General features: G+C 43.9%; 1 protein-coding gene across 1 annotated transcript; it reads right to left on the bottom strand.

Annotated features, from left to right (window-relative positions):
- Positions 1–2,067: 2,067 nt before the first annotated feature.
- On the bottom strand, positions 2,068–54,725 carry slc25a10b (solute carrier family 25 member 10b). The gene is made up of 11 exons (XM_084319235.1): positions 54,433–54,725; positions 29,276–29,395; positions 21,363–21,477; positions 19,486–19,534; positions 15,863–15,904; positions 13,744–13,787; positions 13,583–13,653; positions 11,733–11,825; positions 5,942–6,019; positions 5,511–5,567; positions 2,068–4,966 (listed from the first exon to the last, which is right to left on the bottom strand). Exons 1-11 carry the CDS (start codon positions 54,520–54,522, stop codon positions 4,865–4,867), a joined length of 861 nt encoding a protein of 286 aa, XP_084175361.1. The 5' UTR covers positions 54,523–54,725; the 3' UTR covers positions 2,068–4,864.
- Positions 54,726–72,089: the final 17,364 nt, after the last annotated feature.

A 72,089-nucleotide genomic window follows, 5' to 3' on the forward strand; every position in this document is an offset into this window, starting at 1 on the left:
TGGCGGCCCGCGGGCCGCATGCGGCCCTCACTTTTGCTCCCAGGCCAATATTTATTAAAAAAAAAGAAATTATATATATTTTTTTTGCATTCGACTAAGAGGTTGGCAGTCGACTATGGCTCCTTTCGATCGATTAGTCGACTATTCGACTAATAGGGGTCAGCCCTAGTGTGGACATATTCAACACTGTTGAAAGTGCCGTGCAGCAATATGGGGGGTTTGATAAACTGTCCGCTGTTGTTACCGATGGAGCACCCGCAATGAAAGGAAAAGGGCTTCTAAGGCAGAGTGGCGTTGAGTGTCCAATGTTGCACTGCATTATACATCAGGTAAGTTCGCTAACATAATTTCCATCTATTGTGGGTCACTAATAATCAGGGGTGCAGTGGTCATGCCACACGGTACCACGCCGTCCCAGCACTTTTCTGAGCAGAAGTACGCGCACGGATATGCACGCGCACGCACACAAAATTGTAACGTTATTTCATCTGATGCAGATCGCATTCACAAACATTGAAGTTGACATTCCTTCTATTGTGCGCCAACAGGAGAGACCACAAGTGTCTCATTAAAGACAGAACCATTATTGACCCACTGTGGGGGGAGGGTGAATGTCATGCCAGTTTGATAAAGGGTCAATGGGAGGCACTCAGGAATGTTTTGTTTAGTAGCAGGATAAAAGTTTATACATTTAACAAAATCATTTATTATTGCACTTTTGATTTACTGTTGTAATGAAATGCAGCAGGAATGCTGCTTTGTGTTTGTTAAGCAGTGGGCTTTAAGTTCATACATTTATTTTAATAGAAGCCTTATTATAATTAGTCATTTTTGTATATATTTGGGTTACACAGCAATACTTTCAAATTCAGCTGTATTTATAAATTCATAAAGTTGAAATTAAGCATTACTAAATACGTTTGAAATGGAATAAAAACAAAGTTGCAACAAATTATAATAGTTTATGCCTTGTTTATCACATCTGTGACTATTATGGGCTATTTGAGTGATGGGCAGGGGTGTAAAAAGTACCCAGAAATTATACTTAAGTGAAAGTATGGGTACCGTCTCAAAATCTGACTCAAGTAAAAGTCAAAGTATCTGGCTAAAAACACACTTGAGTAAAAGTCAAAAAGTCCTACTTTTAAATGTACTTAAGTACTAAAAAGTTAAAAAAAAATTGAAAGGGATAGACCAGGGGTCTCAAATTCATTCCATCGTGGGCCAAGTTTTCATTTTAACTATACATTGCACCAGGTGAGTTAGTTGAAGAGGTGAGCCAATTAGTGAAATCATCAGCTGGTGTTTAGGCAAGGCTGGAATGAAACCAAGCATACACTCTGCCCACAATGGAATGTGTTCTGCGATAGACAATGCTGAAGACAGACAGAAGACAGAATACTGGAGTACCCTGAATAATATCACAATATTAACCACAGCATAATGCGGATCTGACTGTCTATTCTTCTGATAGCAGGTGTTTAATCAAAGATCCCTGCTTTCTAGTGTTGCACAAGGACCAATCAGCATGGGTATGGGCGGGTTCATTTTCCATTGATGGGGATTTGATTGGCTGTTTACCTGCGGTCGCAGGATTAATAACGTTAACGTTAGTTCGTCCAGATAAACAATTAAAATATACTAATTAAATGGTTGGACCTGTGAGATTTGTACTTTGTACTTTGTAGGTCTGCATTTTAAATGTAAGGAGTAAAAAGTATGTATTTTTTCTCTGAAATGTAATGGAGTAAAAGTACAAAGTATACAAACCTAATAATACTAGAGTAAAGTACAAATCCCCCAAAACAGTACTTAAGTATTGTAACGAAGTACAATTACTCAAGTACTTTACACCCCTGGTGATGGGGTACTACTGGCGGGACTGCCGATAAACAATGCTGCCCCCCAGATTGAGTGTGGACATTTAGTGGCTCTCACCATATACAAAGTTGCCCACCCCTGCCTTAGATCTAAACCGATATCCACACAGAAATAAAAACACCAATCAATGACACAACAAGTCCGTTTTTCATTAGTATTTTTATTCCAACATTATTAGTTCATGGTCTACAAAATACAAATAAATTCCCAGCTTCTCAAAGCTGTGGGTCCCTCCAGTTTCAGCAGTGTGTGCGTGTGTGTGTGTGAAATATGGCAATTTCCCAATACTCCAGATTATGGCTAATCAAAATTGCATTACTCATCAAGTCTCGAGGTGACACAACCACAACCACACACAAACTCAGTAGTACTCATTTAGTAGTATGCACTTTATGATTTCACTTTCAGATCCCAACTACTGGCAGTCTCATTCACAAATTTCACACAGTACCATACCGCCCCCTGGAGGACAGACACCATAAGGCAACTTGACTGCAGGGCAGGCAGAGCACAGAGCTAATGCCTCATTTGTCACCTTTAAAGCACTGAATCGAGTCCAAATCTCTCTCATAAGAGACAATAACTACCGATTTTACAGCCATAGGATATTTATGAGATGAGTTATGTAAAGCACTGCAAATAAAAAAAAATAAAAGCTTTGCAAGTGATTTTAGTCTATATTCAGACACAAGAGTTACTGTACCTGTAAAAACGATACATATATTTGCAGCGCAGCATGTCTCTGTGTAATGACAGGTGTGTAAGAAAAGAAAAAGGTATATATCTACATAGATGTGTTGGTGTGAGAAGCCAGGGGTTAATAAAGTGCCCTGCAGTATCCTGAGTCACTGTTTCAACTACACCAGACTTTGACCTATCTCAAACCCCGCCCTTATTTCCTGATCCTCCTATCACAAGTGTAAGCAACAGTTGTGATTGGAGGATCAGGAAAAGAGGGCGGGTTTGAGATAGGTCAAAGTCTGGTGTAGCTGAAAGTCATACAGATGAAATTGGCCTCTCTCAAACCCCGCCCTTTTTTCCCGATACTCCAATCAGAGGATCAGGAAAAGAGGGCAGGGTTTGAGATAGGCCAATTACATATGTATAGCAATTCACTATAGGCATTATAGCAGGTTCATAAACAGGCAGCATTCCACAGTCCACTGTGATCAGGCTAAATATCATACCTCGAATTTGTATCATTCTCATGTTTTTACATGGATTGAAAGTGTACACAATACTCTGTGTTGCGGGCAAGTTTTCATGACACATTGAGACAAAACCTATTCAACCCGTGTATGACTTCAGGAACACACGTGCATCAATAAGGTTGTTTTTCTTAATTCCAAAAATGTTTTCCCCTTTTTTTTGTAAGATACAAAAATGTCACCCAACGGCAGCGATTTGATTAGAAGATCAACAATTTAAAACGTTACACTGTACAGAATCCCTTATGAACAGGAATAAGACCCCAACCCTCAATGCCAGTCCCCAAATCATCAGCCAAATATGAATAGATGCTGAATCTGGCTCAAATAAATCCTTCTTAACATGTGTGCGTGGGGTTTGCCACCTACAGGAACAATGCAATGTGCAGCAAATCCCACTCCGATACTCCAAGCAGATTAAAACAAATGCTAAGAATCCTTTGCAAACAGCCTTACTACGTAAGCCTGGCCTGTTCAATAATTACTCAATTCCCTATAAACATTCTCCTTTCCTAAAAACAGTAAATGAGCAATTTAGTAGGTTTTGGTACAGAGAATAAGGTGAAGAAAATGTGGCTGAAGCAAAGGAGGCATCTAGTAGAGATAAATTGTAAAGACTATTGAAACACACACGTGTTCGGTTCTAAAACATCATGTAATTAACAAGACAAATCGTGTTCAAATTGTAACCACCATGTCCCAGGATGCATTTACTTGCATTCCAATTCCTTATATAAATACAATGAATGTGTCGTTTGTGATTGATGGCTGTTGGGAAGAAAAGAAAAACTGCTATCTACTGTATGTGAGAATGGCACAGATCAAATTGCTACACAATTAGCAATTCATGCAACTATTACACATCGCTTGTTCTCCGCCAAAGCGTAAAGCACCGGAGCACTGATCCCAGTGCTGAAATTAAGGATGCAGGATCAGACAAAACACATTCACAGCCTTAGGCATAAATTAAAAATTTAAACTAATTTGTAGTTAGTGCTTACAGGAAACATAAATCATCTTCAGGAATCGCAGAAATGTTGGGATGGACCTCCTCAACTCGAACTTAAAAACCTCAGTTTGGCCCTAAGCCCTAAAGTGAACATTAAACATCCCTAACCGTATTCTCCCATTTCTAAGGTAATTTCAAAGACAACGTTTAGGTACCTATACTTGGCTCCACGTTGGGCCTTGTGCCGGCCATGTCACCGGAGAGCGGCGTCTCCCACAGTTTGCCGTGAGACTGAGGCCTCGTGGTCGCCGTTTGCCCTCACCGGAGAGCGGGCCGACTGTAGACGTACCACGGCGGTTTGGATTCCAGTTCCCGGTGAAAAAAAAACGAAAGCGAGGTGGGGAGGGAGAGGGAAAACATGCACAGGGACGTACACGTTTAATTCACTTCCTGTCTTCCCTCCTCCTTCCCTTGTGATTGGTCAGAGCAGCGACAGGGGGGTTGAATGGCAGTGCTAAAGGCCTTACCCAGTCGCCCTGTGTTTTAAAACAATGCCCACGGTTAAATCTCTGGAAGGGGATACAATATAATAGATTTTCATTCATTTTAAAAGTCTCACATGGTGTACCACTGTACCACATAGTGCCACTCTACGTAGCGACATTTCGTGCCTGCCGCCCACCGAGGATTCTATCAATTAAGGCCAGGGCGAAGCAGGGCAGGCAGAGAAGATCAGACGACAGATCGGATGACCTCGGCTTGCGCGTTGGGGGGGGGGGGTGCTCAGGAGGTTTTGGCGGGCAGAGCGTCAGGTCACGGAGCGTGCTCAGGAGAGGATGCGGATGCCAAAGTTCTTCTTCAGCTGCTCCAGGAACATGAAGGTGAGAATCGTCTGAGGGATCAGCCGGATTCCTGCCGGGACCAGACCCTGCAAAACCACGGGACAAGCTGGTTAGGAAAGCTCAGGAAATTCTGAGTCGATACCGATGTTTAAAATAACAATTTGTCAGATATCCGTTGATGTTTTTGTTATTTCGTTCTTTCTATTAAAATAAATTGTCATTAAAAAAAAACTGTTTTAAAGTCTTTCCACTATCCTTGAATGAGCACAATTTAAATCGCATATATAGTAAAATTGTGTTCTCTTTTCACAAGTCAGAATCCACAAGGAATTGTTCAGCATCTGACGAGATTCACAACTTTCTTATTGTGAATTTCTTTTTAAAGATTTTGAGAAAGCGGTTATTTAAAAATGGCAGATATCTGCCCGATTAATCGTTCGGATGGATTATCACTAATTGTGACATCATATGCACAATTCTGAGTCCCAAATTGTATTCAACTTAAAAGAATAGGAGGGACACAAAATAGCTGCAGAGAGGGAGGCATTGTGACATCACTGTGTAAGAAAAGGATCGGCAGCAGTGACCACTGCAGTACTGGCTATTATGCAGGGTGTGGTCGTCTCTTACCTTGTAGAACGCCAGGGGACCCAGCGAAGCGGTGTCTCGCACACAGTGCATTACGCCCTTTAAAGACACAAACACACATACACACGGTGAGAGGACTGGTGGACAATGGCAAAGGGAGTGGGAGAGGATGAAATTATTAAAAAATTATTGATTCATGAATTTATCATAAAAAAAGATATTGGCGGGTCCAAAATGAATGTTGTACTACGTCTACTTCCCATTTCCCCACGTGGAATACACCTGATTGGATTAATGTTCTCTATAGCACCTTTACGTTTATAAACACCTTTTTAACTTTTTTCGTCATGGCAACAATAGACGCCTGGTAAAATGTTGCACTACTCCTGAAAACCCCAGTGTCCCTCAGGCTGTCCTAGCTAAAGAAACACCTGTATCCACTGGACTGATAACTGATGGAAGGCTCCGCTCACCGTGTATTCTCCTTTGGAGCTCATGAGTCTAGTCTTCATCACGTCCAGAGGTTGACACAGGATTGTAGCACAGCCTCCCTACAGATAAACAAACAGGTTATAGGAGTGAGTGAGTGAGTGACAAGAGGCCAGAACACAGATACACTACAAACCAGGGCTTCTCAAACTCCGGAGCAAACACTGTCACATTAGATGTAAATTAATATAGGAATATATTTTCTTGTTTCCAACGCGTTGTGTGATTGAACGTGCATTATGTATTTACATTGTGTGCGCGTGCGTGACACGCATTGCAGACCGCAAGATAACCAATCCTCGACTTTCACTGAGGCGTTTGTCAGCTTGTGTGTATTCTTGTGTGTCGTGCACCCGTTGGCGGTTTCTGTGGATATGTTTACTCTGGTACAATGTCAAAAGCACTGGTGTGATCGACTCGGCAGTGATTCTAATGAGCCGTCACTCTCTACCCCACCAACCAACCGACTGAAATACGCTATCAAAAAACATAAATATAAAGACTAATGTGCGGTTTTGTGGGAGCTTTGCGAAATAACGAGGGATGCAGTTCGACGAATGAACACTTGGGGGTCACATCCTTTGTGCCGAGGTTCAAGGCACTGGCTACAGGCAAACAGCGCCACTTCTCCCACTAGCTCAAGCCACTATACTGTACAACTGAATGTGTGTTATGGATGTTGATTTATGTCGGTGCATTTTACTTGCATTGTTCTGGACTGCTGACCTTATGTAAAATGTATTTGTGGAAACAAGAGTGTGAGTACCCCTGCTATAAACATTAACCATCAACAGCAGGCACGTGCACACATAGAGCCCAAGGGGTGCTTGAGCACCTGCCCTTTTGAGCCAAAAAAAAGTGCCCTTTAAAAAAGATTTAAAATTTAAAAAAAATTGTTGCGCACTGCCCTTCCAACTGAAAAGTGTCAGGATATAATCAAAATCATTAGGTAAAGAGAGAGAGAGATGCCCCGTATTCCATTGCAGTTTGCACGGCCTCCTCAGCGTGCCTCTCCGCGGACCTATATATTTTATGCATAGCGTGGGTGGTGATGATGATGATGATAGAAACCGCTGTGGCGCATACAGTTGAATGCTGGTATTACACTCACTGACGGACACGAAGAAGTCAAGTCCGATGGGATTTGGGAATCTCAAATACAAATCGGGATTGGAATGAAAAATGCATTTATATTAAACAATACAGAATAGGGGAGAACGGGGGACGTTGTCACACGGGTAGGTTGTCACATTCATTATATTTCACCACCAGAGGGTCCTGTCTCCCATACTTTGGTATTTAAATGTCCAGAATTGGGGTCAGAGTTCACCTACATTGTCATCTTTGGAGTGAAACAGCTGAATTTGAGGTGAGAGGACTTTTTGTGTTTTTCATGTCCATTTATAAATATTCCGCTCCTCAGTATTTTTCTTCTAGGCTTTTACACAATTGGTTTATAATGAAACAATTATTACCCTTAAAAAGTGTGAAGGGATAGCTATAGTTTAGATTGTTGTTAGCTAGTTGTTAGATGGCTGTTAGCCTTGATGCTATCAAGACATTCCAGTTGGGGTTGGTCGTCACATTTTATTTGGGGTTGGTTGTCACATGTTGTGTAGGCTATTATTGTTAGGCCAATTTATTGTGTTCTTATTTTGTTATATAGGATGGCCTAAAGATCTGTTTCCTGTTTATGTTCATGTTAAGATGCATTAAGTTATGTATTTGTCAACTTGTCAATGCAATTAAACTTTCAAATGTAGTTCTGCCTTCTTGTCTTCTTTTTAAGATGTTCCCATTAGGGGGCACACATTTAGTGCTTGAATGCCCACATCCACTTCAATGTTAGCATTAATATCACCTAATCTATGTTTTAAATTATGGCTATGTGTCTAATCTGCCCGTCGCATTATCAATTACTATTTCCAGTCAACATTGTCGAAGCAGATTGTTTTTTTATCGGTTCATTTCCGTTTCATAGCATTTAGAAAAACCCTCGATTTCACAAAAAGATTCCATGATAATCGCCCCGTACTGTAATATTCTAGAACGTTGTCATTTGTCGGCCTATTTATGAATAGTTTTCAAATAAACGCTAGATTATCGATAGTATATGTGTACGTGTGCACGCTAGTGCCGCGCGCTGAAAATCGATTCTCTCAGTTCCTGATTGCTCTTAAGTGGTCTGCACACGGCGGGCAACCGACGTCGCCTGGCGATGCGATCGCCTGTCGCTCAACGACAATCGCTTGGCCCCCCACACCAGAGGCGACCGTTCAGGTATAATAAGCTATGTGTCGCTCTGTTTAGCTGGGGGGTGTTTCCCCCCGGGAGATATAGGAGGACGGACCGCCGGCCGGGACCGGACGTTAGTTTGTCGTGAAGCGAGCGTATATATATTAGCAGGTAGCTGTGTTGTGCTTTACGAGGGAGTATTTAACCTGTAAAACCCATATTGAGCTGGAATTAAACCACCATATACGAATACAACCACTCCTCATTCTTCCTGACATTACTGCATGCCTGATCGCTACGATACGTTCACTACCACCGATTGGACAAGCTGAGAGAGAATGTGTTTTCACTAAAGACGCAAACTTCTGTTCTCAACCATCATTTTCTTTGGACAATAAACCTTATAAACCACATCAGCTGCAGCCTGGACATTAAACTCTGTCAACATCCACAACTTATTTTGTTACCCGAGTATAAAAACATCTAGTAGGTGCATCGTGGCGCATTGTTCATTTATTAGTTAATGACAAGCGGCCACTATAGCTTCTCAAACTAAAGTTATTTATTTAAATGGTTCCTGTTAATAATAATGAACATAAGTAGCATGGTAATAATACGTAGGTTATTGATCAATGAATGTATTGATACATTAATGGTGTACAAATGATACACCAGTAGAACTTCTGTACTACTTCTACTGTAGAAGTCATGTTATTTCCTCACTGTCCTTGTTCTGTCGCGTCAAAAAATAGGATTGAGGCGATATTTAGCGAGGCGACAGAAATAGCTGCGCGACCATCGCTTCAATATCTCCTGCCGTGTGGGCTGTCTCATTCATAACAATGGAGGCGATACAATTCTGTCGGTCGGCTCGCAATAAAAGTCGGTCGCTTGGCTAAAATCGCCCGCTGTGTGCGGAGCCCTTTAGAGTCAAACAGCCATATCACAAAAAAAAGAAAAAGCTTATATCTCCGTGAAAATGGGTCTGATTATCCTAATACTGGTAACATAGATTCCTTACCTGAGATCAGATGGTATCCAAATGGATTATTCCAATTCCTGATCGCCATTCCGAAAATCGATCCTTTTATTGATCCACCGCGTATACTGTACAACACATAATCCCCGCTGCTCTGAGGGTCCAGCATGAAGCTGATCGACCCCGGTTACATGAGTGAGAAGTAAAATGTGGAGTCCGGGTCTTTTTTTCTCATTCACTTTCATTGAGTCCAATCCAAAAGGGTGAATTACCATCTGGGAGACGATAGGGGGCGCTTTTTTCACATCCGAGCGCCTGGGGTGGCTGATTTTCCAACAGTAGACTCGGTTGATGAAATATGAATTCAGATCGCTAATAAAAAATTAAACGAGAAAAAACGAATATTCTCGTTATGGGCATTCAACCCGAAAACTCGGGTTGGGCATCCAAAGTGTTAAAACACATGGTAACAACCAACCCCATAGTGTGTGACTGACAACCATCACCATGATGGGGTTGATTGTCACAATGTGTCAGAGTGTTACAATACGTTCGAAAATGAGAGGGATACACATTTCAAGCCAACATCTTAAGTAGGGGTGCACCGATATATCGGTCGGGTATCGGTATCGGCCGATAAGTGCCTTGTTGACTGCTATCGGCCTATCGGCCGATAAGCTCAAATGTGCCGATAGCAGTCGCCGATAACTAACCATCCATTTGTGTAGCGTCAAGACAAAAAAAAAAAAAATCACTCGCGACCTACCTGCACAACGCCCGCCGTCCGCCCCACACACACACAAGCTACTGCATCAAAGTTACTATTTATGATTAACAAGGCATTCGTTTTGTGGCATTAACGTTATATAGTTAGTGTTACACGGACAATAACATCAGCATATTATTATTACCCATAGCAGCAAGGCATTACTCCGAGTCCGTTCATAGCCGGGAGGCAGACGACTAACGTTACTGGTGAAAATGTGATTTACGTTGGAATACTCCTTTGCCAACTTGCTGTACTTTGCTTGCAGGTCTGCAGCCATTATTACTGGATTAAGAATAGCCCCAACTTTAGCCAACGTAACGTTATGGCTAAACCTTTAACATTAGTTAACCCTAGCTTTCGGTTAGCTGTTCAATGCTAATGTAATAACACAACCAAGCGAATCCATCAGAGCTCCCCATCAACACCGCTCTGTCGGGAGGATGGCATTTAAGAAAGTATCTGCTGTTAAAATGACACAAACATTCGTTTTGTGGCATTAACGTTATTATAGTTAGTTACACGTTCAATTACATCAGCATAGTATTTACCCGAAGATAGCAAGCAAGCCGTGCATAGCTCGGTTACATTCCGTTGCTCATTCCGTACCCAACTACACATTCTGCAATCTGTTAATAAAGTTTTCAACCAGACAAATGTATAGAAAGGCTTTGTTTTATTATAACATTTGTTGCAGTAAAATCATTGTGTCTCGTTTGGCCATCCTGTGGAGCGCGCTGGTCGGCGGGCACTGCCGGGCAGCTAACTTATTAGCTTGTTGTGGTTCTGAGTTTGACTCGCATTCTCACAAGCAGATCAATGGCGGCATGCCCCGAAGTAGAAAAATGAATATTCGCTTGGTGGTAAGCAGGAGGTGGGTGCTAGCGGTGTGGCGTAATTGGCCGAATCGACTGTCAATCAAAATGGTTCCATTGCATTGGTTGAAAGCTCTGGTTGAGAGAATAGTATCCCGCTGCAGGCCGCCAGAATGGTTCCATTGCATTGGTTGAAAGCTCTGGTTGAGAAAATAGTATCCCTCTGCAGGCCGCCAGACGATACTGGGAGAGGGATCAGTGATACCATAAACATATTTCTTGATGTTTCCTTTTTTAAGTAAGTAAAGAGGCCTACAAATACAAACACACATACAAATATACAGTAGTTTCATTAAAAAAATTAAAAAAAAATTAAAAAAAAAATTAAAAAAAATATTAAAAAAAATTAAAAATACTTATTTTTTGCCACAATTATCGGTATCGGTATCGGTATCGGCCGATTGTGTTAGTTGAACAATCGGTATCGGTATCGGTGGCCAATTTTCATATCGGTGCACCCCTAATCTTAAGCTTCAATTTAATGTAGGAATGACTATTGAAAGATGTTTTGATGATGAGCAATTCACACTAGAGCAAAAAGTGTGACAACTATCCCCATTCTCCCCTATACAGCACTTCTTGGGTCTGTAGGGTAAGCACTTATTCCCTCCCCCCTGAACATTTATGGAGATGTATGGGCCTTTTAAGTCAGTGATAAAAGTGTCTTTCAAGGATAAGTGAGCTCCTGCACTGATTATTATAGTTCAATATTCAATATTTGATCACCAAAACCCCCCAAAACGCATAAAAAGGGGGCCCCCCCTACCCAAAAAGGGCCCCCAAAAATCTGTCTTGCGCGCTTTTCGCGCTCGGTTATAACATACACAGGTATAGTGCCCTTTTCAGCATTTGAGCACCTGCCCCTCTAAAGTCCTGTGCACATCCCTGATCAACAGCCAATAAGAAGATGTGATACTCACAGCAATAAAGCTAGAGAGGAAATGTGTGAGCATGTTATCTCCCATCACGCCCGTGCCCAACACCAGCTGCTTGGCCTGGTCGTAACACGCCAGCTAGAGAAGAGGGGAACACAAGAAATTAGTCATATTTGTTAGATGCCTAAGATCTAAATAAATCCACTTGAACTTGACCCAAGGCTCCAATATTTCCCAGATGTGACCTAAAGCCTCTGTCGAGAGTAATGCAGTGCAAGTACCAAAAGGAGTGCATCATCCCTCCAGAGTATCCCATAATATTGCCCTGCTTCACTGTGACATTAGGTATGTGTAATGTTTCACAGTGATATTAGGTATGTAATGTTTCACTGTGACATCCACTGTGACATTAGGTATGTCATGTTTCACTGTGACATTAGGTATGTAATGGTTTCACTGTGACATTAGGTATGTAAACAGAATGTGTATCGCAACAGCTGGTTTTACAATATTGAGAAAATATTGTTAGAATTTTGCAATTTTGAAAATATTTCATTTAACTGAGATACTTTAGATTAAAGTACTCTTCTCAGATGGAATCATGACATGTTAAATCTGTAGAGCAGTGGTTCTCAAACTTTGTCAAAGACCCCCAAATAGACAATATGTCAAGGACCCCCAAATAGACATGTAATATGTCAAGGACCCCCAAATAGACACGTAATATGTCAAGGACCCCCAAATAGACATGTAATATGTCAAGGACCCCCAAATAGACATGTAATATGTCAAGGACCCCCATTTGTTCCAGGGACCCCCATCTGAGAAGATATTTGTTGTTAGATGTGAATTAATCCAGAATTCTATAACTGTCTATACTGTAGGTGGAGAGATAACTGAAAAGAGAGAGAAACCTAAGATCAGAATAATCATTAACATTCTCCCATTGAACTACACTTGTAGTGAATAACGTTTTAGTGAAACTAAAAAAGTTAAAGTAAACTATTCCCCATTTTTCCCGGGACCCTTTGGAACCCTCTCAAGGACCCCACTTTGAGAACCATTGCTGTAGAGAAATGTAACGTTATGCTAGTATTATTACATTCATAGCTCATCAATTTGACATACTTTGTAAGGTCAGTCTATGTATCAAACATGTTGTTGACGATTAATGAAGTCACAATTAAACTTGAGTCACCTCTTGAGATAAGAGTGGAATGAAGTTAAATGATGAGGAGTGGAAACAAATTACATTGATCTTTTCTTATATACCAACCATTTGAAGGGACTCCTGCACTGACCTACTGTACATGACCTAAATTACCTACTGTACACAACCTAAATGACCTACTGTACACAACCTAAATAACCTACTGTACATGACCTAAATTACCTACAGTACATGACCTAAATAACCTACTGTACATGACCAAAATGACCTACTGTACATGACCTAAATTACCTACTGTACATGACCTAAATGACCTACTGTACACAACCTAAATGACCAAATGACCTACATTACACAATCTAAATTACCTACTGTACACAACCTAAATGACCTACTGTACACAACATTTACATTTAGCTGACGCTTTTATCCAAAGCGACTTACAAGTTCTGTATGACAAGTCATCAGGAAGGGCACACCACTGCAACAATGTTCATCAAAGTGTTGAGTGCTACAGTGTAGGTTAGTATATTAGGACAAGTGCATGACAGTAAGGTTAGTTAGGGTTAGATTACCTACCGTACACAACCTAAACGACCTACTGTACACAACCTAAATTACTACTGTACATAACATACTGTACATGACATAAATGACCTACTGTAGGAACGCTCATCACAAGGATCTATCGGTTCTAGCTAGATCTATCGGCTCTATAGCTCACCTGTCCCACCGTCACCAGGGCTCCTCTGCTGGAGGCCATGGTGGCTCCCGAAAAGAGTTTCCTCGGCCCCTCTAGAGGACAGGGCAAAGGTCAGACGTCAGACATGGGGCTACCGGGCAGAATATGGAGTCGCGGCCTACTCGTTGACTGTGCACTCTTACCTTCTCTGAAGACTCTAATGAGTCCGTCAAAGGCATGCTTGTAGCTGGAAGGGACAAAAGAAGACACACAAGAGGATTAATTCACCTTTAATTAACCCACCACTTCCATTACTAGCAACAGCTGTGTGTATTAGATATTTGTACAAAATATACAAATTAGTACTACTACTGAGTGTAGTGCTAATCAGATGTATGTACAGAGTTGTAGTATTAATATGTACAGTGATAGTGTAAAGACAGTATGGTAGTAGTCATACTGGCCAGCAGCGTAACTAGTAAGAGTAGGATATGTACAGTTATAGATATAGTATCTACAGGTATGTAAAAGGACTATGTGCAGGTAAATACAGACAGGTGTGGATAGATAGATATGTATGTACCTATATATATATATATATATATATATATATATATATATATATATATATATATATATATATATTAGGGATGCTCGATATTGGCTTTTTTACCAATACCGATATACCGATATTGTCCAACTCTTAATTTCCGATACCGATATCAACCGATATCAACCGATACCGGTTGCCGATACCGATGCAGGGTTTCCCCCCCAAAAAAATGGAATAATTTCAGGTAATTAACATTACATATCTTTTGTTGTGGAATTAATACAACATTATGCATACTTTTGACAATAAATAAAATCAGAATTTGTTCTTACTTGCTTGCCTGGGTAAATAAAGGTTATAGAAATGTAAAATGAAAACCGATACCGATATTTTCCGATATCACATTTTAATGCCGATATCGGCCGATAATATCGGTAGGCCGATAATATCGGACATCCCTAATATATATATAAATATAGTATATACAGCATTTGTTCATGCTATCATACAGAGCTAAGGGTTATTTGCAGGTGTATACGTAAATATATAGAGGAGTTAAATGCAGGTATATTCAGACAAATATGGATATATATATAATATATATATATATTAGAGCTGGGCCGTTAACGGCGTTAACGCTATACTAGTATCGCACGATAATATAATTAACGCATTAATCTAAAAAAAAAAAAAAAAAAAAAAAAAAAAAAAATTTACAAATTTTTTTTTTACCTTTATTTACCCAGGGTAGGTTCGCTGAGCACAGATGCTCTTTTTCAGGAACGCCCTGCTTCACATTCACACAGTTCCATTCACACCTGGGAGCTGCCCAGTACAACCACAGTTGACACCATTGGCCACTGAGCAACTCCACTGGAGCAGTTGATTCAAGCCATGTCACATAGTTCAAGTTTGAAATGATTCTTTCTGTTTTGATCTTGAGAGTGTGCTAGATACTGTACTGTACTGGTAATATTATTTATTTGTGTTAACTTCTGAATAAAACAACTTATTAAACACAAGTACATCTTATTGAACATTATTTTGATATTTCATTACCAATTATCAAAGCAAAACAGCTTTTTCAAACAGTCTGTAATGCATTTTGGAAACGGGAGATGGGCTCATGGTGTAATGGGCCACCTGGCCTGAGAAACATAAGGAGGAAAGAAAAAGTAAGGACTTACTTCTGGTCATTATTTGGGTAGAACACACATATTTTGAATGCCTTCGGCAGGTTTTTTTTTTTTTTTTTTGCCATTTTAATCTAGATTAATCTAGATTAAATCCAGGATTGCAGATAGATTAATCTAGATTAAAAAAATTAATCTATGCCCACCTCTAATATATATATATATGAGGTAAATATAAGAATATAAATGTAAACATAAATATGGGTATATATACAGCACTGCCGTACATGCTATCATACAGAGTATATGCGTAGACTATAGTATGAGATGGTTAGTTCAGATTATTATGATTACTATGATTACAGTGTAGGGCAGTAATCAAATGTTCATTCAATCAATCACTGTGCAGATTGATTGATTGAATGAAAATTGTATCAACAGATTGCAGAATGGGTACAATACAGTACGGCTCAATACACACAATTGTTAAGGGGATGCAGACCAGAGAAAGACTTTCGTCTTGTTTACATCAGGGTCCCCCATTTTCAATTCATAATGAATTGTAAGTAAGGGTGCAACTTGCACCATGCAATCCATTCTTTGTGGATCTAGCCCGCAGTAGTTTAAAACACTCACTTTCTCCTCAGCTCTGGTGGTAGTTTGACATCATTCTGCATCCTGGGAGGAAACACAGATCGTTAGGGGCAGGGTTGAGTAAACTGGATGCTGGATGTAACCTAATATCCCGGATATCTTCGCAAGGATAAGGTGTGTAGATCAGAACGAGTCTGAGTCTGAGTTTGCACCACGGTGGTGCAGTGCCTCATAAGAAGGTTCTGGGTTGAAAACATGACGGGAGGCCATCATTTTCTCCCATCCCCAATTTAGTCGTTATGCCAATTTCCTTCCTGGTCGTTGCCCGCATTGCCCTACTGTCGGTCTGGAGAGGGTACAGACTTTCACATGCCTCCTCCGATACATGTGGAGTCGCCAGCCGCTTCTTTTCACCTGACAGCGAGGAGGTTCACGCTATCTCTCCCAGATCCCCTCCCTGCTGAACAGGCGCCCTGACCGACCAGTAGGAGTCGCTGTTTGCAACGACCAGGACTCATAGCCCACCGGCTTCCCACCTGCGAACACTGCCAATTGTGTTCGTAGGGACGACTGCCGGAGCCGGACAGCTGGATTCAAACCCAGAGTCTCTGAGGTGGTAGGCGAGTGCTTAGACCTCTACGCTAACCAGCAGCCTGACAGGAGCCCTTTCGGTGTGGAGTCTGCATGTTCTCCCCGTGTTCACGTGGGTTTCCTATCGGGTGCTGGTAAACGCTGATAAAACGACATCTATGCTATTCACAAGAGCTAAGAAAATCCATTATAGCAAACGTCAGATTAGCACTTTATTCAGTACAGCTATTGAAAGGGGCAATAGTGGCTCAGGAGGTAGAGCTGGTGGTCTGGTAATCGGAAAGGTTCCCAGTTCGATTCCGGCTCCTCCCGGCAGCATGTCGGAGTGTCCTTGAGCAAGACACTTAACCCCATAATTGTTTCCGATAAGCAGGTTGGCACCTTGCATGGTGAGGTGTGTGAATGTGTGAGTGAATGGGTGAATGTGAGGCATAAGTTATAAAGCGCTTTGGATAAAAGCGCTATATGAATGCAGTCCATTTACCATTTGAAAGAGTCCCATATCTGGATTGATGATGAATTCACTTTTAAAGTTCATATTCTGGTTATAAAACTGCAACCGAAACTTGGCGTTCTGTATAGAAATAGAACCTGCTTTCCCATGTTTAGTAGAAAAAGAATTGTTCAAACTGTATGTCTTGGATTATGGTGACAGTAATATATAGACATGCTGCTGTTACCACCCTTATGTCCTTGGATGCTATATATCACTCTGCTCTTAGATGTATTACTGGTGATACCTACTGTATATATCACTCTGCTCTTAGATGTATTACTGGTGATGCCCACTCTCTCTCTCTGTGAGGCAAGATCAACAATGGTATAATGTTGATTTACAAAGTAGTGTGGTAGTGTGAGTTTACATTATGTCCTGAGCATTATGTCCTACTCATGACATAATTTCCTGGTGACCCAGGTAGATACTGACACCGTTTGTCTTCCTTGTGCCTAAACTGCTGTTAGTGAACAAATAGTCTACTCATGTCGTCATAACTGGCAGCTGAGTAACGGGTTTCTGTGAATGAGAGTTCTACACTGAGACAGAGCACTTCTAGGACAGACAGCTTAGGGCTGGGAGATTAATCGATTTTTATCGATTAAATCGAATTCATGATTTAGGACGGTTTTAAAAAATGAAAATCGATTTTCACAAAAAATATAATAATTTTTTTTAAGAGTCACCTTTTATTTTACAAAAAGTGATGTTTGGTGAAAGTTAGATTTGCACTTAAGTGAAGATTGGTGAAAGTTAAGTTTGCACTTCAATCCCAATAGGGAAATTCATCTTGGTTTGAAAAATTTTGTGTCAAATAAAAACAAAGCTTATTTGAATGATTTCCTTGGCGTTTCTAGTTTTTAAGAGAAAAAAAATCTATAAAAATCGTAAATCGGATGTGGTGTGAAAAAAAGATTACATTTTTAGGCCATATCGCCCAGCTAAACTGACAGCTAAACTGTTACGGACACAGTGGCTGTTGACGTAGAGCACTCCCTAAAGAACTCAAGGTTGTTCTTCATTTAGGAGAGTCCATTGTAGACTATCTACATCTTATCAGTAGTGTTGACTGTGGGTAGCCTTCTAGACCTTCAACGGACCATCAGTAGACAGTCAACGGGGTAGTTTCAACAGACTTTCAACTATTTGTTTTAATTTGTAGGTAGTGTGGGAATGGTTAAGCCGTTAAGGTAAGGGATGGATTTATAATAGTTAGAATTTAGGTAAGGGATAGGTTTATAAATGGTTAAGGTAAGGGATAGGTTTATAAATGGTTAGGGTTAAGGTAAGGGATAGGTTTATAAATGGTTATGGTTATGGTTAAGGTAAGGGATAGGTTTATAAATGGTTATGGTTAAGGTAAGGGATAGGTATATATACAGCGTTGCAGCTTGGCCCACCAAGGAATGACGTCCTACAGACAGTCATCTGACACACTAATGACAATATGTTGAGGGTCTACAACGGATTACCAAACTAAAGTGTGACTGAACTCGTTGTCCTTCAGATAGCAGGGTAGCTGACCTGTGTGTGATACAGGCTGACTCACAACAGAAGAACCTAAAGCTAAAATGCATGGTTCTAGCTAGGGATGCTCGATATTGGCTTTTTTTACCGATACTGATATACCGATATCAACCGATATATGCAGGGTTTCCCCCCCAAAAAACTGAATAATTTCAGGTAATTAACATTACATATCTCTTGTTGTGGAATTAACACAACATTATGCATACTTTTGACAATAAATAAAATCAGAATTTGTTCTTACTTGCTTGCCTGGGTAAATAAAGGTTATAGAAATGTAAAGAAAAAAAAATATATATATATATTTTTTTTTTGAAAACCGATACCGATATTTTCCGATATCACATTTTAATGCCGATATCGGCCCGATAATATCGGTAGGCCGATAATATCGGACATCCCTAGTTCTAGCGCATGTCTGCATTCTGTGCCCCACTTCACGCCCAGATCATTCACGGTAGTGCGCCAGGCAATCGCCTTGTTTCCAGTCGACAAGGAAGCTGCTAGCTTCGCGATTAAAAAATGAGTCCGTCAAGTTTAAATAAAAAAAAACACCAAGTTCTATTTCTTTGCAAATAGCTATGTTACAGGGATAATGATTTAGCTCAAGTATACAGGTGCATGACGATCATTGTCAAATAAGTAAGAATGACGTTCCTCCTCTTATAATCTTTCAAGGGTGGTTCAGGTAAGTTGCCAGCCTCCACTGAAACACATTCCTCTTCATTTTGTTGACAGAACAGATTCCAGGTTGTGTGATTTAACAGGAAGTCCCGCCTCACTGCTCTCAAGCCCAGTCACTACCTCTGCTGCACTTGGCGTGTTTCATGAGGTGTGCGAAATGTCTGAGAGCTTCTCTACAGCCTGAGAGCTTCTCTACAGCATCTGAGAGCTTCTGACCCGAGAGCCTCTTTACACAGCCTCCGACAGCTTCTCTATGGCCTCTGAGAGCGTCTCTAAAGCCTCCGAGAGCTTCTCTACGGCCTCTGAGAGCTTCTCTACAGCGATAGGTGCCGACACAGAAATAGAATGTGTGTGTTCATGTCATCACCTCACATTCACCATGTCTGCTGGCGTTCCTATGAGGCCACCTGTGAAACCTGTTGACAGAGAACAAGAATTTAGTGTGTGCGTGAGTGCGTGCACAGTACTGTGTGTGAGTGTGTGTGTGCGTGTGCGTGTGTGTGTGTGTGTGTGTGTGCACAGTATATGTGTGAGTGAGTGTGTGCATGTGTGCATGTGTGCGTGTGCGTGTGTGTGTGTGTGTGTGTGTGTGTGTGTGTGTGAATAGAATAGACTTTATTGTCTTTATACAATGTCGTATAACGAAATTAGGGACTCGAACTGAAGGTGCTGGTTCACACATGTAATAAAAAAGAAACACAATATCACAATACTAATACAGAATATGCAACAATCACAGTGTCAAACAGTAGTGGTGGTCTATATATTGCACAGTGTGGGAGGAGGGGGAGAGGGGTGGTGTTGTTAGTGCATATCAGAGTTTAAGGTGGGGATGTCTATTGGTTCTGGCTTCATAGTGTGTGTGTGTGTGTGTGTGTGTGTGTGTGTGTGTGTGTGTGTGTGTGTGTGTGTGTGTGTGTGTGTGTGTGTGTGTGTGTGCACACAGTATGTGTGTGAGTGTGAGTGTGTGTGTGTGTGTGTGTGTGTGTGTGTGTGTGTGTGTGTGTGAGTGTGTGCAGCAGCAAGAGCAGCAAGAGCAAGAAAGATAAAGATAGCGACTAAGGCCATGTCCACTCCAGACTAAAACGATTTTGGTCGTTTTAGGCAAAGTATTTGATCGTTTGCATCGTTCTGCCACACGGAACTGCGTTCTGGCAGCCTGAAGACGGTACTTTCTGATACCAGCTCCCAGAGTGCGCAATTCCCACTGCGTCACCATCTTTACAAGCGATATGCGTCTTCTCCTTAACCGATGACGCATAGCCCACCTCTCCCTTACCCGCATGGCCGCATGTGATAAAACTCAGCCAAACATCACCAACCACCGTCGACAACAGATTGACATCTCCCTTAACAGTGTTACAGAGCTTGATCGGGCTTTTACAGCTAAATGTACTTTTTCTGAAAACCCAAGTAGTAGCCAAGCATACTGTTCCATAACATACCCCTTCAGTTGATCATGACAAATCCTCTCTTACCTTGACGATTAAAAAGCCTCCATAATTTAGTAAATAGTATCCCCATGGCATGGTGTTGAGCTGTAGCCAGCAAGCTATGCTACCAACATTAGCTAAATAATTAGCGTCACATAGCTGGCCTTTTTCTGAAAACCCAAGCCCATATTGTTCCATAGCATACGCCTTCAGTTGATCATGACAAATCCTCTCTTACCTTGGCGATTAAAAGCCTCCATAATTTAGTAAATAAAGCTGTAGCCAGCCAGCTAGCATTGATGCTATTCAAAATGCTATCCACATTAGCTAAATAGCTAACCAACTAAATACAATAGACAGTGGTATCCTGAGGTAACGTTAAATACAACGTTTGCTAGTCGAAATGACTGGACACACACAGGGACAAGTTAAACATCAATCAATTAATTTATTCCAACAGGTAGTTTGAGCTGCATGTGAGCCGCGGTCTTTCTCTCCTCTCCCTTGGAAACTAATGACGTTACGTTAGCTCGAAAAGCACAGAACCGGCCGATACAAGTTAAGCTGCTAGCAACAGACACTATAACACTTCCGGTCGGGGGGTTTCAAAATAAAAGAAACAGGAAAGACATTTATTTTGTAAATTTGTGGCACTCACTTATTATCTTGAGACGTTTTCGTTTTTACGGAAACCTTAAAACTAAATGAAAACTAAACAGATCAACATCTTTTTAGTCTGGACAAGGCCTAAGAAGAGCGAGAGAGTAAGAAGGAGAGAGAGAGAAACGGAAAGAGGGAGGGGGGGTCCTACCTCCAAACGCCCCCAGAAGGACCTTCTGGTAGAAGGGCATGGGCGCTTGGCTGGTGCTCCCGATCATATCCCTCACTGTCTCATAGATAGCAAACCTGGTCAGGGAATAGGACATCTAGGAGAGAGCAGAAGAGAAGAGAAGAGAAGAGAAGAGAAGAGAAGAGAAGAGAAGAGAAGAGAAGAGAAGAGAAGAGAAGAGAAGAGAAGAGAAGAGAAGAGAAGAGAAGAGAAGAGAAGAGAAGAGAAGAGAAGAGAAGAGAAGAGAGGAGAGGAGAGGAGAGGAGAGAAGGAGAGGAGACAAGAGGAGAGGAGACAAGAGGAGGAGAGGAGAGGAGACAAGAGGAGAGGAGAGGAGAGGAGAGGAGAGAATGAGAGGAGACAAGAGGAGGAGAGGAGAGGAGACAAGAGGAGAGGAGACAAGAGGAGAGGAGACAAGAGGAGAGGAGACAAGAGGAGAGGAGAGGAGACAAGAGAGAATAGAAGAGAAGAGGATAAGAGAAGAGAAGAGAAGAGAAGAGAAGAGAAGAGAAGAGAAGAGAAGAGAAGAGAAGAGAAGAGAAGAGAAGAGAGAAGAGGAGGAGAGGAAAGAAGAGAGAAGAGAAGGGGAGAAGTGAGGAGAGGAGAGAAGAGGATAAGAGAGGAGGGGAGGAGAAGTGAGGGGAGAAGAGAAGAGAAGAGAAGCGAAGAGAAGAGAAGAGAAGAGAAGAGGACAGGATAAGAGAGGCAAGAAATTAGAGGATGAGGAGAGGGGAGGGAAGAAGAGGAAACAAGAGGAGAGGAGAGGAGATGAGGAGAGGATCAGTGTTGTTGCATACAGCAATTTTATTTGGATACTTTATGATTGAAGTTTTAACTGAAACAATGGCTCTTGGTTGTATTTTAAGGGGGGTGCTAGTGCAAAAACTGGTATTTTGGATACAGTTTATGATTCAAGTGTTAACTGAGTTATGAAGTATGAAGGAAGGTAGTCGGTACTAGTCGCACACTCGTAGACTCGATGCAAATATAACACAACCAACATTCAGACAACAGTCTTCTTCAGGATATTAGTGGATATTCTAATCTATTCTCAAATATCCAGAGGAAGACTGTCGACTGTCGAAATGATGGCTGTGTCAATAAATCATTTTTGTATTGAGGCTACGAGTGTACATCCCGTCTCTGGTGGTTTAGCACTTCAACAATAGTGTGTTTTCTCTTTTTTCTCTAGAAGTTATAATTGAAACAATGTAACAATATCCCTTTATATATATAAGAGGGGGGGGGGGTAGTGGTATCAATGATTTAACATGGTTTTGAGCTGTGGAGATACATTCCCAGCTGTGATGGCCGACCACTGCAGAGAGACTAGAGGAAACACCGTCTCTCTCCATGTTGCACTGTAGCACAACAACCCACCACTAGGTGGAGCCTAAGAATCAAGAATCAAGAATCAAGAGGTTTATTTGTCACATACATACCAGGGCATACGGTGAAATGCGGGTGGTCTTGCCCGCATTGATTGTGCAAAATACAATAATAAAATAGGCATAGAAAAAATAAACATAGACAAAATAAAATAGGTAAGACACAAGATATGCATGGTAAAAAAAAAAAAAAATTGCTGAGTTCCTGAGAAACTGGTTCCTATACACTACTATACTATATACAATTTACAATTTGAACTCTTAATGTGTCTAAACTATACTATTAGTACCTCCTTCCTTTAAAGTGACTTTCTATTTTTATAAAGCGACATTTTGTTTAAGTGATAGTTTTAGCGGTTGCCGCATGAGTGTGTGTGTGTGTGTGTGTGTGTGTGTGTGTGTGTGTGTGTGTGTGTGTGTGTGTGTGTGTGTGTGTGTGTGTGTGTGTGTGTGTGTGTGTGTGTGTGTGTGTGTGTGTGTGTGTGTGTGTGTGTGTGTGTGTGTGTGTGTGTGTGCTCCTGTGTACTTGTGAATGGAGAGTTCAGTGTTCTGATGGCCTGGGGGGAAAAGCTGAGCCGGAGTCTCTCTGTTTTTGCAGCGTGTGACCGTAGGCACTAGCCTGCTGCTAGATGACCAGGAAGTAGCGCTGGACTGGCAGTTCAATTCTTTGTCCTCGATTAGTTCACTTTGACTCGAATCGTCTGAAGGAATCGAAGCTTTTTGGAGCTTGTGTAACTGGAATTGGAACTTCCTGAGACTCCTGGGCTCCCAAGCAATGCCATGTATGGCTTTTTTTTTCTTTTTTTTTATACATGCTGTTCACGTGAGTCTATACTATAGGCTACTTTGCTCATTTGGCTTTAGTTTGTCTCACTGGCGTAGCAGTACGTACCACTGGTGACGCGGTATGTACCAAACTTCAAATGGAGTTCGTTTCAAAAGAGTGATGGGAATTACGTCTCTTTGAAGAGAGCTGGATCCTTTGGCTCAGTTCCAGCGAGTGGAGGTGGTGGAGGACAGGGGTGGTGTGGTCAGAGCGGCGGGTGGAGGTGGTGGAGGACAGGGGTGATGTGGTCAGAGCGGCGGGTGGAGGTGGTGGAGGACAGGGGTGATGTGGTCAGAGCGGCGGGTGGAGGTGGTGGAGGACAGGGGTGATGTGGTCAGAGCGGCGGGTGGAGGTGGTGGAGGACAGGGGTGATGTGGTCAGAGCGGCGGGTGGAGGTGGTGGGGGACAGGGGTGGTGTGGTCAGAGCGGCGGGTGGAGGTGGTGGAGGACAGGGGTGATGTGGTCAGAGCGGCGGGTGGAGGTGGTGGAGGACAGGGGTGATGTGGTCAGAGCGGCTGGGGTGGAGGTGGTGGAGGACAGGGGTGATGTGGTCAGAGCGGCGGGTGGAGGTGGTGGAGGACAGGGGTGGTGTGGTCAGAGCGGCGGGTGGAGGTGGTGGAGGACAGGGGTGGTGTGGTCAGAGCGGCTGGGGTGGAGGTGGTGGAGGACAGGGGTGATGTGGTCAGAGCGGCGGGTGGAGGTGGTGGAGGACAGGGGTGATGTGGTCAGAGCGGCGGGTGGAGGTGGTGGAGGACAGGGGTGATGTGGTCAGAGCGGCGGGTGGAGGTGGTGGAGGACAGGGGTGATGTGGTCAGAGCGGCGGGTGGAGGTGGTGGAGGACAGGGGTGATGTGGTCAGAGCGGCGGGTGGAGGTGGTGGAGGACAGGGGTGATGTGGTCAGAGCAGCGGGTGGAGGTGAGCATGCGGGCGGCAGAGTTTTGGACATATTGGGAGTTTATCGAGGATGTTGTTTGGTACAATGTTGCAGTTTTAGAGATTCCACTCTGCTCCCACACAGAGTATGACTCGGTTCCCTTCGTTCGTACCAAAGAGCCGTTCAAAAGAGTCGGATCGTTCGCGAACGTCACATCACCAGTTCAGCTGCTGATGTGCCCCTGATGAGAGCAGCCGTGTCTCGTTTCAGCCCTGAACTGGATCAACCAGCCCTGAACTGGATCAACCAGCCCGGTGTAGAAAGTATAGTTGAGGAACAAGCACCATTTGAATAAGTAACACAGGATGTTACGCAACGAGGGGCGAGCGCTCGTGTGGAAACTTGTACTGGGATGTTTGAGTAAAGGGGACCCGAGGTGAGTGTGGTGAACCAAGTCGACGCCTCCCGCTAACAGACGTGTGGTTGAATATTAGACCCAGCCTCACCTCAAAAGGGAGAATCAACTGACATGAATTGATTCCGGCATGCCAGAGTCCACTCTCAAGAGGGCTACCGGTCACATCTTGCATCACGCTGCGCCCGACACATGGGCTTAAAAGGGGCTATAGGTCGCCGTTGGGTTTTGGAGCAGAACTAACACTGCATTGCCAGGGTCAGGGGGTTTGATTATCGCTGCATTGCCAGGGTCATGGGGTTTGATTATCGCTGCATTGCCAGGGTCAGGGGGTTTGATTATCGCTGCATTGCCAGGGTCATGGGGTTTGATTATCGCTGCATTGCCAGGGTCAGGGGGTTTGATTATCGCTGCATTGCCAGGGTCAGGGGGTTTGATTATCGCTGCATTGCCAGGGTCATGGGGTTTGAATCTCACAGAAGTCTGTACTCATGGTACTGTAAGGTTCTTTGGATAAAAACGTCCACCAGATGGCGTATTACTGCCATCAGGTGAATTGTGACCGGGTTTCATGATCCAAAAAGGTCCTTCAAAGCCCATTCAGAACCACAACGCAGAACCTCAAGAACACAGTTTGTTTTTCTGAATTCCTGACAGGTTTGGACCCATTTGGAGATAAAAGGTTTTCACCTGGCAGCAGCAACATGTTATGTTAAATGGCGTATGTTATATAATATGGACAAGACCAGAAACATGGGAAGGAAAATGTAATCATGCTGGAATTACATAGTGATTACACACACACTGTCGTAAACTTTCAGTATTGGCCGATACCAGGCCCCATCACATGTATATACTCTGTCAGGATCTAGGGGTAACAGTACTGTATATTTGAATACCGCTTATGTCACAAATGTATCAGTACTAAATACCTATATGTCCCTATGCCATAAATGTCATGTATGTTGTGTATGTCATAAATGTCTATATGAATTGAAAATGGGGGACCCTGATGGAAACAAGACAAACGTCTTTCTCTGGTCTGCATCCCCTTAACAATTGTGTGTATTGAGCCGTACTGTATTGTACCCATTCTGCAATCTGTTAAATAAAGTTTTCATTCATTCATTCATTCATTCATTCATTCATTCATTCATTCATTCATTCATTCATCTTCACTGGGGCGTCTGAGTAATGTAGAGGTCTAAGCACTGGGGCGTCTGAGTAATGTAGAGGTCTAAGCACTGGGGCGTCTGGGTAATGTAGAGGTCTAAGCACTGGGGCGTCTGGGTAATGTAGAGGTCTAAGCACTGGGGCGTCTGGGTAATGTAGAGGTCTAAGCACAGGGGAGTCTGGGTAATGTAGAGGTCTAAGCACTGGGGAGTCTGGGTAATGTAGAGGTCATCCCCTTAACAATTGTTTGTATTGAGCCGTACTATATTGTACCCATTCTGTTAATAAAGTTTTCAATCAATCAATTCAATCAATCAATCAATCAATCAGTCTAAGCACTGGGGCATCTGAATAATGTAGAGGTCTAAGCACTGGGGCGTCTGGGTAATCAGAGGTTTAAGCACTGGGGTATCTGGTAGTGTAGAGGTCTAAGCACTGGGGAGTCTGGGTAATGTAGAGGTCTAAGCACTGGGGCGTCTGGGTAATGTAGAGGTCTAAGCACTGGGGCGTCTGGGTAATGTAGAGGTCTAAGCACTGGGGTATCTGGTAGTGTAGAGGTCTAAGCACTGGGGCGTCTGGGTAATGTAGAGGTCTAAGCACTGGGGCGTCTGGGTAATGTAGAGGTCTAAGCACTGGGGCGTCTGGGTAATGTAGAGGTCTAAGCACTGGGGCGTCTGGGTAATGTAGAGGTCTAAGCACTGGGGCGTCTGGGTAATGTAGAGGTCTAAGCACTGGGGCGTCTGGGTAATGTAGAGGTCTAAGCACTGGGGCGTCTGGGTAATGTAGAGGTCTAAGCACTGGGGCGTCTGGGTAATGTAGAGGTCTAAGCACTGGGGCGTCTGGGTAATGTAGAGGTCTAAGCACTGGGGCGTCTGGGTAATGTAGAGGTCTAAGCACTGGGGCGTCTGGGTAATGTAGAGGTCTAAGCACTGGGGCGTCTGGGTAATGTAGAGGTCTAAGCACTGGGGCGTCTGGGTAATGTAGAGGTCTAAGCACTGGGGCGTCTGGGTAATGTAGAGGTCTAAGCACTGGGGCGTCTGGGTAATGTAGAGGTCTAAGCACTGGGGCGTCTGGGTAATGTAGAGGTCTAAGCACTGGGGCGTCTGGGTAATGTAGAGGTCTAAGCACTGGGGCGTCTGGGTAATGTAGAGGTCTAAGCACTGGGACAGTGGTACTCTGGTTTGGTCAGTCGTCCCTAGGCACACAATTGGCTCGCAGGTGGGAAGCCGGTGGGGCTTGAGTTAGGGGTGGGCGATATATTGAGTATACTCTATGTATCACGGCTTGTTCTACATGAGATGTAGTACATTACTATAATCGTGAACATCGAGTATATGTTGTCACTTCAGTTTCTAAGCTGCCGCGGCTGAAATGAGACTGGCTTTAGCTCTCGCTTTCCTCACACACACACACACACACACACACACACACACACACACACACCCAGAGAGGCGGTGCCAAGGCAGCATGCATGTTTGTTATTGTTTGGAGGAAACGGGGGGAAAGAGGATACGAGAGCGTGAGAGAAGTGAAGAGAGTGCAGTAGGGCAGCATGTGGTAGTCTACACCCTCCCCAGACCGACAGTAGGGCAGCATGTGGTAGTCTACACCCTCCCCAGACTGACAGTAGGGCAGCATGTGGTAGTCTACACCCTCCCCAGACCGACAGTAGGGCAGCATGTGGTAGTCTACACCCTCCCCAGACTGACAGTAGGGCAGCATGTGGTAGTCTACACCCTCCCCAGACTGACAGTAGGGCAGCATGTGGTAGTCTACACCCTCCCCAGACCGACAGTAGGGCAGCATGTGGTAGTCTACACCCTCCCCAGACTGACAGTAGGGCAGCATGTGGTAGTCTACACCCTCCCCAGACTGACAGTAGGGCAGCATGTGGTAGTCTACACCCTCCCCAGGCCGACAGTAAGGCAGCATGTGGTAGTCTACACCCTCCCCAGACTGACAGTAGGGCAGCATGTGGTAGTCTACACCCTCCCCAGACTGACAGTAGGGCAGCATGTGGTAGTCTACACCCTCCCCAGACCGACAGTAGGGCAGCATGTGGTAGTCTACACCCTCCCCAGACTGACAGTAGGGGCAGCATGTGGTAGTCTACACCCTCCCCAGACCGACAGTAGGGCAGCATGTGGTAGTCTACACCCTCCCCAGACCGACAGTAGGGCAGCATGTGGTAGTCTACACCCTCCCCAGACCGACAGTAGCATGTGGTAGTCTACACCCTCCCCAGACCGACAGTAGGGCAGCATGTGGTAGTCTACACCCTCCCCAGACTGACAGTAGGGCAGCATGCGGTAGTCTACACCCTCCCCAGACTGACAGTAGGGCAGCATGTGGTAGTCTACATCCTCCCCAGACTGACAGTAGGGCAGCATGTGGTAGTCTACACCCTCCCCAGACTGACAGTAGGGCAGCATGTGGTAGTCTACACCCTCCCCAGACTGACAGTAGGGCAGCATGTGGTAGTCTACACCCTCCCCAGACTGACAGTAGGGCAGCATGCGGTAGTCTACACCCTCCCCAGACTGACAGTAGGGCAGCATGCGGTAGTCTACACCCTCCCCAGACCGACAGTAGGGCAGCATGTGGTAGTCTACACCCTCCCCAGACTGACAGTAGGGCAGCATGCGGTAGTCTACACCCTCCCCAGACTGACAGTAGGGCAGCATGTGGTAGTCTACACCCTCCCCAGACTGACAGTAGGGCAGCATGTGGTAGTCTACACCCTCCCCAGACCGACAGTAGGGCAGCATGTGGTAGTCTACACACCCTCCCCAGACTGACAGTAGGGCAGCATGTGGTAGTCTACACACCCTCCCAAGACCGACAGTAGGGCAGCATGTGGTAGTCTACACCCTCCCCAGACCGACAGTAGGGCAGCATGTGGTAGTCTACACCCTCCCCAGACTGACAGTAGGGCAGCATGCAGTAGTCTACACCCTCCCAAGACCGACAGTAGGGCAGCGCAACAACCAGGAAGGCAATTGACATAAATTGGGGGACAGGAACAAAAATTAAAAAATAAACTGAAATAAATAGAGAGTACCAATCCGATCGCTTATTTGCTTTTGCTGAATATTATAGATTTGACCATCAGTTTGGGGTCATTGGACAAAAACGATTGAGATATAAAACAGTAATGAGTAATAACCAGTATCAATATCTCTGCATCCCACACACACACACACACACACACACACACACCTGTCTGCAGAGGGAGGCAGAGAGGCCGCTATAGAGGGCCAGCAGTCCGTCGCTCTTCACCACATGAACAGCCATTCCCACCATCTTCATCTTCACCTCCTGTTGTGTCTGCAGATGCACCTGAGGAGACACACAGACAGAATCATCATCATTATTATTACTATGATCATCATTATTAAAATCATCACTACAATCATCATTATTATCATCACCACCACCACTATAATCATCACCATCGTCACCAGCAGCTGAAAGCCATTATAGATCGAAACTCTCTTCTAATCATTATCGTACACAACGCAATGCTGAACAATGTGACATAAAAAAAACAACACCTGGCAGTCTATACACAGCACTGGGATAAAAGCGGTCCGGCCCGGGGTTCCTCTCTGCAGGTTGAAGGACAGACGCGTGTCTATCTGCCAGACATGTCTGACGGAGACGGCATGCCGAGTTTATAGCTCAGTAACCCCCGGTCCAAGCAGCGTGCCTCTGTGACTTATGGCTGAGATCAATCTGCAGCTGACGCATGTACACACACACACACACACACGCGCACACACACACACACACACACGGCTCTACTACAATGAGGGATGGAAATGCGATGTAGAAAATGTACTGCAACAAGACATCACATGGCAATCAGCCTTTAGGTCAGTCAGGACAGTATTGGTGGAACTAGTACTATTACACTGGAACCAATACCATTATTGAGATATATTACAGAGCAGCCACATCAGTATGTAAAACTATGGGTGGCAATGTTACAATGTAGCGCTATTATGGGAAGGTCGTGTAAGGATGTTGTGACCAGGTGGACATAATGTCACTTATTAAATCACTAACCCTGGCTCCTGTCAATTTCACACGCACGCACGCACACACACACACACACACACACACACACACAGTCCAAACTCATTAAATACATTTCATACACAAGCTTCCAAACACGCAGCCTTATCAAAAGGCAGGGTCAACTGGCCCCTCCCTCTAGTGGTGTCTGTATTGTCCTGCTCAGTGGAGGCCTTATCTATAGGACTGGGCTCTGTTCCAAGAAAGGCCTTCATTGCACCAATCAGGACGGGCACTGCTGCCCCCCCCCCCCCCCTTTAGGGCCTAGTAGTAGCAGAGTAATGCATGTCCTTTAGGGCCTAGTAGCCAAGTAGAGAAGAAAACGTACTGTAGCATGAAATACGGTTCATGTGTAACTTCACAACTCCATGCAGATGACATAATGACATAGAAGCGACTGCGTGGAGAAGGGGCAGATGCACCAGGGGGTGCTGGGTATCGTAGTTAAATTTCTTTCCATTTTAGAGTTAAACGCAGTGGTATGTATATTATGCCTTTTGTAACGTGGATATGTTAAAGGTTAGTCCATAAAATGCAAGATATCCTCTGAAAAAAGACCAATGGGAAAGTTTGTATCTTCCGGTTGTTTTCCAGGACCGGCCTCTTATTTGGGGGAAAACAACACAAGGAATAAACAGCCAGGGATTAGATGCCGTTTGTTCGTCAACTACAACTTTTGGATAAAACACAGGGATATAAATCACACTGAAGACTATCAAGGTTATTACCTCTTGGAGATTCATAAGCGTGATATTAAAATGTCCAGGTGGGGAAATGAGGAAATACCCAGCAGCTGAATGGGGAAACACCATAAAGGGAAGACTGAAGGAATTAACGTTTCACAGTACAATGGCATGAACAGTTGATGGCCAGTGTTGGAAAGTAATTGCTTGACTTAACGTGATGCACTAACAAAACAAACGTTTCAAACAACGATGGCGTCAAAGTCCCCGGGTGTGTCGGTCTGATGTAGAATGATAAAGAAAGCAGATAACAATCTGGCTAGTTTCCACATCCCTTTGTCATCCAAACCGGGGTTTCATCATAGCCCCTAAATCAACATTAGCTAATCCCGATTAGCATGGCTAGCTAACATCAGTTAATGTCTGATTAAGTAGCAAACATTCACCGGCGTTAGCAATGCTAAGTGCTATGATAACATTTACCAACTTCTTTTCTGAGAGGATTATGGCAAAGGTCCTGTGTGTGTGTGTGTGTTGCTGGTGAATGTAGCTTGGTTTCTTGCATACAAAAGGGGTGGTTAGACACATTTGTATCTAATTTATTTCCATTAATTGAATGAATTCTTGTCATGGGTCGATAGCCGGCTCTCAAGAGTTAGGTGGCTTTGCTGGCTGGCCGGGCTGCGTGAATATTAAAGGCAACCAACTTGTGTTCAGCTTTTCGTTCAGCGTTTCTCTGATTGGCCACACGGCCAATCAATCAATCCACTAGCACACGCCCTTGCGGCAAGAGAGACGCGGCAGAAGAGCTGGTCGAACCAGCGGTGTTCTGTTGTGTGACTGTACTACAGCGGTGTTCTGTTGTGTGACTGTACTACAGCGGTGTTCTGTTGTGTGACTGTACTAAACTCTTCCACCACATGACCGACATTTGACATACAGTACACCTCCTATCTATGTTGGGATTATGTTTGGTCATGACAAAACAATAAAAATCGCTACTGTTAGTAATGCTGCCACCACCCACTTCAATGACAGAGCTCTCATATTTGCGAATGCATAAACTATATCTTAAATTATGGCGATGTGTCTAATATGGCTGTCGCGAAGTCATTGATAAGCGACAGCCATATTAGACACATAGCCATAATTTAAGATATAGTTTATGCATTCGCAAAATATGAGAGCCGCTGTCATTGAAGGGCTTCTACAACGGAGGAACGGCCGCTGCTGCTGCTGGAGCTGAACCGAGTCAAGCCGCGGGCGGTGCACGGAAGCCGGGGATAAACCACCGCGTCGCCCCGCTGCGCTTCAGGCTCAGCAGCCTCCACGGGCGAAATAACATATAACGTTACAGTTCCACACTGATGTACAGTGAGTGTCTAATATGGCTGTCGCGAAGTCATGCCTCTCCCTCTGAAAGCCCATCCACGCTGTGTATCATAGAGACATAGAGCACTGGGTTTTATCACTGGAGATATATTTCTCACTCACCATTGTATTTTGCGCCATCTGACAATATCATAATGATGTGTTTTCTATATTATATCCACAATCATTCATCTAAAAAATTGTATGGGCTTTGATTAAACATGTAACCTACACCTACTGTAACTTACTGTACCTCTGCTTCCTACAGCACAGCAGGTAATGGCGTTAATCAATGGAACGCGAAACATAATAACGTTACGCTTTCTAGTTCAGCGCATTTCATAACTGTATGGGCTTTGTTTATACACGAGTGAATCTGGTAGTTGGTTGTTAAAAACGCGAAACATAATAACGTTACGCTTTCTAGTTCAGCGCATTTCATAACTGTATGGGCTTTGTTTATACACGAGTGAATCTGGTAGTTGGTTGTTAAAAACGCGAAACATAATAAAACGCGAAACATAATAACGTTACGCTTTCTAGTTCAGCGCATTTGCAGCCCAACACAAGTGCGTTGGTACAGCAGCCCAACACAAGTGCGTTGGTACACAAGTTGGTTGCCCGCGCTGCCGCTCGCTTGCTCCTTGGATTTCATTTGGGACGTGGGACGACTGCCGCTTGCCTGCGCGTGGGGGCGTGGGGGGGCGCGGCCAATCAGAGAAAAGCCGAACACAAGTTGGTTGCCTTTAATATTCACGCGGCCGGCGTGTTGCCTTTAATATTCACGCGGCCGGGCTAGTATACGTTTCAGCGTGTGACATTGGTGAAATCGTCAGGTCTGATTGGTCGTCTACTTTTGTGGGGACAGAGACATAAAGACCGACATACAGACAGACCAACACTTCTACGGTGTAGAAATTAATCGTCTGTTTTTAACAGAACAAACAGGCCTCAGACTAGGTCCCTGGATGAAGCTAGGAAGCTACATAGAAAGTGTTCAACTGCGTTGTTTACAAATGCAGAACCTACAGTTTAGTGTACAAAACATATTGTATATCTTATTGGCTTTTGTTTGGTTCACACTGCCTCTAAAATATTTTGTTTTGATACTGTATATTAAGAATTATGACGATTGGGGTGATGAATGTTCTTCACCACTAAGTGTGTCTGATTCTTAAACACCACCTGAATGGATTATAACGTACATTGTGACCGATAGGGCATACAGACCCTCATCTGCACCTTTGTTTATACTGTTTAATCTTCTCGTATTTTATATTACCCTGCCCATAACTATACCCCCCTCCCCCCTCCACTGTGCTGCTATGACGCCTACATTTCCCCAAGGGGATCAATAAAGGAATATCTTGTATTATCTTATCTTATCTCATCTTATCACAAGGCTGTAAAGGCAAGAAAACATTGCGCCATCTTCAACGCACACGTACCCACACACACTCGCGCACACAAAACAAAACAAACCCTACTGAACTCTGGAGGATGAGAGCACCTCAGGCAGGGGGCGAAATTAAAGCCCGCCACCTGCCAGGGGCGCTCAGTTTTTACCTTTGGCGCTTGCCACTGAGAGCCCTGCCCGCCGTGTGGCGTGTAGACGTGTAGTTCATAACGATACTCTTATTTTGAAAATCTGTGCGGGTCTCATTTCTGGCCCAAGCGCAACTAGAGTCATAATATCGATGGCTCCGGCAGTTAGCAGCATTCGGTTCGTATGATATTCTTATTTTGAAAAAAACCGTGGCAACGAGTCATATCCGCCCAGCCGGGCCAGCCCTGCAGCGGGATACTATTGGCTTCTGCTCGTATCAACACAGATGCCCGCAGCATCTAGTGCTAACGTTAAGCTCTCAGAATGGTAGCAGCTCGCCCGCAGCTCTAGTGCTAACGTTAAGCTCTCAGAATGGTAGCAGCTCGCCCGCAGCTCTAGATCGGACCTCCATGAGCTACCGTTACTGTTTAAACAATGACCCAGTCAACTATTCACTTTTAGTTTAATACATGAGGCATTGTGTAACGTTATCCAGCTGGCTAGCTACTCATAGCTCCCGACATCAACAACTGCAGCAAGTGTCCAGTTACATCGCATCAGCATGCGGGCTGCTGACTAGGGTCTAGGTGCAGCGCAGGAGAATCCTTTCATGCTGAATGTAAGAGTTTAGGGTCCAGTTGTAGCGCCGGAGAATCCTTGCTGGAGCTGGAGGCCACTCGAGTATACACACAGACAGTGGAGCTGTTTGCAGACAGCGAGGTGGCGATGTCTCGCAGATAATACAACTACAAGTATGATTATATAATATATATATTTTATTAAAAAAAAATTATATAAAATAATAATAATTTTTTTTTTATCAAAAAAAAGTTGGCAGGTAAGAAATCTGCTTGGCGGGTAGATTCTTCCCATCTACCCGCCACTGGCCGGTGAGTCAAAAAGTTAATTTCGCTCCCTGACCTCAGGTTTGTTGAGCTACACACCCACACACAGGTGAGATAAAGAGAACAGGCTCGTCCGCTAGGTTTCAGTGTCTCAGGGAACAAAATAAGTACCGCCAACCGCCAATGGCGGGCAGATTTAAGGTTTGGCGACTAACAATGAGAGGTCTGCCCGCCACCTGGCGTGTAGTTCATATCGATACTCTTATTTTGAAAATCCTGTGCGGGTCTCATTTCCGCCCCAAGCGCAGCTCCAGTCATAATATCTATGGCTCCGGCAGCTAGCAACGTTCGGTTCATATGATACTCTTATTTTGAAAAAACCTGTGGCAACTCGGTGAGTCATATCCACCCAGTCCGTGCTTCTGCTCGCATTAAAGCAGAGCAGCGCTACACAGCAGTGCCCCTATTTTGCGAGCCGAAATAGGTCTGTGGTGTTTTTTTTCTTCTCACAACGGGTCAAATGCATCTAACACGCTTTGCATCGTCGCCATTCCTTTATGCCCACATCGCCCAAAATGAACGTTACGTTAGCGTAAGCTAACAAGCTAATCCTGATCAGAGGCAGACAGTGTGGACTGGGGAAAGGGAAATGGGGGGGGGGCACTCTCCCTTTCTCTGTGTGTGTGCGTGCGTTTGGAAAGACGATGAAGTCAGTCAGGAGTATATTATAGTAAACTGAGGATTACTGAGGATGGACAGATAATGTTGATATTCAAATAAAAAAAGTTTTGAGAGGAGTGGAAGTTTGAAGACAGACTAGACTACAATATGATGCAGGGGTGGTGAGTTGAAACAGTGTGTGTGTGTCCCTCCCGACCCCACTTCTATGTTTCAATAAATTATTTGCATTTAAAACTATTAACGCTGACTCATTCCTTCAGTCCACTCAAAATTATGCTAATATTCCTTATGTTGTTTATGATATTAATTGAAAATAGCATATGAGAGTATTATATAGTAATAATAACACATGGCGATATACTAAAAAGCTATTTATAATTTTTGGCTGGTAAAAAATCTGCCTGGCTGGTAGTTTTTAAAATCTACCAGCCAAATGGCTGGTAAGTCAAAAAGTTAATTTTGTTCCCTGCATGTCTGCTCTGACACTATAAAACAATTATTCTGTAAAACACGAGCACATTTCCCTGTAGGTTGTGTGTGTGTGTGCGTGTGTGTGTCTCTGTCTGTGTAACAAGATTAGTATTAGGTAGTGATGCACGATATATCGGCCGCCGATATAATATCGGCCGATATGGCCGTTTTTTTACACATCAGTATCGGTCCGATATCAAGATAGGGCCGATATTAAAAAATAAATTAATTTTTTTTTTTTTTACATGTTTTGACCTTAACACTTTGACTGCCATGAAACGTGTTTTGACGTCATTGCTGGCCATGCTCAAGTTGCCGGGGGACGCTGTACAGCGTCCTTATATCAATATTTCAAAAATCTGCGATCGGATTCATATGTCCCCTCCGCTGGCCTGAGATCCACCAGCAGGACCCACTGAGCTCTCTGGCGGTTCAGGAGCGCCATCTGGTGGCCGATCGGCGCAATCGCTTTAACAGGAAGTGGCATAGAGGTTGTGCTACGTCCGTAGTACTTCCGGGTGCTCGCTATAGGTCCCGCGACTCTGGCTCGTCACGCTACACAGTGATCGATTGCCAATAACTCGATAAACAACATGATTTGGACGTATATACCATTATACAAGCTGGAGATGGACCGGGTAAATTTACATCCCATAATGATAAGATTTCAACTCTACGATGATCGCCCAACGGCGCGCGGAGACTGGGGTGAGTTTCAGCGTGTAACGTTACCGTCTTCGATACTAACTGCTATTATCAACATTTGACCCACATTAGATGATTGGTATAACGCTGCCCACGGAATTATAAACGCCCCCACGCCCATCCGGTCAACATCAGATGACGTGTAGTAACTTCTAGAAGTACGTCTAGTTGTAATTTTTTATATCGCGCTGATTGCCATAAAACTGTATTGCATCATCAATATAATGTATTTGGGGCTATAGATCACGTTCTGGAGAAAGCTGCAGAAAGAGATGAAAACATACTTATACATTAGACCATACTTTACTATGAATATGTGAATGAAAAAGTTTAACGTTGCTACACAATGAACAATACATATAGGACTTTGAATGGGCCCTAATAATGGCAATGTAGCAATAGAATTTAAAAAGTTATAGCCCTGCAAAGAAGGGGACTTTCTCCATAGACAAATAGCGCTGGCAATCTATGGTATATCATGAATTTAACCTTAGGCAACCAAAGTGTTAAATAGTTTTTAGTAAAGTAAAAAAAGTATGCGTTTTGGAAAATAGCTCTTTATTTGATTATCATAAAAAAGTGTTTTCTATACAGAAATATCGACATCGGTAAATATCGGTATCGGCCAGAACAGCAATATTAATATCGGTTATCGGTATCGGCCACAATTTTCACATCGGTGCATTAGTATGTTAATTTCACAGATCAGTCACTATTGTGTGTAGCAGAGACGGTACTCTTTGTATCCCTACAGGCGTGAAATATACAGGTCATGATTCAATTCCATACATAATACTGGTTCATTATTCAATATTGTCACAATAAAAAATAATAAAAAATATATATATAACATAAAGATTTTTTTTAAAGGAATACAATGTTTCCCTGCATTTTCATTTCTTATGGAATCGTACACAAGATGTTATAATAGTGAGTGCCACACTGCATAACCATCATTAGTAGTGAGTGACACACTGACTGCATAACCATCATTAGTAGTGACTGAGTGACACACTGCATCACCATCATTAGTAGTGAGTGGGGACACACTGCATCACCATCATTAGTAGTGAGTGACACACTGCATCACCATCATTAGTAGTGAGGGACACACTGCATCACCATCATTAGTAGTAGGGATGGGTATCGTTAGGATTTTATCGATACTACTACTCTTATCGATACTGCTTAACGGTTCGGTACTTTATCGATACTCTTATCGGTTCTTTTTGATTATTTTGTAAGAAAAAAAACAATTAATTAAGAACAGAATCGACATTGCTTTATTATTCTTTTATATAACTATATAAATATAAATAAATATTATTTCTTCAGCAGCAACAGCAGCAGCAATGTTTTAAATGTGTCTGAATTATAGACTTTTCATAATTAACAACAAATGTAAGATAAAAAAGTTGGAGTCATACAATACTATATTTTGATTGACAGTCGATCTGCCAATTACGTCACACCGCTTGCACCCACCTCTTCTTCTTACCACCAATCGGAAGCTCTCGTTCGTTTATTTACTTCCGGATTGTCAGCCATTATTCTACTCGGAGCTCTCAGCTCAGGCTAATAACGTTAGCTCCCCGCCAGCCACATTGACAAGTACCAGCGCTTATACATTACTGGCAAATGTCTTGTTGCACAACAAGCGTTGTCCGCATCAACTTTAGTCAAATAGACCCAGACTTTTGAACGTTTCGTTCTGTCCGCCATGATGAGAGCAGAGCTGTCTGTACTCTGTAGCCTACAACAGCACCTGTGTGTGTGTGTGTCTGTGTCTGTGTCTGTGTCTGTGTGTGTGTGTGTGTGTGTGTGTGTGTGTGTGTGTGTGTGTGTGTGTGTGTGTGTAAGAGCACAGCACAGCCCGCTCCTCCTCGCGCAGGCAGAGAGACAGAGGCAGGAGAGATATAGAAAACGGCCAACAAGATTAGTTTGCGACGTTTAAATTCCTCAAAAAAAAACTCCATAATTTCTCGAGTACCGATAGCAGTACCGATGACGTCGGAGCTTATAAATACTCCGGTCTTTTCTAATATAGTACCGGTTCCCGTTTAGAACCGGGATCCGGGGGTCATCCCTAATTAGTAGTGAGTTGACAGACACCAGTGTTGCGATGCTCATATCAACACTGGTTGCACGCACACTAATGACGCCAGGTGCACGCGCGCTCGCAGGCTCCCGCATGCGCATAAATGTTCCCTCGCATAAGTACAGACCAGACAGACTAAAAACAGTGCCTAATTGCCTCTACGAATGGAATGTAACACCTGACGACCGGCGCTATTGATATGCAAAGTAGCCAGGTGGGTACTGCGAGTTGGCGCATCAGTCGAGTGCAGCGCATTCCTGTGTGCACGCGCGTGCACATCCGTGCGTGTGCATGCACGAGCTTCTGCTCACAAAACTGAACCTCGTCCCATGAGCAACACATCACTGGTTGACACACTGCATCACCATCATTAGTAGTGAGTGAGACACTGCATCACCATCATTAGTAGTGAGTGGGGACACACTAGGGCTGAAAGATTAATCAATTTTAAATCGAAATTTGAAATGATGCAATTAGCAAATCGCAAAATGAATTATATTTTTTTTTACATTTTCTTTTTTTTTACCAGGAAGTCCCATTGAGATACAAGATCTCCTTTGCAAGTTGTTGTTATTGTTGTAGGAACGGTTTGGGAGAGGGAGGTAAGGGGTTTTAGATTGTGTGTCGTGAAGTTTAGACTTCAGAGAGGGAGAGTAAAGTACAGAAAAAAAAGGTACCGGTATCGATTCCCAGGTAAAAAGAAACATTTTCAGGCTCTGTGTCCCGAACAGACCCACCGCATAGGCCAGATGCAAGCCGCATTTTACAATAAACCTCTGTGGAGCTGCTTAAAAAATATATATTATAATCTCAAATGTAATCGCAAACGCAATATCTGTCAGAAAAATCGCAATTAGATTATGCGAGTGTGTGTGTGTGTGTGTTAGGGCTGACCCCTATTAGTCGATTAGTCGACTAATCGGTCGAAAGGAGCCGTAGTCGACTAGCCAACCTCTTAGTCGAATAAAAAAAGAATAATAATAATAATATTTTATAAAAAAAAATATCATTCTTTCCAAAAGAAAAGAGGCATAGAAGCGTGGCTAACGCTAATGGCACGCATACCAGAGGCGAATTGCCTACAAAAACAGGCACAGAAAGAGGATTTCACCGATCTAATGAACACACTAGACTAGACAAATATCAAGATGTATCCATCAGTGGACCAATTGCATACTTTTGCAGAGGACAAGAAGCCTTCAGTCGACTCCTTCAGACATTAAGCACCCCCACAGCCCAAATGGAATGATAAAAAAAAATAAAAAAATTATACTTTTTTTTGTCGACCAATAACGGCAAATTTTGGCCAATCATAGTCGACCATCCAAATCCTTAGTCGGGGACAGCCCTAGTGTGTGTGTGTGTGTGTGTGTGTGTGTGTGTGTGTGTGTGTGTGTGTGTGTGTTTTATTGTACATTAGTCTCCACAGTTAGCCTATGTGTGACAAGCAGAGCCGATTTAGGTCAGAGTCCAGTTCCCAACAACAAAGAACTCTGGTAATCACACATTCCCTAAACCACTATGGTAATCACACGTTGCCTAGACTAACTCTGCACTAGAGACTCTAAAGTTAGATACATTGTACTTAGATTTTTAAGCGAATGGGGTAGTAATATACCTCTCATGTGTTTAAAAATGTAACCCTTGCACTGAAGAACCATACAAGTCAGTTTTAAAATGTTTTGAACAGCCCTGTGTATTTGCGGTTGTGAAGTTAATCTAAATCACTTGGGAGCATGAATGTGACGTATATCACAAGAAACCACTCAACCTCGACCGTCTTTAACTATGAGTGAACACAGCGCTCTAGCTCACCATCTTTAGATAATAAAGTTTGAAAACATTGTTCCTTTGAAAACTTAAAAAATAGACTTATATGGTTCTTCGTCTGAGGTACTCTGCCCAGATAAGGAAGTACGGCTTCCTCCGTCTCCAGTGTCTGTGGAGAAATGAACAGGTTACTAAAAAGACCGCCTATCTCTGGTTCATACAAGCTCTCCTCCTCACCATCCCCCGCACCAGGCGTTCCACACTGAGAGACCGAGCTTTCGCTGTAGTTGCCCCCAGGCTGTGGAACTCCCTCTCCCCCTCCATCCAAGGCTCTGACACCATCAACCTCTTCTAAACCCACCTAAAAACCCACCTGTTCACTCTTGCCTTTGCGCAACACGGCCCTGCTCCCAAGTAGCCGACCCCCTTCCCCCCTGACTCTTTTCTTTAAGACTACTGATCCCGTTGTTTTAGTTTGTTTATTTTTTGTTACCGTTTCTTCCAATTGGACAGCAGCTTGCTTCCTTTATTATCTTATTTATCGTTTTATTTTTCCTGTTGTTACTATATATATTCATATTTTTACCCTCTCTTTTATATAGCTCTCTCTCTTTGTAAAGTGTCCTTTGAGTCTGAGAAAGGCGCTTCTCTCTCTCAATCCAATTTATTATTATTATTTATCTTGAATACCGACCACCAAGCCACTTCAACTCATACAGAACACAGTAGCCCGCCTGATCTTCAACCTACGAAAGTCAGCCCATGTTACCCCACTTCTGAGAGCGCTGCACTGGCTTCCCATTGCCGCACAAATCCGCTTCAAGCTCCTTGACCTGGCATATCATGCAGCGAGGGGAACGGCTTCCTCCTACCTCCGGTCAATGTTCTCTAACTACACACAGGGCACGAAATTAGAGCCCGCCACCCGCCATTGGCGGGCAGATTTTACGTTTGGCGAGTGAGACTGAGAGGTCTGTCCGCCATGTGGCGGGCAATCAAATAGTCATGTGAAAACCGATCGAAAAACATGATCCAATTCTTAGCGGAGTTCTCACTCGCTGTCTCAAGCACACAGACATACAGCGCACTGCTCCTCCTACTCCTCCTGCCCCTCCCGCACCCGTGTAAACACAGAGGCTATTGCCTCGGGCAGTCACCGTGACGTTAGTCTCTAGTGGGACCTCCGTGAGCTAACGTTAGCTACCGTTACAAAATGACCCAGTCAACTATTCACTTTTAGTTTAATACATGAGGCATTGTGTAACGTTATCTAGCCGGCTAGCTACTGATAGCGCCTGATATAAACAAATGCTCCAGCAAGTCTAGTAGTGCATAATACCTCCGTTGGCTAGGTAGCTCACGTTAGCTCACGTTAGCTCACTAGTCACTACGAAATTTCCCAGTAAACTAAATAGTTCACTGAGGCGTTGTCTTAACGTTATCTAGCCGGCTAGCAGTAGCTACAGATAGCTCCTGATATCAATGTATTGATTCGATGCGTATTCGAGCCCCTGGCTTCCATCGCATGAGGGCATGCTGAATGTAGAGTATAGGCCAAGCTGCAGCGCCGGAGAATCCTTGCATGCTGAATGTAGAGTATAGGGTCCAGCTCCAGTGCCGGAGAATCCTTGCTGGAGCTGGAGGCTACTCGAGTATACACACAGACAGTGGAGCTGTTTGCAGATAGCGAGCATTTTGACTTGTTGCGTGGTGGCGATGTCTCGCAGATAATACAACTACAAGTATGATTATATAATATATATATTTTATTAAAAAAAATATTTGGCTGGTAAGAAATATGCTTGGCGGGTAGATTTTTCCCATCTACCCGCCACTGGCCGGTGAGTCAAAAAGTTAATTTCGTGCCGGACACCTAAAGGAGAGAGGAGGGGAGAAACAGCCCTCAACCGTGCACGGTTGTTAATTTGTTCTGTCGGCTTGTCATCATTGTCGGCTTTAACGTTTTATTCAAATGTGGCAATACAAGCTTGATATTCAACGTTAAAGATCAAAGTAAGCCAGTGTAAAGTAAAGTAAAGATATTGAGCAACCCTAGTTTCTCTCTCAGATGAGGCAGGGGATTTTGACTTTCGAAGCAGCATTTTAGAGAAAGGTAAAATTGAGAGGCAAAACTGTCATAGCACTGGAGCACAGTGCCTCTGACATCCGCCAGCTTTAGTAACGAAATTGCTAAATCCACTCCTTCAGTGTTAGCAATGGCTCTTAAAAATAAGCTAGTAGTTAGCAAAACACAATACTGTCAAATGTTTACCTCTCACTGTTGAACCTATTACTGTGTCGATGGTTTCCCCTCTGGAGTTTTATTTAATGGTATGTTTAGGCGTTTTTCCAAAAAGGAGTGAGAGGAGTCAACACTATCTCAGTCTCCTCTCCCAACCAATCTCTTGTCACATATACCACCCCCACAAAAACAAACCCTCAACCCCCAGAGGAGCAACAACAACAAATCAGCGCAACTTGCGCTCCGGAGAGAGAGGCGCAAGTTCATTATCTTGCATACAGTACGCTTTTACCGCTTCTCTGTCTCAGAAAACCAACTCAAGTAAGATGTCAGAATTTCATTGGCTACACAAACGGTCAATCATGTTCAGCGTCAGTGGTGATTTGTCCGGTCATTGAGAGGCGAAACCGGAGGTGGTCACTTTTTCGAAACTGACGCTCGTTGGCTGTTTGGTTTTATAACCCGAGATTGGATGCACGCGATAGGCCAAGTGGTGTGTCAATCAAACGGTGGCCATTTTAGCTTTCAACCAATGTGTTGGTTGAGAGACAATAACAGTGTGATGCCGACAAATGGCTGTAAATGTGTTGCGTTGCGACGTGCAACAGCCCGTGTGCAAAACATTTTAAACATCTGCAATGTTAGAATTTCGAGACAAATATACAGAAAATGGTAGATGCCGTCTCTCTCTCTCTCTCTGACAGCAGTCTACAAAAGCTGATGAGGCCCATCTCATGAAATCACAGAACACTTTCCTTGCGTAGGCTATTCATCCTATGCTCCAGGCCGACACTCAACATTGATTCAAGCCTACGGGCGCGTCTGGGTGATTGTAGAGGTAAAAGCACTCGCGGGCACCCAAGTGGCGACCCATGTAACACGCTGCGTCGCGAAGCGGCCGACCCGGGTTCGATTCCCAGACCCGCCGTCCTTTGCCGAATGTCTTCCCCCCCGCTCGGTCTCCCGTTCTTCCTCTCTCTCTCCCTCTACCGGACTGCCAGGTAGTACAAACAAATAAAATAATCTACCAAAAACATGATACAAATAAATAAATAAAAGCACTCGCCTACCAGCGCAGTCCAGCTTGGTCAGACGTTCCAACGAGACGTTCAGCAGGGTGGGGGATCTGGGGGGAGCTAGCATGAACCTTCCGCACGCGTTACGCTCTCCCAGTGAAACTCCTCGCTGACGGGTGAAAAGAAGCGGCTGACGACTCCACATGTATCGGAGGAGACATGCGTAAGTCCACACCCTTCCCAGACCCTGCCCAGGACAGCGCAATGACCGGGACCATGATGACACACGTGGGGAATTGGCATGACTAAAGTAAATTGGGGAGAAACTGGAGAATAAAAAAAACATTTGATTGAATTATCTACAGATATCACGGAACAATGAAACTGTGTGGACAAAGTTTCGTTCAACATGATTTATTGAAAAAGCCCTCGGCCAGATTATTCACGGAGGCGGACGACAGAGTCTTTGATTGATGTGTTTGGTCCATGATGTAGCACGACTCAGTTAGCCACGACGTCCGCATTAACCCGCTCACTGCCACTCTACCAAAGGGTTAACCCTTTCACTGCCATGTGACAAAGGGTTAACCCTTTACTAGCACACTACAGATCAAATCAAATCAAATTTATTTGTAAGGCCCGACAACACACGTTAATGTCCCCATGGGCCGTACAAGTCTTCTTTAAACAAGTCAAGAAGAAACATAACAATAAGTCAAGAACAGAACAAGAACACCATAAGGTCCAACACATTTTAAATAAATGCAAATAAATGAAAGAATGCAAGCACTCCCAGACATACCCCACGCGAAGGTAAGGAAAAACTCACTAAAACCTAACAATAGGGAAAAAATGCTCCACAGGCAGTGTGGAGGAGAGAAACCTTAGAAGGGCCATTCAAGGGGGGATCTCCCTTCTTAGATGTCTAGTAGTGTTGCAGACTAACAGTTGGTAAGCATGCACTCAAGTGTGTAGTGAAACACAGATGAGTGCATGCAATAGCAACTGAACATTTTGAAAGATTAAAGATAGAGCTGATAGCAACTGAACATTTTGAAAGATTAAAGATAGAGCTGATAGCGAATCTATTTGAGGCACAGGGGCGGCGCAAAGAGGTCCTCCCCGTCTTAATCACGGGACATTCAACACTCCGGTCATTGCTCCGAGACAGCCGGAGACAGGGAGATAGGCGCGGCGCAGAGAGGGTCGCAACCTCCCCGACATTATCGCGGGACGTCCAGCACTCCGGTCACCACTATGAGGCCGCCGGAGACAGGGAGACAGGAGGGCACGCAGAGAGGGTCTCGCATCCTCCCAGCCTTCATCACTACACTACAGAACAGTCTGTAGTGTGATAGTAAAGGGTTAACCTTCTGTAGTGTGGTAGTGAAAGGGTTAATAGTCTATGGACGTTAGTACTAGGGCTGCAACGATTAGTAAAAAATCGTCGACGAGGAATTGTTGCGTCGATTAGTCGTCTAAAAAGAATATATATATTATTATTATTATTATTATTATATATATTTTTTTGCACTACCTATCTTTGTGAAATTGGCTTCTCGGCTCTGGTCCAGCTGAAGACTTCTTAGCTTAACATAACAGACCGACAGTAAGTTTGGGGGAACTAATGGGATAACTGGGGATGTTGTTTGGTCCTGACAAGTCAAGTCAAGTAAGTAAGTAAGTAATTTATTTATATAGCACGTTTAAAAGCCCAAGAGCCAACCAAAGTGCTGTACAATCAGAGCTTAAAATCAATGTCCTAATATAAAATACACAAATACAAAAATATAAAAAGGCACAGCAGGACAAGACAGTACATTCAGAGAGTAGGACAGTAAGACAACACACGAATAGGGGAACACAAAGTACAGTAGCACACAGGGGACAGAGGAGCATAATAAGAGATACAAGAGGGAGGGGGCAGGATAAAATTACATGGGAGTGTGTGAGTTAGGGTGTGGGAGAATCAGGGTTTATTGAAGGCCAGGGAATAGAAGTGGGTTTTTAGACGGGCCTTAAATGTCTCCAGTGAGGGGGCAGATCGGATCTCCAGGGGAAGCTGGTTCCATAGCTTGGGGGCCACGGCCTTGAAGGAGCGATCGCCTCTCTTTTTGAGTCTGGTGCGGGGGGGGACCAGCCGAGCCTGGTTGGAGGATCTTAGTGACCTGGGTGCTGCGTAGGGGGTGATGAGTTCGGTGATGTATGAGGGTGCTGCACCCGATAGTGCTTTAAAGGTGAGGAGGAGGATTTTAAAGTCTATTCTAAATGGGACTGGGAGCCAGTGTAGGGAGGCTAGGACTGGTGTGATGTGCTCTCTCTTTCTGGTACCGGTAAGGAACCTAGCTGCAGAGTGCTGGACCATTTTGAGGCGGGACATGGCTGTCTGACTGATGCCGGTGTAGAGGGCATTGCAGTAGTCAAGGCGTGAGGTTATGAATGCATTGACTACCGTTTCCAGGTCAACGGGTGAGAGGAGAAGAGTCTCAAAGCAACTCTGAGGTCATGCTCAATGTCCAATCTGTTCCTCTGCTCCGTCTTTAGCTGGACCAGAGCTGAGAAGCCACTTTCACAAAGATAGGTAGTGCAAAAAATTAAAATTTATAAAATAAATATATATATATTATTTTTTTATATATATTTTTTTCGATTAGTCGACTAATCGAAAAAATAATCGACAGATTAGTCGACTACCAAAATAGTCATTAGTTGCAGCCCTAGACGTTACACAAAGTGGTCAAAATGTTGTTGGCACTATTTGTAATTGAACAAACACAAACCGTAGTTTTTATCTTTTAGATAACGCCAAAGTAGCTGTATTCCAGCGCAACAAATGTGGTAATGTTAGCGTACTACTATTCATAGAATCCTCCTTACAATCTCATGCTCCAGCTTCCACTGTTGTGTTTGCTTTTCTGCTCACAAACACACACGCCTCACAGGATTTCAGAGACGCTTCTGTTTGAGCGAGATTTCTGTTTTTACTGGACGAGTGAGTGAGAAAGAGTGAGAATGTGTGTGTGTGTGTGTGTGTGTGTGTGTGTGTGAAATATAAATTGTCTCCTCCCCTCTCCCTACACCCCAGTTTTATTGTGTCCTGTTTGTGTCCTGCCCCCCTGTCACAAAGCTTCATTCTTCATGCGTGCAAAGTTTCAATTCAAAAGCAGGTAAATGGGCGCTATGGGGTAGAGACAGGTTTTCTGAAAGTTCTCATGACTAATGTCCTTTGTAAAAGAAAATTTAAATAAATTAAGCATTAAAATCTTGATTTTGGCATTGATTACCATGGCAGTGATTCAAGCTTGGAAGCATTTGGGTCAGCCCTAGTCTGACCTATGAGACAGGATGTTGGCCAACTCTCTCAGTCTGAAATATTTCCCTCTTCCGCACTATTTTGCAAAGACAGCCTTTTTGCAACATGGTCAAGCAGGGACAGAATGGTGACCTTTGCCCCCCGACATGGTCAAGCAGGGACAGAATGGTGAACTTTGACCCCCGACATGGTCAAGCAGGGACAGAATGGTGACCTTTGACCCGTGACATGGTCAAGCAGGGACAGAATGGTGACCTTTGATCCAGACATGGTCAAGCAGGGACAGAATGGTGAACTTTGAGCCCTGACATGGTCAAGCAGGGACAGAATGGTGACCTTTGACCCCTGGCATGGTCAAGCACGGACATAATGGTGACCTTTGACCCCCGACATGGTCAAGCAGGGACAGAATGGTGACCTTTGACCCCCAACATGGTCAAGCAGGGACAGAATGGTGACCTTTGACCCGTGACAGGGTCAAGGACAGACAGAATGGTGAACTTTGACCCCTGACATGGTCAAGCAGGGACATAATGGTGACATTTGACCCCCAACATGGTCAAGCAGGGACAGAATGGTGAACTTTGACCCCTGACATGGTCAAGCAGGGACAGAATGGTGACCTTGGCTTTGACCCCCGACATGGTCAAGCAGGGACCGAATGGTGAACTTTGACCCCCGGCATGGTAAAGCAGGGACAGAATGGTAGACTTTGACCCCCAAATCACACCAAAGAATGATTCAAACTTGAAAGTTCACGCGCTAAACCTGTGCAGATGAGGACTGGCGCTACTCAGACTTGGACCATAGTAGTAATCATAGAGGAAGGTACCTCAAGTCAAGAGTAATACATCTGAAGAAGATACTGTTGTGTTGAAACGTTAGTGATTTCTTTATACCCTATTAAAGTGTTTCTAAAGATGATCCGTGTCTCCTGTACCTTCCTTTTTGAGGACATTGAAGGGAGACTTGTGGCTGTGCCACCAGAGCAAGTGGAACGGATATCGTCCCCTGTAGGATTAAGAGTGAGGCTGGGGAAAATACCTTTCAGTATTCAGCAGCTATACAATGGAACCAGCTACCATCTCATATAAAAGAAAGTCACGATTAGACATTTTAAAAGAGCAGTGAAGGGATGGTTGCCTAGCCACCCGACAATTATAAGCTGAAGCAGTTTATTTTGTATACGTGTCGTTTTATATTGTAGTGTAAGTTGTATGTATTTTTGTTTGAATGCGTTTTCTGCACCTTGCTGAGACCCACCTGTGCCGACTATTGCTGTGACAGACGAGGACCACAATGGAAATAAGTCTCTGACTTTATTGTTTCTATGTCTGCACTTTATGCATTGCTTTTATTTTTGCACAATTCCCATTAGAAGTGGGGCCTCAGCCCCTGGATGTGGGTGGGGCCTCAGACCCTGGAGGTGGGCGGGGCCTCAGCCCCTGGAGGTGGGTGGGGCCTCAGGCCTCAGCCCCTGGAGGTGGGCGGGCCTCAGACCCTGGAGGTGGGTGGGACCTGTGCTTGGAGTTATACATTTTAATGACAGAAATCTATTACAATATTTTCTTGATTTAATCTTTTATTATTTTTCATCGATTTTAAGGACAGAAATCTATTAAAAGTTTTCAGGGAGGTTTTGATGTCAATTCTCTGCTCATTTTGTGCCAGTCTATAAAATGTTACCAACTTTATGCAAATGTTACGCCTATGTCTATTTTGTGTCTACATCACTGCTGTGAAGCACTTTGGGCTGCAATTCTTGCATGAAAGGTGCTATACAAATAAAGTATATTATTATTATTATTATTATTATTATTATTATTATTATTATTATTAAATGCCAATAGATCCTGCCAGACCTTTCTCCTGCACTCGTAGCTAAACATAGTGTGAGACTGTGGCCTTCCCAATAATCTACGTCTAAAATAAACAGCTAGATTGAGCACTTGCAGTGGAGTAATTACAGACCGTGTCTACATCATTACACGTCTTCCCGAAGGCCACTTACTGTTCGGTGTCATTATGCAGCGTGTGCTACCAGTACAAACGCTGACCCTATAGATCCAATCAAGTATTCAAGTAGGAGAATAATTGGCAAACACGTGAATCAATCCAGTCACGAGGGAATTGGTGCAAAGTTGCGACGTCAACTCCTGATATGGTGGTTGTATCGAATCGTAAACCATATCGTGTATCAAGTCTTGTGGTGAGATATTAACACATCGTCCATACTGTTTTCAAAGATGCAAATGAGGTAACTGCGGTTAAAAGGGTCATTCCGGTGTTTTTAAACCCTATACAGTACTGAGAGTGAGAGACGGCTTCAGCCAGGCAGCTGGGAAACGGGGCTGCAATGTAAATCACGCGGAGCACGTCCGAGTGCGTCCACCGAAGGGTGTGCCGACAACACGGATATGCTCAAGTTGTCATGTTACAGTATGTGTCTGACATGGATCTACAGATACCTTTGTGTTTTATGCTTCTCCTGGTCTCCATCTACTGGTCTCTTCCACTATTTGGGCCCAGACAGCTTTAAAAAAGAAGGCGAATCTCCTCAGAGCTGAGCATTCATTTGAGGTAACAAAAGACATAGGCTACGTTCACACTGCAATCCTTACATGCTCAATTCTGATGTATTGCTCAGATCAGATTTGTTTTGTTTGGCTGTTCACATTATATATATATTAGGGGTGCACCGATGTATCGGTATCGGCCGATAAGTGCCTTGTTGACTGCAATCGGCCTATCGGCCGATAAGCTCGAATGTGCCGATGGCAGTAGCCGATAAATATCCATCAATTTGTGTAGCGTCAAAAGGCAAAAAAAGTTCAGTCGCGACTTGCACAATGCCGCCCCCGGCCCACACACAAGCTACTGCATCAAAGTTACTACTTAACAAAGGCATTCGTTTTGTGGCATTAACGTTATATAGTTAGTGGTACACGTTCAATAACATCAGCATATTATTTACTCGAACATAGCATGTAGCAAGCATTACTGTTCATACTAGCTCAGTTCCTTCCGTTGCTCATAGAGCCCTGAGTTGTACCCAATCCATTCTGCAATCTGTTAATAAAGTTTTCAATCAGACAAATGTATAGAAAGGCTTTGTTTTATTATAACATTCGTTGCAGTAAAATCATTATGCCTCGTTTGGTCATCCTCTGGAGCGCTGGTCGGCGGGGAGCTAACGTATTAGCTACGGTAAGTTTGTTGTGCTTCTCGCAAGCAGATCAATGGCGGCATGCCCGGAAGTAAAAAATTTAATAAACGCTTGCCGATTGGTGGTAAGAACAGCAGGAGGTGGGTGCTAGCGGTGTGACGTAATTGGCCGAATTGACTGTCAATCAAAATTGTTCTATTGCATTGGTTGAGAGCTCTGGTTGAGACAATAGTATCCAGCTGCAGGTCGGCGACGATACTGGGAGAGGGATAGTGCTACATGGCATGGTGGAATTAATACCATAAACATATTTCTTGATGTTTCCTTTTTTTAAGTAAGTAAAGAGGCCTACAAATACAAACATACAAATATACAGTAGTTTCATTTAAAAAAAAGAAAAATTACAAAAAAATATAATTTGCCACAAATATCGGTATCGATATCGGCCGATTGTGTTAGTTGAACAATCGGTATCGGTGGCAAATTTTCATATCGGTGCATCCCTAATATATATATATATAAAATACATTTATTATTTAATTTTTTTAATGTGACCAATATCAGATTCCAGTGTGAACTGGTCACTGCTCCTGAACTGACTGGCATGCGCAAATGAACAATAACGAATATGAATGTAAAAAAGAAATGGTGATGTAAAAGTCTGTTCAGACAGGTTGCATCGCAAAAGGTCAGACCTGTATCTGATTTAGGACCACATATGAAAGTGGCCCAAATTAGAATTGAAAAGATCAGATTTTATTTTATATGATTTGTGCTCAGCTGGTCACACAGTCATGAAAAAAACAGATCAGAGTCAAATATGAGCAAAGAAAATCTGATTTGGGCCACTTTTGCCTCTAGTGTAAATGGAGGCATAGAGGAACCATTAACAAGAATTGATTTCCAAGTCACGTCTGAATATTTTGCGGATGAGGCCTTTGAATAATTTCTTTGAATCTGTATTTATATGAGCCGGAATACATATACCGTTCCACCATACTCTTCCTGCAACGACTCACATCTCACAGGATTTCAAGAGCGAGACATTAGGTGTGTTTGAGATTAATTTCGGTTCGCCTCGAAAGTAGACAAGAGTAGACGATTGCAGCCGGGGGAGGAGTCAGAAAGTCGAACACTTCAGATTTGACTACAGCCTGCTCGCATAGTCTCGCATGGCAGATATCGTGTTCACATTCCCACACACACATACACACCTGTCCAGCTCATTATATAATGCGAAGGCCGTGTGCAAAATTTTATTAGATTCAAATGTATTGTCGTCACACAGCACACTATATACCTATAGTGGTATAGACTGTATTAATATACCATATTTATACCATCTTGTTGCACGCTCCTGCCCACCGCAGCGCGCGCACGCACGCCACACACACAACACACACACACTGCTGAATAATTCAGTTTTGCATCAATATATTATATATATACTGTGTATATTGAGGCAAAACAGAACTATATACAGTATATATTGAGGCAAAACAGAATTATTCAGCAGACGCTTTATCATGTTAAAGATGTGTGCAACGAGATATATAACCATATTATAATTTCGGCTAATTATAATTTCGAGAGCGCACTGATAATGTTTGACCAGCTACTGTAATTATCCTTTGGATTTTATGTGGGGGGTATAATGAGAACAGGTAGAAAATAAAATACTATAACACTGACTCATTCACACAAATTGATGTGAATAAAGTCTTCATTTATTATTAATATTATTATCATCTGGAGACACAAATCACTTTCGCGTGTGTACAGTATCAGCTGCTGCATCGTTAATGAACTATAGATTTATATGGAGTTCGTTAATCTATTCTAGTCGATTAACTGTGAGCCAGACGGCTTAGTGAAGTACTGTACATAGAGCAGTAATGCTCAGATTGCTCATTGAGTCATGACTATAAATGCAAAACGTAATTGTTTTTTCAAGGGGTTGATATATTGTTATTTTGATATAAACTCCATTGCAGAGATGGTTATTAAGACAGCATTTATGAGGAATGTGTAAAGCATTCAATTGTGAATGTCAGTACTCTGATAAAAAATAATTTGGTGTGTCTGACAGTTCAAGAAGTTTATCTTGGAATAATGATGGATAAGATAGACGTCTCCTTCCTTGTGGGTGGTGACAACTTTTCTGAGCCAATGGGCGCTTTGCGCAGACAATAGCAAGTCGTTTCCCATCATGCATTTGCGTCGAGCAGTCAGAGGTGTGGCGCCTAGCTCTGAAGACTGCATGTGGCTCGCTCCCGTGAGATTTCCGTGGTTCGCCTAGTCAGATTTCCAGAGCAAGTCGGACAACATTCTAACCGTCATGCAACGCGCTTGGCAAGGCGGCGGTAGTAAAAACTGTGCAGATCTGCACCTGCCTCACCAATCTCAATCACGCCTATTATGTTTGAGCCGGAGTGTTTTTGGTAAGAAATAAAAGAGTCTCCAGACACGTATCACAACAGTCTGGACTGAGCCTGTCAGTCAGTGGCAAAAACAAGCTCTTTCAGTGGACGTACTTTGACGGCACGATTGCGCCGTCTTGCAATCTCTCTCAAAATGGTCTCCATTATTCACTTAGGCCCCTATATGAAGGAAAAATAGGGTCCAGGTCAGGGGTGCAGTGGTCATGCCACACGGCACCACGCCGTCCCAGCACTTTTCTGAGCAGACGTATGCGCACGGACGTGCACGCGCACGGACGTGCACACGCACAAAAATGTGCTCCACTCGACTCGTCGTGCGGCGTCGTGCCGTGCGCCAAGTACCGGTACGTATCTAGCTACTTGTTTTTGCATAACAATAGGATACCAATAGCATAACAAAGAACGAGAAGAGCCAAACCAAAATACAAGCCCTGTGGGGGTTTGCTTGAGCTGTGGAGCTCTCACTATGTGATAATGGTCCCGACTGGAAGGGATGAGACATTTCTTAAGTTGTGCTTCAGAAGGAAACTGCCCTTCTGTAAACTGTAAGTTACATTGTTAATATAGTTTGTATTTACTTTTCTAGTTTAAGTTCATTAAATTAAAGAAATTGTAACTACAATATTGTATCTACAATTACATTTAAAACATTGTTTGTTTTTCAACCATATCTGTTGACAATATAATTTCTTTATATATTGAATGCTACATCCGGCTACCTTTTTCAGCTTCTCCATTTCAAGGCAATATTTACAAAAACTAAACTAAAACTAGTAATTTCCTATACAAACATGTTTCCTACTATTTATGCATAATAATCATCTGTTCTGTGCGCACGCAAGGGAACATGTATGCGCGGGAGCGCGCATGCACGTGACGTCATTATAAACAGAGTACTACAGGCACTTCTGATATTACCACTGCACCCCTGGTCCAGGTTTAAAAAATACCGGAATTACCCTTTAAGCCTAGCGTGGATGATGGACAGATGGCTCCTGTTTACTCACTGCAGTCATATATATATATAAAAAAAATATATATATATATATATATATATGTTTTATATCTATGACTGCAGTCCACTGAACCAGACAATCCCTCAAGGTCAGCACTCGCACATGCACGTACACACACACGCGCGGAAAGAGTTGTCCAGTCATGTGACAGCACTAGGCTCATGGCCAGAGAGGGGGAAAGAGAGGGACTCTCTCTATCGATGTGAGGGTCATTAGCGCTTACTTTCATTTATCTTGAACTATAAAATAAATTAATGCCACCAATATTTTAGGCTCTGCCTATTTCAACATAAATCCTACACAATCCCAAATCCTATTACAATCCACTATTTCAAATGTTCCCCTAATCAAGGGACCAATTCGGTTTATATGAAAGGTCAAATCGGGCAAGTGCATGCAGGATATTTATATTACATTATAGTATACATTATGAATTATGATGAATTGAAAATGGGGGATCCTGATGTAAACAAGACGAAAGTCTTTATCTGGTCTGCATCCCCTTAACAATTGTGTGTATTGAGCCGTACTGTATATTGTACCCATTCTGCAATCTGTTAATACAATTTTCAATCAATCAATCAAACAGTATTTTTGCACCTAAAATTGCGTCAAACATGCGCTCCCCTTCTAAAACACCCCCATCCAGAACAACACGGGCTAGGCTTCTATTCTCTACCACCCGGTTAAAAGCTATTTCACGACTGTCGGCAGTAGAGTACTATAGGACCGGTTACACCCGGTGTGGGAGAGATGAGTACATCCGAGGCAGATGTGCACCGGCTCCTCTCTCCCGTGGTGGGGATGAGCTGCTGCTGCTCAGCTGCTGCCTCTCTGCGGCCTCTAGAGGTCTGGAGCTCGGCGACGGGCTGTGCCGCGGACCGCGGTCCAACTCTTCCGGACCGTCCGTCTCCATCTCTCTCTCTCACACTCACCTTGATGAGGTCCAGGGGGTGTGTGCAGCAGGCGGCTCCGCAGGACGCGAGCCCCCCGAAGTACCAACGCGACATCCTTTTTTCAGTCATATCTCCCGTGTTCTCTCTCGCTCTCGACACAGAGGTGGTTTCCTATCCGCCTCGACACGCAGGCAAATCGGCGCAGCAGTCTCCACACTCCCTCTCTCTCCCTCTCTGTCCCTCCCTCTCCCTCTCGGCCCGGGTCCTCGCTCGGTTATCCTCCCAAGTGGCTCCGCGGCCTCGTTAATCTTTCAAACATAACTGTCGATGAGTGACTGGTGCGGACCGGCGGACTTTGGGTCGCGGCGGCGGCGGCGGCACGCGCATCGCGAATGTAGGTGATAAAAAGCTACGCGCGCGCGCGCTGACCCCCCCCCCCCCCCCACACACACACACACACAGCGCGTGACAGGAAGGAATAGATAGAGGGGAGTCGCGAGAGTAGTGCACGCGCAGCCAATTGCACACGCAGGTCGAGGAGCTGCCTCCTCGCGCTCAGGTCTGTAGTGTAGCTAAACTAGATGATCCAAAGGTCGCCGTGTGTCGTCGTGGATGTGCATGTGTGGGCTCAGCTGTGTGGACACTGGGGGAAAAGTCAAGTCAGTTCCGGCTGTATACTCCACGATTCACTTGCAGGCGCACTGGCGCAGCAGGACAACCTCTCACACATACTACCCCCAGTTTCCCCCATTGTTGTTAGAGAGCCCCAGTGGTTTTTAAAGGGACACGCGCCCCGGCGCCGCCTCGCTTCAAGGTAGAAACGGCAGCCTGCGCCTTTAAGGGGAGGGTTTCAACATAACCTCAAGCAAAGGAGAAACTCCAGGATTGTTGCAGCACAGTAGTACGCCGTTCGTGACAAAGCTGATTGTCCAAATGCGTTTTCACGTGGCCTTTTTTTTCAGCTTTGTACCGCGCTGCAAATTAATACTTGACCGTAATCTGTTTTTCATCCTCCTAGTAGTAACCTATGCAGCGTGGCACAATACGCAGTAACTTGCGGACAGGGGGGCGCGTTTCTTGCAACTCTCGTGCATGTCGGCAATTAGACCAATAGCTACACTATATACTTTGAATCACGTCCCGAGTTGTGCATTTAATTCGGACATTAGTGAAATGTGTCTGTATTCAAGACGCGCCTATGACAAAGAGTACGTTTTTATTATTACAGGGCTCTCTGTCTGAGGGGCAGACTCGTTGGTAGGTTGGGTTTGTGCCAAGAAGGCCACTGCCTGCCCTGGACCCGTGTCCTACAGAGACCCGTGGGACAGAATGTCCCCTGGCATTCCATTGAAGATAGACAGGTGTTACAACAACAATGTCCACGTTCAGCCACAGCTACCAAGCTACTGTGGTTATTATGGATTACAATAAGCATCCATCGAGAGTAATGGTGACTCAACAATCAGAGCGTTTGTCTGTCTCTCTCTCTCTCTGTCCCTCGCATACACGTGACAAGGCACCCACCGCTCTGTAAAATTCCTGCTGGGTGCAAAGCGAGCTTGTAAAAGTGCAAGGGATTTAGGGCACCGTCTGAATTGTACAACTAGGTGGGACTTTAGTGAAAGTTAAAGGCACAATCTGTAATCCAGATTGCGTTTTTGTCGAGCTGTAAAAGGTTTGTTTAGACAAGTCATATTCGTAAAACATTTGAGTAGAACAGACCAATATTTTCTTTTGTTATGTCGGGAGAAAGATACGTAGGCTAATGTTCATTTTCCACCTACAACTCAAACTTCTCAGTTATGGATATGAATATACGTGCAATTTATCTGGTCAAAACGTTACAGATCGGGCCTTTGATATTATAACACTGAACCAAATCGTACTGCACTCTTACAAAAGCTGAAGTGTTGAAATAACCATGACCAAACCTAACATGGATGTAATGGAAAAAATTACCCAAAGATGTAATATCTGCTTGTCTTTAACATTGTGTAATTTTTCAACAAAGTCAAAAGAACAAATCTCGATGGCACATGCTATGTTACTTCAGCACATCTTTTAAAAATTCTCTGCGTTTGACCCATCCTAACTATTTAGGAGTGGGCAGCCACGTGCGGCATCTGGGAACCAACTCCAGTTGTAATACCAGTACCTTGGTCAAGGGACCAACTCCAGTTATAACAGAGTTGACTTGGTGATTTTTATCTCTGGTTGCACTATGTTTTAATGACGTCACGTGTATGACGCGATCCCTCGTGAATAAAGACGATGCCTAATTGCCTCTAGGACCTTGGGTCCCTTGAAAGGCGCTATATAAAATGAAGTTATTATTATTATTAGGAAAGGAATGTAACACATTTCATTCACAGGTTTTGTGTGAATGGTCCAACTGTAGTATTTGAAGTGAACACACCTGGCGACGACCTGAGCAATTGTTATGCAAAGTAGCCAGGTGGGTACTTGGCGCAGAGTCGAGTGGAACACATTCTTGTGTGCACGCGCGTGCACATCCGTGCATGTGTGTGCGCGTGCTCCTGCTCAAAAGACCTGGTGGAAATGCGTGCAACCCCGTCCCATGACCATTGCATCACTGGTCAAGGGCAATGGCAGGACATACCTAGCATGCATGTCTTCTTTTATGGTGTGGGGGGAGCCGGAGTACCCGGAGGAAACCCCAGTAGAACAGAAAGGCCCCCTGCTGAGGTTTGAACCCAGGGCCTTATTGCTGTGAGGCAACAGTGCTGACTTCTGCGCCGCCACCGTGCCTGTGTTCGGTTCATGTGAACTCTCAGGTGTGAGATTGCACCCTTGAAACAAACCAAGTGCCTGGCTACACAGGCTTCACCCCTGCTTCCATTCCCATTTAAACTGACTGCCTTTGTCTTGTCTTTAACCCATTCTCTGCCGGGCATTGTACCCAATCCTAAACCATCCTCTGCCAGCTCTATTTGTCTATGGAGATGTTCACCTTCTTTGCAGGGCTATAACTTTTTAAATTGTATTGCTAAATTGACATTACTATGGCCCATTCAACATCAATTATCTATCGTTCAGGATGTAGGAACGTTTTACTTTTTCATTCACACATTCATACAAAAATACGGTCTAGACAGTGGCGTAACTCTCTCAATGTGTGCCGGGGACAGATTTGGGGGCGTGGCGAGTGACGTCGATGGGGGGGGGGTTAGGGGGGGCCACCCCCCTCTGCGTCTCTACATTTCGTAGCCGCATTTCTGCAGACCCCTCTCTGATTGGTTGAACTCTATTTCTGCAGACCCCTCTCTGATTGGTTGAGCGAAGCCCCTCTCTGATTGGTTGAGCATGCGCATGAGCCGCGACAAGCTCCTCCAGAAACTCCGTTAAGCTCCAGAGAGAGAGGCTGAAAACCCACAGGTCTTGCCCGACGGATGGGAGCGAATCCCGGATCCGAGGTTTCTGATGACTACCCCCAAAACACGGAGGTCGCGAACGCAATTTATACGCATGGAAGTATTGATTACGCCATAACGAATCATTAAAAAAATATACCGTTAACTGGAATATGTTGTGTGTGCCTTTCTGAATATGATTTGGGAGGGTTATAATAGAAGAAAGACAGTGTAAACAATATAACGTTATGTGAATAAACCGCGAAATAATAACTAATTCCTTGGTCAATAGAAGTCTCTGTGATACTTTCTGAATATGATTTGGGAGGGTTATAATAGAAGAAAGACAGTGTAAACAATATAACGTTATGTGAATAAACCGCGAAATAATAACTAATTCCTTGGTCAATAGAAGTCTCTGTGATACTTTCTGAATATGATTTGGGAGGGTTATAGAAGAAAGACAGTGTAAACAATATGTTTGACGTATTTTAACACACACCTCGGCTGACGACCCGAGCTATTATTATGCAAAGACAAGTACTTTAGCGAGTGGGTACTTGGCCCATGCAGGGCAAGAATGCAACCCCCATCTACTGCTCTTTGCATAATAATAGGACAGGTAGTCAGACTCAGCTCTTTGGACGGTAAAACGTGGGGGGGACACTTTCCGATGTCCCCGGCGTCAGGTACGCCCCTGGGTCTAGAGCAGGGGTAGGCAACCCTAGGCACGCGTGCCTGCATAGGCACGCGGGGGCATTTGCATAGGCACAGGGGGCAGTATAAAAAAAAAAAATGAAAATTATATATATATTTTTTTTTGCTTTGAAATATTATAGTGAAATATTTTGCACTGTTGTCGCATTTATCTTGTTGAAATCCTCCCACAGGTTCTTTTTACTACCACATATTTAATTGAGACCCTTTATTTGTTTATTATTTCAATTTAGCTGGAAATACATTGCTACATTATTCAGTAACATTTGCAGAGCCTTATAACAAAATCATTATTACGGTCACCATTGCACATGTTAAAAGCAATTTTTTTACTCAAAATGTTTTATTAGGTTGAAATAATGTGGTTGTGTACTTATTTTTCTGTTAACTTATTATGGATTGAAAACTGAAAACCTTAATGCACAGTAACTGAACTCAATATTTTTAAGTTCTGGTAACTTATTATATATTTTTTTACAGTGTAGTCTTGCGATCAATCAAAACTTATTTACACGATATACCTCACATTCACCCTCCATTCACATCCTGGTGTTCTCCATTAGGCCTGTAGGTGGAGCTATGACAGCACACGTACAGTACACACACCAATGGTGTGTGATGTGTCCAAAAATGAATGGGCAAATGTGAGTGAAATGGTCCCACTGTATGCAGCTGTTTGTCTGCATTGCATTCCCCCCCCCCCCCCCAACTCAGATTTAGGGTTGATACAACCATCATAATAATATTGTTAATAATAACAATAACAATAATGATGTAATAATGTAAAAAATATCATAAAAAAGACCTGATTATGAGAAAAAAATATTACGATGCATGGAATATTGTTGAGGCACACTAGTTACAACTATATTTCAAACAGGCACTCCATGTCAAAAAGGTTGCTGACCCCTGGTCTAGAGTATAAATATGTTTTTATCGTTTTCTGCAGTATTTCATAGAACGTGAGATATAGCCATAAATGCATATATTAGATCATCAAATGCAGTTTGATACCTATCGACGCCAGATTAAAAATGTCAACTGTATATGGTCCTAGACGTTATGACTCATCATGCGCGGATGAACGGAGAGGGGGGGGGGCATCGTTTATAATTCCGTGACCGACGTTAAATGATTCATGTAGTATGGGTGATATATTGATCAGAGCAGTTTGTATCGAAAATGGTAAAGAAAAACGCTGAAACCATTTAGAGACCTGCCCACATTAGCCTCAATAGAAGCGTCAAAAAAATATTGCATTACCAACAACCATACAACAACATGTATAGATTATGGCTAGTTTGAACATAATGATATGGAACACTGGTGGAATAAATAAACAACACAAACGAAAAAGCGTGCTCACACTGATGAAAAAAGAACAGGTGGACATAGCTCTGCTAAGCGAAACGCACATTTTAGAGAAAGACATAGATATGTTAGCGGACAACACATATCATAACATCAGTCACTCTTCCTTTGGAACGAGAACTCGGGGAGTAGCCATAGTCGTTAGACGGAAGTTGAATATTGAATTGAAGGGAGTATGGTCTGATGCAGATGGTCGGATAACTATAGCTAAGATTTTACACAAGAACAGAAAAATAGCGTTGGTAGCGGTATACGCCCCAAATTTATACGAAGTTAGTTTCTTCACTACACTTACCAGAGCAATGTTAGACCTTCCCGAATACTCATTTATAATCGGTGCAGATTTTAATGCCATTTGGAACCCAAGGATGGACAAATCAAACCCCTCCTTTTCCAATGAACAAAAAAATGCATCTAATGCATTAAAGGATTGGTCGAAGATTACAGGTGTAAATGACTTATGGCGATCACTCAACCCCATGACCCGGAAGTACTCTTGTCGATCTGCGAGACATAATACATTATCCAGAATAGATTACGTTTTCACAACCCCGAGACTATTTGATAACTACGATGTGGAAATGATACCCAATGCATTGTCTGATCACTTTTATTTACTCTTAAAAGGAACATTTGGTATACTATCATCCCGAGCCCCAAGATGGCGATTTAACACGATGCTGCTTAATAACAAGGAATTCATTACACAAATCAAAGAAGCTCTTACGGTATTCCTACGGATAAATGCGAATTCGGTGCAGGACCCCAGAATATTATGGATGTCGACAAAGGGAATGATCAAGGATTTCACTGATAGCTTTTCCTCCCAAATACGCAAGAATCGATGCTCAAAACTGGCTGAACTGGAAACACTTTACTCAACATTATTTAATTCTTTGCAATACAACAACTTGGTTCAACTGGAAAATCAAGTCAATATACTAAAAAAAGAGATTAACGCCATATACAGACAACAATCTGAATTGCAAATACGTAGCACAAGACAACAGCAGTACTCCCAAGGTTCCAAACCAAGTCACCTATTAGCCATGCGACTAAGAGTCAACGCAAAATTTGCAGATATAACTACCATTAGAGCACAACAAGGACTTGTTACAGAACCCAAAGAAATAAACACGACATTCAAAGAATTTTACTCCAACTTATACAAATCAGAAACGACCTTCGATCAAAACAAAATGGACACATATCTTAATCAAATTAACCTCCCTAAACTCTCAGAGGATGACGCTAAACAGTTAGAAACACCGATCACACTAGATGAACTTAGGGAGGCCATATCTGAAATGCAAAGTGGAAGGGCCCCTGGAAGAGACGGTATCCCACCAGAAATGTACCTCTCTTGTTGGGACATAATTGGACCCTTATTACTAAATATGATTTTATACTCAGTCAAGGAGGGGAACTTCCATAAGAATGACAATATTGCACTCATAACAGTCCTCCTCAAAAAAGACAAAGACCCCACCGAGTGCGGTAGTTACAGACCTTTAAGCCTCCTCGGAACCGATATCAAACTGTACTCTAAGGTATTAGCCATCAGACTACAAAAGCATATGACGTCTTTAATTCATCCGGACCAAACAGGCTTCATAAGAGGCCGCCTGATCACTGATAACATAAGACGATTACTACACGTACTAGATGCTAACAAGGAAGACAACACACCTAAGGCGATGCTGTCCCTGGATGCAATGAAAGCTTTTGACAGGTTGGAATGGTCGTATCTATGGGCAGTATTAGAAAGGATGGGGTTAGGAAAAGGATTCATTGATATGATTAAAGTATTATACAAAGACCCATCGGCCATGATTACAACAGGTACAATCACCTCCGAAATCTTTCCAGTATCACGGTCTTCCAGACAGGGTTGCCCCCTTAGTCCCGGACTATGCGATCTATCATTAGAGCCTTTAGCACAATATATAAGACAATCCCAATCCATAGAACCAATCGTAATCAAGGGCACACAACACAAAATTAGTTTATATGCGGACGACGTAATACTGTTCATGCAAAACCCCAACACCGCACTGCCTCATCTTCTCAAGTTGATTGAGGACTTTGGAGATTTATCGGGATTTAGGATAAATTGGCCGAAGTCGGCCTTCCTCCCACTTAACGCCCCTGCAAAAAGAAATATAACCCTCCCAGAAGAGATACCGATGGTAAAACACTTTAGATGTTTGGGAGTTGAAATATTCCCTACCATAAGCCAAACGGTGAAGCACAATTACATAAAAATCCAAAACAAAATCAAATACGACCTTGTCAGGTGGTCAAAACTTAAAAACTCAGTACAAGCACGGATATCAATAATTAAGATGGACGTCCTACCTAGAATCAACTTCTTCAGCTCAATGCTACCGTTACCCCCTCCAAAGGGTTACTGGAAAGAATTACACTCCTCCACATACAAATTTATTTGGAATAACAAACCACCACGTATAAAAAGATCCACCGCACAGAGAAACAAAGCAGACGGTGGTATGGCATTTCCAGATTTCCACCACTATTTTAAGGCATACACTTTAAGACCACTGACAACATGGTTTGATCCCCAAGCATCAGTATCCTGGAGAAATTTAGAAGAAAATATAGTAGCTCCACATAGGCTGAAGGACATAGTGTACACCAAATTATCAATTAAGCAATGCGAACGAAAATTTGGCCCCATAATCACTCATGCAATCCGGATATGGCGTGAAACACAAAAAAAAGACTCTATCCCACATAAATGGCATAATCATACTCCCTTATTCAATAACAATGCACTCTTGATTGGAAAACAACCTATAATATTCCCTAGATGGGAAAAGCAAGGCATACACACATTAGGAGACGTTTTCAACAAACAGGGTTTTTGTAGTTTTGATGAGATATGCAAAAAATTTAATCTCACCAAGTCCTCATATTATTTTTACGCACAGTTATTGGCATGTTTGAAGGCTCACGGTGTTCCATTAAGGATACCAATTGTACACCACAGATACCACAAATTCTTCTATGAAAGAGAGACATCGAGAGGTTTTGTTTCAGATTTTTATCATCAATTACTAACGGCCTCGTATGAAACCCTACATCTAGACTCAGTCTGGAGGAGGGATATACCAGACCTGGAGATAGACTTTGACTGGCAAAAAGCCTGGGCAAATGTACGCCTTGCATCAAGGAACCCGGACCATCAACAAATCAATCTTAACTATATTCACAGGACATACTTAACTCCTATAAGACTGAACAAAATGGGTCTTAAACAAGACTCCAAATCAAATCAAATCAAATCAAATTTATTTATAGGGCCCGACAACACACGTTAATGTCCCCATGGGCCGTACAGGTCTTCTTTAAACAAGTCAAGAAGACAACATAACAATAAGTCAAGAACAGAACAAGAACACTAGATGAATGCAAATAAATGAAAGAATGCAAGCACTCCCAGACATACCCCACGCGAAGGTAAGGAAAAACTCACTAAAACCTAACAATAGGGAAAAAAAGCTCCACAGGCAATGTGGAGGAGAGAAACCTTAGAAGGGCCGTTCAAGGGGGGATCTCCCTTCTTAGATGTCGGTGATAGTAGTGTTGCAGACGGACAGTTGGTAAGCATGCACTCATGTGTGTGGTGAAACACAGATGAGTGCATGCAATAGCAACTGTACATTTTGAAAAATTAAAGATAGAGCTAATAGCGATAGCAACTGAACATTTTGAAAGATTAAAGATAGAGTTGATAGCGGATCTATTTGAGGCACAGGGGCGGCGCAAGAGGGTCACGTCCTCCCCGTCTTAGTCATGGGACATTCAACACTCCGGTCGTTGCTCAGGGACAGCCGGAGACAGGGGGAAGGGGGTTGGCGCAGAGAGGGTCGCGAACTCCCCGACATCATCGCGGGACATCCGGCACTCCGGTCACCACTACGAGACCTCCGAAGACAGGGGGGCACGCAGAGGGGGTCGCAATCTCCCGGCCTTCGTCACGGGACGTCCAACACTCCGGTCAACACTCCAGGACAGCAAGTCATAGGAAGACAGGGAGACGGGACAGGCGTTAGACAGCTCATGAGATTGTAGTAGGCGGACATAGCAATAGATACAAGTGGTAGGCATATATGTGAATGGAGTAGATATATGAAGTAAGCGTATTATGTGAATAGAATAGAAGTACTTAACCCAGCAATGAAACCGCGTTGACTGTTAATCTGTTAACAGTCTGTTAATCAGTTGACAGGACCACGGACAGACGGCGGTGAATAACTGATCCAATGCCTCGGAGGTGCATGTAGAGCAGTCACTACAAGCTTGGCCAAGACCCCGAGGCATCCATCACCTTGGTCAGCGCCAGGAGACGGGTACTCAGAGAGAAGGGGGAGGGAGGGGGGGGGGGGGGGGAGAGGGGGGGGGGGGAAGAGTTAGAGAGTTCCCATGTTTGTGGTGCTGCAAAGGAGCAGACATGTAGTACCCTGTAGTGCCATGTAGTACCCCGTAGTGCCATGTAGTACCCTATAGTACCCCATAGTGCCATGTAGTACCCCGTAGTATCCTGTAGTACCCTGTAGTGCCATGTAGTACCCTGTGGTGCCATGTAGAGCTATGTAAGCCATGTAGTACCCTGTAATGCCATGCAGTACCAAGTAGTACTCTGTGGTACCATGTAGTACCCTGTACCCTAACTAAACTACCCTATAATAAACTACCCAGTGGTACCATGTAGTACCCTGTACCATAACTAAACTACACAGATTAATCTAAAGGTCAGTCCCCGACCAGGTGAGATCAAGGTAGGTTGAAGGAGAGAGAGAAAAGATGAGTCTTAAGCAGGGATTTAAAAGCTTCGACAGAGCAGGCGCCCCTGATGACGGCAGGTAATTTGTTCCACAGGTAGGGAGCGCGGTAGACAAAGGCTCTGTGGCCGGCGGATTTCTTTTTAACCCTAGGGGTCGATAGAAGCCCCGCATTTTGTGAGCGCAGAGCACGAGCGGGCAAGTATCGGGAGATGAGATCAGATAGATAGAGCGGTGCAAGCCCATTTAAAATTTTGTAGGTGAGGAGTAGCACTTTAAAGTCAGAGCGGGCTTGGATAGGAAGCCAATGTAGGGCGGACAAAACTGGTGTGATGTGATCAAATTTTCTAGTTCTAGTTAGTATCCGTGCAGCCGCATTTTGCACGAGTTGAAGATTTTTGATGCTTGAATTAGGTAAGCCTGAAAAAAGTGCATTACAGTAGTCCAGACGTGATGAGACAAAAGCATGAATCAGGGTTTCAGCATCAGCCAGAGTTAAAATGGGGCGTATTTTTGCGATATTACGAAGATGGAAGAATGCAATTTTGGTGACATTTTTTATATGTGCATTAAATGAGAGGGAGGAATCAAAAATGACTCCGAGGTTTTTTATGGTGGAGCTCTGGGATACATGACAGGTATCAAAGTTGAGGGAGATGTCCTGAAACAGGCCTCTGTGGTTTGGGGGGCCAACAATTAACATCTCAGTTTTATCTGCATTAAGGAGTAGAAAGTTTTGCGACATCCATTTTTTGACGGCAAGCAAGCAGGCCTCAAGGTTTTGTAGTTGGGAGGAATCATTTGGCTTAATAGGTATATATAATTGGGTGTCATCAGCGTAAAAATGAAAGTTTATGCCAAATTTGCGTATGATATCGCCGAGGGGTAGCATGTAAATCGAAAATAGCAAAGGGCCCAGGACAGAGCCTTGTGGGACACCACATTGCACTGGGAGGGTCTCAGATGTTAAATCATTATAGACCACGCAGTGTGTTCTATCAGTTAAATAGGATTTAAACCAAGCTAGTGCGAGACCCCGAATGCCAACATGGTTCTCAAGCCGACCTAGAAGAATCGAGTGATCGATAGTGTCAAAGGCTGCACTGAGATCAAGCAATAAGAGCACAGAGGTGAGGTTTGAGTCAAGAGAGAGCAGTAAGTCATTTGTGACTTTGGTAACCGCCGTTTCGGTGGAGTGTAAGGCTCTAAAGCCAGATTGAAATGATTCATTAAGATTATTGTTTGATAAATGGTCAGTAAGTTGCGTTGCGACGATCCGTTCTAACACTTTGGATAGGAATGGGAGATTGGAGATAGGTCTGTAATTTTTCAAGATTAGAGGGTCGAGGTTCGGTTTTTTAAGTAATGGTTTAATGACGGCTGATTTAAAGGCCAGGGGCACCACGCCAGTAGACAAAGAGGTGTTGAAGATATTGAGTAGGGCAGGGCCTAGAGTTGGGAAGAGTTTTTTGATGAGAGTTGCTGGGAGAGGGTCAAACAGACAGGTTGAAGGTTTAGCCGCGCCAACCAGTTTAGAGAGGGCACTAAGTGAGACGTTTTCAAGGCAGCATAGCGTATGACTGGAATCAAAGTCAGGGGGAATGCCCGTCAAGGGTTGGGAGGGACTCAGATTGTTGAGTAAAGCAACAATTTCATCTCTAATGAGGTCAATTTTCTTGGTAAAAAATGTCATGAATTCGTTAGCCGAGAACGCATGGTTTAGGGCACTTGGTTGTTTCTGCGTAAGTTTTGCAACTGTGTCAAACAGAAACTTTGAGTTGTTTTTGTTTTCATTTATGAGCCTGGAAAAATAAGAGGTTTTGGCAAGTGAGAGTGCCTTTTTGTAGTTACGTAAACTATCATTCCAGGCGAGGCGGAATACTTCGAGTTTGGTCGAACGCCATTTATGTTCAAGTTTGCGACAAGCCTTTTTAAAGGAGCGCGTTTCCTCCGTAAACCAGGGAGTTAGTTTTTGCGGAGCACGTTTAATTTTAGGTTTAAGGGGAGCGACAATGTCGAGGGTGCTACGAAGGGCGGCATTAAGTTTGTCTGTAAAGAGATCAAGGGGGCCAGAGTAAGAGAGGAAGGGAGAGAGGGTGTCTGGTAGGCAGTTAACTAGAATTGGGACAGTTGAGGCGTTAATACGACGGCTCATGTAGGATTCTACACTGTCTGGGCGAGAAACCGTCAGATCAATTTGAAATTTGATGAGGTAGTGGTCTGAGAGAGCAGGAACATAGGGGGAGACGGTCAAATTTGACACAGTGAGACCGCGGGCTAGGACTAGGTCAAGGGTGTTCCCACCACTGTGAGTGGGTTGGTCAACGATTTGAATGAGACCGACAGAGTCAATGATGTCGGTAAAAGCCTTATTTAGGGGATCTAGAGTTTTATTGGAATGAATGTTAAAATCACCAACAATTAAAATGTTATCTGAGCGCATAACAAGCTCAGAGATGAAAGTTGAAAATTCATCTAGGAAGAGGGTGTAAGGGCCTGGGGGGCGGTATAGGACAGCCATTACAAAGGATGCAGTGGAGGTAGGAATCAGACCGCCACACTTTCTGTTGGGTGGAGAGGGATGCAACAGGAGCACCTCAAACGAGGAAAACTTACAGTTTGCGTCGGATGTAAAGTTGTGCTTAGAGTCATAAATTAGAGCAACTCCGCCTCCTTTCTTGGAGGTGCGTGCGATGTGGGAGCTACAAAAATTAGGGGGTGAGGCCTCGTTTAAGGGCAGAAAATCATTAGGTTTAAGCCATGTCTCAGTGAGGCCAAATAGGTCGAGACTATGGTCTGTTATCAGTTCATTTACCAAAAGAGCTTTGGTTGGCAGAGAGCGGATGTTGATAAGGCCAACCTTCACACTCTCTGTATACTTAGCAGCGCGGTTTTCAGCCATGTGGGTAGGTTTAATCGCAATTAAGTTGGCATGGTTTATCGCACAAGGACGAGCTGGGTAAAGCGGAGCGTAACGGGATATTCTAGTTTTGATTGGGTATACAGGTTTAGGGGTAGAGATAGAAAGAGAGGAGTGGGGAGCCTGGTGGAGGAGGGACCGAGCAAGAAAGGTATAAGGATTGGCAGGGTCCATCAGTTTAGCATGACTAGCAGGCTCGCTAAGAGCCTGCACCCTGGCATGCTTGTGGGGTGGCTGTCAGCCCGAAGCTATAATCTTGTCTATATTGCGAGATAAGAGAGAGGCGCCTTGCATGTTAGGATGCACGCCGTCCTTTCTCAGCAAGCCAGGGCGCCCCCAGAAAGAGGACCAATTATCCACGAACCCTAAGCCCTGTTCTTTACAGTATTTTTCCAGCCATCGGTGTAGAGAAGCTGTCCTACTCACGAACTCATCATCATGCCGGTTTACAGGCAGGGGGCCAGAGAAGATTACTCGATGCCGACTCATCTTTCTGGCGAGGTCAGAAAGCCTAACTATGTTGATCTTTGTGACCTCAGAGACTTTCATCCTACAGTCATTATTTCCGACGTGTATAACAATATGGTCGAATTTATCTTCAGTGGGTGTGATACGTGGGTTACCTTTTGCCTTGACTATGCTATTCGCCAGAAATCTCAGGTTGGCTTCAATGTCGGTAGCTCTGGCTCCCCCATAACATTTGATCTCGGCTGGCTTGTCTAGCAAAATATGCCGGGTGATGGAGTCGCCAATCACAAGGACGGAACGACGGGGTTGCAGTGGAACCGGCTGCGTACTGGGACCGGAACCCGCAACACGTGTAAAATCATGTTGCGGAGCAGGTGCTGTTGAGGCCAAGGCCGAGCGGTTACACTGCCGCTTCGTAGTGGGCGCAAAGGCCTTGTCCTGAGCACTATGTCTGGGACTCTCCAGACGAGAAGACCCCGCTAGAGGCTCCTCAGAAAAGCCTGTAGTGTCCAAGACGTCTAAAGCTGACTGTTTTCCTGACTCAAGTTCAAGGACACGACTCTCTAACAGAGTTAACCTTTCTAGGAGAGAGGGACAGACAGAACACATAGCCATGCTTACACCAGGTAGAGCAGGAACAAATAAAGATACAAAGTACTATGGATCAACTGCTAAAGGCTATGTGTATGAAGCCGATTGAAGGTTTAGCTAATGAGCTAAAACCAGTGGGTCGAGTAAGTTGACAAGCTAACAAGGCAAGACCAGAAAATGCAGGTACAAAGGAGTGGCCTGCTAGAGGAGGGCAGGTGAGGGGTAGTAGATACTCTAGTGCACTCGGTTGCCTCCTCGGAAAACTCCAGCAGGAAAACTCCAAGTCTTTGTCTGTCTTAGTCGGTCGCCGGCGCTCTGCTGGCGCTTGGATAGACTACACTTAAATCCCTATTGAATATTGTCCCACACCTGTAGGGGGCTAGTCTCTGACTGATTGGACTAATTACCACAGGCTGCTCAAGTCAAACCCAATGGGGTTGCACAGAGCCTGATTGATTAACAACAAACAATTATCAAAATATACAATGGATTGAGTACTAACTTACATTACTCAGCAAGAACACAGTGAAGTCAGCTCAGGTTTTAGAGAAATGTGTGCACAGGCAAATGTATTTAAACAAGCTTTGCCTCTGACTGATTGGACTAATTACCACAGGCTGCTCAAGTCAAACCCAATGGGGTTGCACAGAGCCTGATTGATTAACAACAAACAATTATCAAAATATACAATGGATTGAGTACTAACTTACATTACTCAGCAAGAACACAGTGAAGTCAGCTCAGGTTTTTTCAAATGCTCCTTATGTACAAATGGGGACGAAGGGACATTTATGCACATGTACTGGGACTGCCCACCAGTTAAGATATTTTGGAAAGAAGTGACCCAGCAATTGTCAAATCTCTTAACTCTGGATATACCTGTACACCCCTCTGTATTACTGCTGAATGATGTCTTTGAGCATGCAGTACCTCCACAGCTAAAGAGATTGGTTTTATCCGGTATCACAGTGGCTAAAAAGCTGATAGCATCACGATGGTTTCAACCGGAAAAAATGTGCCGTAAGGTCTGGATTCTTACATATCTCGATGTGATTTATCAAGAAATATCAACAGCTAGAATTTTGGGTCTCAATGAATCCAAAATGGCAATGTGGTTAGAAGTGGTGGAGAGAATAAAAGCCAGCATATAATGGTAGTGTCTGGTTAGGAACAAATTATAATGGTTGGATTATCCAATGGGGGGTCCGGGAGAGGGGGGTACGAGCTGGAGCATATGTGTATTTGTATATCCTATTGTGTGTTGTCATGTTTGTTTATGTGTTTGTTTAAAAAATAATAAAAAAAAAAAATAAAAAAAAAAAAAAAAAAAACTGAAACTCACCCCAGTATCCTCGTAGCATTGGGTGATGAGAGTGGAGCAAAAAGATCGCTATTATGGGATGTTGATCGATGCGATCCATTGCCGGGTTGTATATTACTAATACACGTCCAAATAATGTTGATTATTGAGTTATGGCAAAGATCCATATCCACGGTGTCTGTATTGAGCCCAGGGACGATCACAGAGTGGCCGGACGAAAATAGGGGACGGACCAAGCACTTCCGGCCACTTCCGGTTTGGCAACTCGTCGATCGGCCATGAGGTGGCGGTATTGAAGCGTTGCAGAGTTGAGCGGAGTCCTACAGCACCAGCCAAGACTCCGTGGGTGAAATGTGAATACCATGATGAAAATATGAAATATTGATCTCAAAGACGCCTTACGGTGTCATTGGCAGATTACGCATGGCGGAGAATGACGTGTTAACACGTCATCGGCGGAGAATGGGTCGCCAAAAACGGCTTGCCTGCCATGCGTTGAACGCCAAGAACGGCGAAAGCTTTTTTTTAAATCAATATTTAATTTTTTCGCCATGGCATTCATAATTCATCCAGCCAACTTCCGACCCTGCAGCAGGACCCTGAATGAGATTGCAATGCCTCAATACCGCCGCCTGGTGGATGGTCGGGCGAGTTACACTCTCAAAACCGGAAGTTGTGGTCGGTGCATCGAGGAAATCCCTCCGGCAGTAATATCTTGCTACGGGACTACAGACAAACACTGGCGTGCATTTGGATCGCTTCCATAACGCAATAATCGATATGATTTCGGCGTTTATTGCGCCATACAAACCGGAAATGGATCTAGGCGATCGGCGTCAAATAATTGGGATATTTTTCTTCCAGTCTCATCGGCGAACGGTAAGAGGACAGTAACGTTATTTTCAGCCCGATTGTGCGTTTCTTTGTTTGCAAACAGTCAGATCAATATATCAACCCATACTACATAAAGCTGTTACTGACGATAAAGGAATTATAGATGACCCCCGCCCCCCCTTTCCTCCACGCATGATGAAGCATAATGTATACCGATCATATACATTTGAATTTTTTAATATAGCGTGTATAGGAAATAAACGGCAATCGATAATCTATCATATGCGTTTGGGCCTATAACGTAAGGTTATGTATATAACCAAGTTCTGTGAGTTATGGTGCGCTCAGCACCAGTTGCACTGTACCTCACTTCGTGCACGAGCACTGAATAAAAAATTTCACCATGTACCTTTACATCCCAATATTCGTCTGACCACACCCCCATCCGCTTACCTTCATAAGCAGGTGTGTGGTCACCTACTCGCCTCCTTCCCAAACTTTCACCACAAGGCGAGATCAAGGGCAGCAGCGGCGTCCTGGTGCTGAGCGCACCATAACTCACAGAACTTGGTTATATACATAACCTTACGTTCTGTTTCGTTAAGGCTTCGCTCAGCACCAGTTGCACAACAGGGGCTGAGCGGGAGCCAAAGCCCGACAAATACACCCCGCTGAGGCCCCCCACAACCATCAGACCGGGGAGGACCGAGCCCCCCCGACCCTCCCTAATGGAGGATACCCCCCCTATTGGAGGCTTACGGGAGGGAGATGGATCCGACCAGGCGAAGAGGAACTCAAGCAACTCAACGCACAGGGTGAGCAGACCGTGGCTTGACCCCACGACTACACACACGCACAACCCGCATGCCACCCGGGAACGAACGAAAGGAACAACCTCGTTACTGCCCCCAAAATCACGGGGTCAAGAGCAACCCAACCCTGTGGCAAGGCTGTAGCAGCGGAGCGCGAAGGAAGACCCAGACCCACCGAAGGGACTGGATCCCCTGGAAAAAGGGGGCCCGGAGAGGTCAATGACGCCAGGCATCAAGACCCCACCAGGCGGTCACTTAGTGACACCGCCCCCCACATCGCCAGCGTATTCGGATAAGGCCCCTCCAAGAGCGGGCCCTTTCCCTCCCAATAGCACACCGCCTGGCACACTGACCCTGCAGAACAGGCAGTCAGCATGGCCGTAAGCACTCAAAAAGGTTAACCAACAGAAGCAGGCAGCGCACCGGGGAAACCAGGCAGCAGGCTGTAACCTGAGCCTGGAGCACTGCGGACGAGACAGGCGCCAA

This window comes from Notolepis coatsorum (assembly GCF_963971535.1).
Source record: "Notolepis coatsorum genome assembly, chromosome: 7".
In the NCBI taxonomy this organism is placed as follows: Eukaryota; Metazoa; Chordata; class Actinopteri; order Aulopiformes; family Paralepididae; genus Notolepis; species Notolepis coatsorum.

What these genes read in the sequence shown, in the direction of transcription:
- slc25a10b (XM_084319235.1), bottom strand. Translation starts at nt 54,522, where the DNA reads ATGACTGAAAAAAGGATGTCGCGTTGGTACTTCGGGGGGCTCGCGTCC. An exon ending in CTGCCTCCCTCTGCAGACAG is followed by an intron (nt 21,478 to 29,275) that starts GTGTGTGTGTGT and finishes GCTCTCTCCTAG; the next exon opens with ATGTCCTATTCCCTGACCAG. An exon ending in GCTCCAAAGGAGAATACACG is followed by an intron (nt 5,568 to 5,941) that starts GTGAGCGGAGCC and finishes GTGTCTTTAAAG; the next exon opens with GGCGTAATGCACTGTGTGCG.